The sequence below is a fragment of the Daphnia carinata genome, chromosome 6 (assembly GCF_022539665.2).
Source record: "Daphnia carinata strain CSIRO-1 chromosome 6, CSIRO_AGI_Dcar_HiC_V3, whole genome shotgun sequence".
NCBI classification, from domain to species: Eukaryota; Metazoa; Arthropoda; class Branchiopoda; order Diplostraca; family Daphniidae; genus Daphnia; species Daphnia carinata.
In genome coordinates, this window is record NC_081336.1 from 5,515,908 (window position 1) to 5,587,996 (window position 72,089).

General features: G+C 40.8%; 2 protein-coding genes across 2 annotated transcripts; both read right to left on the reverse strand.

Moving 5' to 3' along the window:
* Positions 1 to 17,326: 17,326 nt before the first annotated feature.
* LOC130703310 (spondin-1-like) lies at positions 17,327 to 24,154 on the reverse strand. Its single transcript, XM_057524798.2, has 7 exons — positions 23,680 to 24,154; positions 18,581 to 18,792; positions 18,388 to 18,492; positions 18,144 to 18,323; positions 17,849 to 18,068; positions 17,615 to 17,788; positions 17,327 to 17,559 (listed from the first exon to the last, which is right to left on the reverse strand). Exons 1-7 carry the CDS (start codon positions 23,927 to 23,929, stop codon positions 17,360 to 17,362), a joined length of 1,341 nt encoding a protein of 446 aa, XP_057380781.1. The 5' UTR covers positions 23,930 to 24,154; the 3' UTR covers positions 17,327 to 17,359.
* Positions 24,155 to 26,768: 2,614 nt separating this feature from the next.
* LOC130703309 (E3 ubiquitin-protein ligase ZNF598-like) lies at positions 26,769 to 30,467 on the reverse strand. The gene is given in 7 exon segments (XM_057524797.2): positions 26,769 to 27,330; positions 27,400 to 28,421; positions 28,488 to 28,998; positions 29,053 to 29,179; positions 29,347 to 29,558; positions 29,617 to 29,926; positions 29,928 to 30,467. Coding segments are annotated over 7 exon segments (2,664 nt in total). The 5' UTR covers positions 30,122 to 30,467; the 3' UTR covers positions 26,769 to 27,042.
* Between the last annotated feature and the right edge of the window lie 41,622 nt (positions 30,468 to 72,089).

The window sequence follows — 72,089 nt, forward strand, 5'->3', positions numbered from 1 at the left end:
TCCAACGATATTGCTGCCAACACTACGCTAGTGTAAAGGAGGACAAGACGTTGTCATGTTGCCTCCAATACTGAAAATACAACTAAACGCGGCGCTGCTACCCACAATGTCGTGTATAAATAAGCGTAAGACAATACGTGTACGATAGAATAACGTGTATTAAGAGACCACAAGTAGTCGATAGATTGAACAGATCGAAGGCAAGGGCCAACAGTGGCATATCAAGTTACTTGGCTTACACGACCAATGGATAGCTAAGACAAGTAGCAAATATTATTAAGAGAAGACTTACGCTTCAGCTGGAGAGGATGAGGTAGCGGCTCGGAAGGGCGATGAAGGTCTACACGAGATAGTTCTTCCAGGATCGACTAACTACTGTGAGTTCTCGATGGCTTCTTATATGTTAGCCATCGACCGTGAGAGTCCTACGGGACAGCGTTAACGGATAGGCGGCGATATCGGGCGATATCGGGCGATTTTGAGCGCAATGAAGAGGTATAGGCGGGCAAATTCGGGCGGTATCGAATGAATTTGGACGATAGCTAGAAATCGGTCGGGCGGTTTTAGGCCATTTCGGGCGATCTCGGACCAACCGAGATAAATCTATTTTTAGCCAGCGTGCCCAGACATGTCTTCATTATTTTTATATTCTTAAGGGAGTTTACAACTAGGTTAGTAAATGAAGGCTCTGAGTAACAAGAGGCTACAGGTATGAGGTTCTAGTCTATTGAGAAAGAAGGTAAGAAGGGGCTTCGCTAGACGATTCGTTACATCGCTCCCCGTCATACCAGATTGCGTCCCGCAATCCAAAAGAAGTTTAGGGCTCTCTCGGGCGGTTGTTCTGCGGTCGGTAAACTGCTGTAGGGGGGGGGGCGTGGGGGTTTACAACAACATCTCCATATTAACCCACAAAATCCGAGGGCATAGCAGCCGCGAGCGAGTAGAAGGAAGGCGGCGATAAGTAGAATTATAAACGAGTAGACTTTAAAATTCTCGAACCAATTGGTAAAGGTGCCGAGACCGGCTTTTTCGGCTGCTGAGATGACGATTGCGGAAGCTCCTGTGTTTAGATTTGGTCCAGTCGCCGAATGTTCGTTCATGGCTGCTGTAATGTCGGCCATCACATCCATTGGGCTAACCAGAGTGTCTGTATATGCGGGGTTGGTTTGATGCTGGTACTCGAAGAAATCGACGTCTTGGTAACGGAAAGCGTCGGCTAGATCACGCTGCGGTACGACGACGGATGATTCGGCCAGTTGCCACGTGTTCTTGCGGTAGGCATATGGTTTATCGTTAAAGTTAACGATTCCACCAGCCCAGTAGCATGACGTGAACTCTGTGAGTTCCCACCCGGATCGACCGATGGTAGAATTCCCGAACCGTGGTTGTGGTCCACAAATGGTGGTGTCTGTTGTGAAATTGACCGTCGTAGGAGTACACTGGATGGCTGGGACGATGTTTCCGGTAGCGATCAGTTTCACGCACTGACGGAGGCTGTGTGGCTGCCAACCATCCATTATATTGAGCAGTTGATACAGTTTGTGCGTGTTTGGTGCGTCGCTGGTCACATTGTATGCTCTGGACGATTCGGACGAGTTCGTTTTCGTGGCGGATGGCAGCATCTTCTATCTAGATATTGGATTCTAGCGTTTTGCCGGATGTTGATGTCTAGGGAGTCGCTCATGTTAGTTGTAGTGTTTTTGATGATTGAAGGCATGGTGACTGCGGTTGGGCCCAACGGGTATGTGATGACGAATAAATGGTTGTCTCCAACTACGGTCCAACTTTCTATCTTTTTGTCGCACTTCACAGTCTGACAACGTGACATCAGTCGTACATGGAAGTCTAGTTGTTTGGAGTCATCTTGGAGAATCCAAGTTCCGTTTGTTGAAGATTCGTACCAGTATCCCACACCCTTTTCTAATTGTCTGAGGGAGATGTCGGTTGCTTTTCTGTATGTGTCGATCCAGAATAAGGTGAGGTGATTGTGAGATAAGGAACCATGCGTCACGTTGGCTTTTCCTAAGGGCGTATTGATTATGTCCCCTTCATCGATGCGGGAGAGGACAACTTCCTCCAACATGCAGTTGATGGTGACCACGGTAGTGGTCCTTAGCCAATATCCTACGTCGTCTGGCTCTTGGTTGAATACCCATTTGCTTTCTGATATGGTCATTGGGCTCTTGTTGCATCTTTTTGACTGCCTCATGATATCGCACTCTACGGCTGTTGTTTCCATGGCGATGCGTTCCGGGACGATTATGACTTGTCCTACGAAATTGATCGTGATGTGTTTGATTGATTTCCATCTGCCGCAGATATATCCTGGGAAGTTAAAGGCTACTTTTTTGTCGGTCATTACTCGGTAGTCCACTTTAGTGTGTGAGACGCGTGTGGCAGGCTCGCAAAGACCGTCGGAGAACTGAAGAAGTCCAACTCCAGTCGGGTTATTACAGTTGCATGTTGTGGTTTGAAATGCTCTTGATGATGAGAGCAGGAGGGTCAACGCGATAGGGATCAGCATGATCTGGGAAATCATAAAAACATTTTTGTTTAACTACCATATTTCTGGCAGTACTTTTTCTTTTCCATTTTTTTTTTGTTTGTTTGGAATATAATTATCAAGGGGTTAACATATTCGTATGGGAATGATAAGGAGGAATATACGGGGACAAAATATTATTAATAGTATGTAGAATAAATTGTAGTTGTGGGATTTTGCGAATACTAAACATAATCTTATCATAGTTGTAGTTTTCCGCATTGGTATCGCAGTGGCCTGCCATGCCAATGCTGCAGGCTGGACGTGGGTTCAAACCTCACAAACCCGTATCCGACGACTGGGCCTTAAACAAGAAACCCTGTTTGTTCAGGGTTTTTTTTGTTGTTGTTGTATTTTGGTAATATTTGCTTGAATTAAAATTTATTTCTATGTATTTTGCACTTAAACTAAAAAAAAAAAAAAAAAAAAAAATATTTTTTTTTGTTGAAAATCGCTAATAGGGTAATAAAGGTAGCTACGTAATGGCCAATAATGGCGTAAACTAGGATTGGAAAACAAGGGAACGGCAATGTTGTAAATCAGAAGGAAAGGAGGATCACAATAGGCTTGAAGAGACATGGCAATGTTGCTGAGGGAATATATTGGGCGAGGAACCGTTTGTTGAGACATGGCAATGCTGTTTGTGAAAAATAGGGTGGGTGCGCGGAAATGGTCAGGGAGACATGGCAATGCTGCCCCCTTTTTTTTTTTTTTTTTTTTTTTTGAAAGTAAAGGGATGCGAGAAAATGGTTGGGGAGACATGGCAATGCTGTTTTTGGAAGATGGCGTGTGGCGAGTAAATGATAGGTGGCGCGTCATACGTCATGCGGCGTATGTTCGGCACATAAAAAAAAGGAATACATATGAAGTAGGAGGAGTTCGTATATGCACTGTTTTATGTTATTTTGTTTTGTTTATTATATATTTTTTTGTTGTTGTTAAGTTATTTTTTTTTATTTTTTTTTGTTGTACATTTTTTTTTTTTTACTTTGTTTGTTTTTTTTTTGTTTTTTTTATCATTGCTTTCTTTTATTGTTACTACTTTTTTTTTTCTATATATGATAAATCCAAGGGTAGAAAAGAAGTTTAAGGGTTCTTTTTTTTTTTTTGTTTTTTCGTTTTTTTTTATTTGTTATTACTTAAAGAAAAACAATACAAAAATAAAGAGGATTGCACAAAACATCAGTAAAATTGTCTCCCTTTTGGTGGGGAGCCAACCTTGGCCGGTTGACCGTAGTTTGTTGTCGTCGGTCGCTTTTTTCGCTTTCGTGATGAAGCCGTAGGGTGGCCATTCCATGGTAGGGAGGCCGAACGGCGTCCATTTCCTTGTGCTAGTGGCGTTCTTCAGACGGGCCACATAGCGGTCTAGGGCGAGAAATTTCCCCCAGTCAGTGTTCCCTGCCTCGTCCTCGACCAGATGGTTCAGGCTGCCGGGGTTCGAGAAGTAGGCGTCTAAATCTTCATCCGAGAGGCCCTGGCCTATCTTCTCGGACGGTGAGCGGTCGTCTGGAAGACTAGCCGTTTCGTCCGTGTCGTAGGAAGCGTCCAAGTCAATGGTGCTGTTCCAGGGGCTTCCGTTTGCCCAGACATTCTCAATGAGGCTCCAATCCTCGTCGGAGAGCGGTTCCCATTTGTCAGACATGTTCTTACTGGTGATGTTGAAGGTGAAGTGGATGTTTGGTTGTCGTTTTGCAGTTGCTTAAATACTCCTTGTCGTCCCTTGTAACGTAGTAGGGAGTTTATGAACTTGCTAGGGCGTGTTGACCTGATTGTAAACAGTCGCGACGGTCCTTCCTTGCGCACTCCCCTTTTTTTTTTTTTTTTTTTTTATTAGTTTATTGATTTGTTTTGTTTTAAGGGTAAATGTTTTTATATTGCCTACCCTATTCTACGCTATTTATTTTTTTTTTTTTTTTTTTGTTTTTTTTTTTTTTTTGTTTAGATTTCCGAGATAAGACGCGTCCTTGGTTCGATTGTTGACCTGGCACGCAACCGTGGGAAATTGTCATTCGGGGTTGCGATGGACGTGTTGCACATGTGTTCGAGAATCACATCATCTAGGTTTGGCGCAGTTGAATTCGGTGGTACTAATGTAGCCTCACTTTGCGACGCATTATTTTTTCACATTATTTTTTGTTTCCGAAATCGGTCGTTTGGTTCGACCGAAGGCTCGATATCTGGCATGGGTTCGTCTGTCCATAACATTGTCTCGTACAGCGGTTTAAGTCGATTACTGTGCACTAGTTGGCAGTTATATGAATTGTCTGCTATGTCCACTGTACGGTTTGAGTACACTTTGACGACGCGATAAGGGCCTCGAAATTTAGATGTAAACTTCCTGTTGTCTCCTTTTTGCATCACCCGGACATCTAATAAGACTCGATCTCCCGGTCTGTAATTAAATATTTTGGCCCTTTTGTTGTATTGTTTCTTTTGGCGTTCCCTGGCTTTCTCATTTTCTTTCCGTGCCCGGTGAAAGCTATATCGTAGTCTTTCGAGCAGTGTGTCGACGTAACCACCTGATGAGGGTATGGCTTCAGGAGTTGCTCCCAGAATTGTGTTTATAGGCATGTTACAGTCACGGCCGTGCATCATATAGTAAGGTGACTCGTTGGTGGAGGAGTGAACGGAGGAGCGGTATGCGAAACGATTTCTCCCAATACATCTTCCCAATTATGATGTTGCCCATTTACGAGTTCGTTTCTTAGCATCGTGGTGAGGGTTCGGTTAAATCTTTCCGTTTTCCCATTGCTTGCTGGGTTATATGCCGTAGTGAATCTTTGTTTGATGTTAAGTTTTTTACAAAAGTATTTAAATAGACCGGAGGTAAAATTTGGTCCTCTATCAGAGACGATAGCTAGTGGGGCCCCGTGGGTCAATACAACATTTTTATACACACATTCGGCCGTGGTGCGGGCAGTTTGGTCGGGTAGGGCAACGGCGATGACGTACTTCGTGAAGTAATCGGTGATTACGCAAATACAGTTATTTCCATTAGGGGATATTGGTTGGATCGGACCCAAAAAGTCTATTCCTATAATCTGGAATGGAAATTTAGCTAATTCGTGGGGGAAAAGGAAGGCTCTCAGTGTAGAGTTAGTGTTTGCAATACAGATTTCGCAAGCAGAGCAATATTCTCTTATGTCTTTTCTCATTGTGGGCCAGTAGTAATTATTTTTGACTTTTAGATAGGTTCTAAGGAAAGCGAGGTGGCATGAAATAGGTTCGTCGTGCATTTGTTTTAATACTGCCCGTCGTAACGTAAGGGGCAGGATAACCTGGGGGTTCAGAATATTTCTCCGGCTTTTTGCCGTTGATGTTTCTATTCTGTAAAGTACACTATTTGTAACTTGGTAGAAACTAATTTCTTTTGCCCAGATTGGCATGTTCTTTTCGTCCTCGTCGGAGAGGACTCCGTCATCTAGATATTTCCTTATTGCTTGACATAATGGGTCTGTAGTTTGGCTTGCTACTATATCTATTTCTGCGTTATCCATATGAATATGAGCGACACGAAGGCGTGACAGGCAATCGGCGTTTTGGTGTACGCGTCCTGGTCGATACTTAATTTTGTAGTTGGTACCGACTAATAAAATAGCCCAACGGCCTAATCTGCCGTTGTTGTCTTTCTGTTCTTCCAACCATTGAAGAGAACGGTGATCGCTAATCACCGTAAATGGTTTATTCTAGCAAGTAGTGTCGGAAATGCTTAATAGAGAATACAACTGCTAATGCCTCTTTTTCTACTGTAGCGTATTTTTGTTCAGCCGGTTTTAGTTGTCGACTCGCGTATGCTATGGGTTTTTCTACACCGTGTTGTATCTGTGAAAGAACAGAGCCGATTCCGTAATCGCAGGCATCGGTGAACAATAAAAATTCGAGGTCGAAGTTAGGGTATGCTAAAAGTGGGGGAGTGATTAAAAATGTACGCAGTTTTTCGAAAGCCTTTTGATCGTCATCCGACCAGACGAAGGATCTGTTTAATGCATTTTTATGGGTTTTTGCGGTTAATGGTTGGGCAATAGCTCCGAAATTTTCGATAAAGCGTCGATAATACCCAGCTAATCCTAAAAAGGATCGTACTTCTTCGCTGACGTTGGAACTTTATAATTAGCTATTTTGTCTATTTTGTCTGGGTCCGGGCCGATACCGTCGGTGGAAATGATATGCCCCAGATAATTTACTGCTTGTTTCATGAATTGACATTTCTTTAGTCTTAATTTTAATCCTGCGTTTTTAATTAAAGAGAAGACTTCCCGAATGTCGCTCAGATGGCTTTCGAAGGAGTCGGAAAAAATAATTACGTCATCTAAATAAACTAGGGCTTTCTGACCTGCAACATCTCTTAATATATGGTTCATTAATCGCTGGAAGGTAGCCGGCGCATTACATAATCCAAAAGGCATTCTAACAAATTCGTATAGGTTATTTTCTACGATAAAGGCAGTTTTTTCTTTATATGATTCTTCTAGTTCGATCTGCCAATAGCCTGAGGCCAGATCCAAGGTTGTAAAGAATTTTTTTCCGTACAGTCTATCGAGAGTGCTATCAATTCTTGGAAGTGGGTAAGAGTCTTTTTTTTTGTTAAGGTATTTAGTTTCCTATAGTCGATACAAAAACGCATTTCCCCTGTTTTCTTGACTACTAAGATTACTGGTGCTGCCATGGGGATGTTGAATGCCTTATTACGTTCGCTTGCAACATTTCTTTTATTTGTTTCTCTAATTCTTCTTTTTGGCCCTGGCCTGTACGGTAAGGTCGAAGTCGAATAGGTCCTTTCCCTTCTGTATCAATGAAGTGTTTAATCAACCCTGTACTCCCTAATCCGGAGTCTTATGTCGCAAATAGTTCAGTAAATTCACTAAGGAGTGCCGCTAACGGTTTTTTATATTGGGGGTTGATATCCGGTTCTGGTACGTGTTCCTCGTCGGGGGGATTCGCCTGAGAAGCAGACTCTTGACCTGATGATACTTTGCCTATCAGTTGACAAGAAAGTTCTACCTCTCCTAGGGAACTATCCCTCGGCAGAGTATGTGCCCTATTAGATTTATTTTCCACAACGATCTGATATCTTCCGTTTCTCTTCCTAGCATTTACAAAATCGCCTATAAATATTCCTTCAGGTAAATCCATACGGCTGGGAAAATAAAAAGAGAGGACTGGTGTCCATAATATTACCAGTCTCCTGAAATGTGGCTTCCACGACTTGAGAAGATCTGGGGGCAATTAAGACCCTTTTAACTAAAGTCATGGTTGTTTTAACTATTGGCTCTTGGCCCTTCGGTAATAAACCCTCTTGTTTTACTTCTAGTATACTTTCTGGTCTGTCACGGGCGAGGAATATTGTTTTAGAGCGGCCATCAAAAATAAACTCATGTTTGTCTGCGGCGTCCAAACCCAATATACATGCTTCAGAAATACCATTCGTGACAATAAATTCTTGGTCTAGTATATTGGCCCCGTAAACAACAGGTAGGGAAACTATCCCTAATGTGAATAGTTTCCTATTGTGCACATCGTATAATTCTACGTCAGACTGAGAGCAACTTAATTGATGTTCCGACGTTATTTGATTAAAAATATCTATATGTAATAGGCTCCTGGCCGCGCCAGTATCGAATAATGCTTTAAACAGAGTATTGTGAATCTTTACGGAAAGTCGTGGGGCTGCTGATTTACTGAATTCTGTAATTTTTGCGACTGATGATAATGGTTCGGGGCTCACTGACCTATTCTCTGTCGACCCTATTCTACGGCCGGCCCTTATTCGTTTCCCTGATTCGTAGCATCCTTAATTTCATTCGACCTTATTAAGTTTTTCTTATTGGGGCAAAATTTCGCTATATGCCCCAACTGTTGGCAAACATAACAGGTAGGTGGCGTTCCCGGTGTTGTCTGTTGCCTTAGGAATCGGAAGCAAGATTCAATGCTATGGTTTGTGAGTCCGCAGTTGGAACACCCTGCGGCGTTTTGCGCCGACCTGTTTTGCTGGGAGGGTTGTTGACCTAGTTTCCAAGTTCGGATGGTTTTTCCTCTAGTGTCGTTGTTATATAGGTGATTATTACACTGGCTTGCGGGTATGCGGGCCGTATACGTAGTAATTCCTGCCGAAGTGCATGGGCGTATTGGTTGTGTAATGTCACGATTCTTGTGGTGATTATCCACTTTTCCATGCGTTGGTTGGGTTTTTTAGGGGGAATTCTATGATATCGTTGCTCTCTTCGTCTCCGCCAATAGCGTTGCTGTGTTGGCTTAGAGCCGCAAGGGTGTCGTCGATACCGACGTAGGGGGCAAAAGGTATGGGGTTGTTAATGACTTCTATGGTTGAGTTGAGCGTGTGTGATGGAATATTTGTCGGTGGGGTGTTGGTGTCGGTATTTGGTGGTGCAATGTGGAGGTGACCTGAGAGGCGATCGACTAACTCGAAGAATGAATCGGAAGCTGTAGGGGAAGGGTGTGGAGTGTCGGATATTGTGTTTTTTGTTAGGTTTTCACTAATAGTTTCGTTCGTTTTTTCTGTGGTGTGGTTGTCTACCAAATCGTGATGGGGGTATGATGGTTTCGTTATTTTCTATGCTGATCTTATTGACCGGTTCGGTTTCTTCTAAAACCGAATTATTTGTCGGGACGTTGAGTTGTGTTTGGTCTTCTTCGCCAATTACTAGACAGATTTTGGGGGGTTCGCTTATGCTAAGTGATTTAGGAATAAGGGCGGTCTGTGTTGCCGGGAGAATAGGGCTTAATTCGGTAGCTATGGTCTCTATCTCCATGTACTCTCCGTGTAGAATTTCACGACTTATTGATAAATCAGACTGTTTCGTCGGCGATTTTTTTGGTGAAAAGAAGTTAGCAATCTTTTCTACGAGAGACAGGTTTGTGCTATCGGTGTCTTGAACGCGTATCCGCTTGGATCGTAAAATAGCCTCTGGGTTATCTACTTGGTTCAAGGGTGCGTAATTGAGTGTAGAACGGGTAGATCTTTTCCGAAAGGGTAAGGGGTCGAAGGTCGTATAAGTGACAGACTGAGTTAATTCGTTTGTGGAATTGGGGTTATCAAAAATTTCTGTAGAAGTGTCATCAGATTTGCTAGTTTTTTTTTTAAAGGTACGTTTTGTCTTAGGCTTAGCACCTGTATACAACGACATTGTAAGTGAGTTCAAAACAACATGGTCTCCGCGAGTTGACTCGACCGTTCGGGTTGTAAGCGGCACACGTTCCTCGCACTGTGATTGGCTCTCCAGCTGTGACGCCAGTGGCAACCACCACTGAAAGAAAACAAGCTGTTAATGTGTCGTCTGCTTGTGCTGTCTGCATGTCTCGTCTGCATCGATTTCTATTTTCAAATTAGGCCCAAATCATAAAATTACTAATAAAAAATCATAAAACATTCCTGAAATCAACACTGACATCTTTTACGATAACCCCTTGGACTCGACGATAAGCGATTTTTTTGTTTCCAGTGAACCATGAATGTAAGTAGTTTAATAAATGACTGTAAAAATTCGAATTTGAAAATAAACCAAATGAAAAAGCTTTCCTATTTTTTTGTATTATTATTACGATAAGCCTAAACCATAAGACAAATATGGAATCGGAAAACTGTTTTTTTTAACTTATTTTACGTTGATAATAATGGAAATTTTAAAAATTCCGCCTAAAAATAATGGCATCCGTTTTCTCTACTGTGATTGGTTGTTCGTAATTTAGTATTTCTTTAACTAATTTGATTAATTTTTGTTGTTTAATGCCCACCAAAACATTCCTCGTGACACAAGGAATCTAGATATTACCTTGATAACATATAATAAGCCAAAAAAATGCATAAACGAAGGGCCCAAAGTTTTCGGTTTTTCATAGTTTCCCCTCCTCCCATACACCGTCCAAAAATAAAATATATATTAATGGACAAACTATCGGTCCGAAATGAATTATTTTAATTTCAAGGAATAGCTCTTAGTATGAGCTTTCTATTTCTGTAACATTAAAAGTAGGATTTCCGTAACCAAAATAAGTTCTGGAACGAAAATTTTTTTGTCGTTTTATCGTTTGGGTCCATTACATCATTGGGTTGCAAAACTTTGCAAAATTATATTTTTTATATTTTTTTCCATGGAAATACTGCTTTAAGTTTTACGAAAATCAAAAGCCCTTACAATGGGCTATTCATTGCAATTAGAATTATTCTTTTTAGACCAACAGTTTGTCCATTAATAAATATTTTATTTTTGGACGATGTATGGGAGGAGGGGAAACTATGAAAAACCGAAAACTTTGGGCCCTTCGTTTAGGCATTTTTTTGGCTTATTATATGTTATCCAGGTAATATCTAGATTCCTTGTATCATGAGGAATGTTTTGGTGGGCATTAAACAACAAAAATTAATCAAATTAGTTAAAAAATACTAAATTACGAACAACCAATCACAGTAGAGAAAACGGATGCCATTATTTTTAGGCGGAATTGTTAAAATTTCCATTATTATCAACGTAAAATAAGTTCAAAAACAGTTTTACGATTCCATATTTGTCTTATGGTATAGGCTTATCGTTATAATAATACAAAAAAATAGAAAAGCTTTTTCATTTGGTTTATTTTCAAATTCGAATTTTTACAGTCATTTATTAAACTACTTACATTCATGGTTCACTGAAAACAAAAGAATCGCTTACCGTCGAGTCCAAGGGGTTATCGTAAAAGATGTCAGTGTTGATTTCAGGAATGTTTTATGATTTTTTATTAGTAATTTTATGATTTGGGCCTAATTTGAAAATAGAAATCGATGCAGACGACACATCAACAGCTTGCTTTCTTTCAGTAGTGGTTGCCACTGGCGTCACAGTTGGAGAGCCAATCACAGTGCGAGAATCGTGTGCCGCTTACAACCCGAACGGTCGAGTCAACTCGCGGAGACCATGTTGGTTCAAAAACCGCTGCCACCAGATGTAAAGGAGGACACGACGTTGTCATGTTGCCTCCAATACTGAAAATACAACTAAACGCGGCGCTGCTACTCACAGTGTCGTGTACAAATAAGCGTAAGACAATACGTGTACGATAGAATAACGTGTATTAAGAGACCACAAGTAGTCAATAGATTGAACAGATCGAAGGCAAGGGCCTACAGTGGCGTATCAAGTTACTTGGCTTACACGACCAATGGATAGCTAAGACAAGTAGCGAATATTATTAAGAGAAGACTTACGCTTCAGCTGGAGAGGATGAGGTAGCGGCTCGGAAGGGCGCTGAAGGTCTACACGAGATAGTTCTTCCAGGATCGACTAACTACTGTGAGTTGTCGATGGCTTCTTATATGTTAGCCATCGACCGTGAGAGTATTACGGGACAGTGTTAACGGATAGGCGGCGATATCGGGCGATATCGCGCGATTTTGGGCGAAATGAAGGGGTATAGGCGGGCAAATTCGGGCGGTATCGAACGAATTTGGACGATAGCTAGAAATCGGTCGGACGGTTTTAGGCCATTTCGGGCAATCTCGGACCAACCGAAATAAATCTATTTTTAGCCAGCGTGCCCAGACATGTCTTCATTATTTTTATATTCTAAGTTTACAACTAGGTTAGTAAATGAAGGCTCTGAGTAACAAGGGGCTACAGGTATGAGGTTCTAGTCTATTGAGAAAGAAGGTAAGAAGGGGCTTCGCTAGACGATTCGTTACATCGCTCCCCGTCATACCAGATTGTGTCCCGCAATCTAAAAGAAGTTTAGGGCTCTCTCGGGCGGTTGTTCTGCGGTCGGTAAACTGCTGTAGGGGGGGGGCGTGGGGGTTTACAACAACATCTCCATATTAACCCACAAAATCCGAGGGCATAGCAGCCGCGAGCGAGTAGAAGGAAGGCGGCGATAAGTAGAATGATAAACAAGTAGACTTTAAAATTCTCGAACCAATTGGTAAAGGTGCCGAGACCGGCTTTTTCGGCTGCTGAGATGACGATTGCGGAAGCTCCTGTATTTAGATTTGGTCCAGTCGCCGAATGTTCGTTCATGGCTGCTGTAATGTCAACCATCACATTCATTGGGCTAACCAGAGTGTCTGTATATGCGGGGTTGGTTTGATGCTGGTACTCGAAGAAATCGACATCTTGGTAACGGAATGCGTCGGCTAGATCACGCTGCGGTACGATGACGGATGATTCGGCCAGTTGCCACGGGTTCTTGCGGTAGGCATATGGTTTATCGTTAAAGTTAACGATTCCACCAGCCCAGTAGCATGACGTGAACTCTGTGAGTTCCCACCCGGATCGGCCGATGGTAGAATTCCCGAACCGTGGTTGTGGTCCACAAATGGTGGTGTCTGTTGTGAAATTGACCGTCGTAAGAGTACACTGGATGGCTGAGACGATGTTTCCGGTAGCGCAGTTTCACGCACTGACGGAGGCCCAGTTGTGTGGCTGCCAACCATCCATTATATTGAGCAGTTGATACAGTTTGTGCGTGTTTGGTGCGTCGCTGGTCACATTGTATGCTCTGGACGATTCGGACGAGTTCGTTTTCGTGGCGGATGGCAGCATCTTCTAGGTATTGGATTCTAGCGTTTTGCCGGATGTTGATGTCTAGGGAGTCGCTCATGTTAGTTGTAGTGTTTTTGATGATTGATGGCATGGTGACTGCGGTTGGGCCCAACGGGTATGTGATGACGAATAAATGGTTGTCTCCAACTACGGTCCAACTTTCTATCTTTTTGTCGCACTTCACAGTCTGACAACGTGACATCAGTCGTACATGGAAGTCTAGTTGTTTGGAGTCATCTTGGAGAATCCAAGTTCCGTTTGTTGAAGATTCGTACCAGAATCCCACACCCTTTTCTAATTGTCTGAGGGAGATGTCGGTTGCTTTTTCGTATGTGTCGATCCAGAATAAGGTGAGGTGATTGTGAGATAAGGAACCATGCGTCACGTTGGCTTTTCCTAAAGGCGTATTGATTATGTCCCCTTCATCGTTGCGGGGGAGGACAACTTCCTCCAACATGCAGTTGATGGTGACCACGGTAGTGGTCCTTAGCCAATATCCTACGTCGTCTGGCTCTAGTCTCTTCTAGTCTATTGAGAAAGAAGGTAAGAAGGGGCTTTGCTAGACGATTCGTTACACTAGAAAAGATCGTAGGGAACCTAAATTTGGCGATTGCATCGTTTAACTACGCACAAGCGCACTTTCGTGGCCTACAGAGTCTGTTAAATTCAGAATTAACGGGGCCCCAGAATGTCACAGGATGCCTTTTCTTGCTTTGCTCTGACGCCAAGATCGACCTACTAAGGTGCCTATGGGAGCCCGACTTCATTTCAGGGCGCACTCTCGTTTTTCCGATAACGGAAATGTCTGTTTCATCAGATGCCTCACTTACTGGTTGGGGGGGGGGGGGCAGTTTGCAAGGAAATTAAGACAGAAAGTCCTTGTTAAGAGACGAGAGTTTAAAACATATAAACTTTTTGGAGCTCTTAGCAACGCTAAAAGCACTGCAATTTTCCCTGTAACGGCGCGTAACACTTCCATCGAGTTAAAGATGGATAACACTTCCGCTGTCAGCTACATCCATAGGTTGGGCGACTGCAAGTCGGAGAGCTATGCTCGATTGCTCTTTCCATCACTAAGTGGTGTGAGCAGAGACTGCTGTTCCTAAACGCCGTATTTGTTCCTCGTGTAACGAATATTGTGGCCGATTAAGAATCAAGAAAGCCGCTGTCGGTTGTAGATTGGTGACTGGACCCGCGTTCATTCCAGAGCATTCAATCCATCTGAAAGACGGAAATAGACCTTTTCGCTCCTGGAATGCTCAACTACCAGTTTTTGTCAGCCGTTTCTCACAGCCAGGCGCGTGGAGGGCAGATGCTCTTTCCTTCATCTAGAAGAACCTCGCCGGGTTTTGCTTCCCCCGTTTCAACCTTATCCCATTCTGTCTATCGAAAATTCGGCAGGAGCAAGTGGATATTGTCCTAATAACTCCTTATTGGCCCAGCCAGTACTGATTCCCGACGCTAATGGAGATGGCGGTGGATGTTTCTCTTCTTCCTTGCCCGTTCAAGTCACTGATGACATCCCAGTTGGAGAAATGAATGCCATCCTCTGACCAGGAACGATACGATCCGCCTGATCACCTGGCGGCTGTCAGGAGTTGCCTCAGAGAGCGCGGCCTTCCACCTAGAGTTACAGAGCTCATCTTGGGTGCATTACATGCCAGTACACACGCTGCATATCAGTCATCCTGGACTGCTTGGAGCAGTTGGTGTCTAGAACGAGAAACGGATCCTCTGTCGGCTGGTATCACCGAAGTTCTGAACTTTCCTCTCCGATTATTTTGATAGGGGCAAAGCTATAGCACGATCAATGTAGCTCGCTCCATGCTTTCATCCGCGCTCTCTATGAAACCAGGAAACAACGTCGAAATAGGAAAGGGCCCATTAATCAATAAACTCATGAAAGGTATTTACAATAAAAATCGTCAACTCTTAAATACGCTTCTACCTGGGAACCGTCATGAGTCTTGGCTCACTTTGACTCAATAGCGGTAAATACCCTTACACATATCCAACTATCGCGTAAGACGTCAACATTGCTGCCGCTCACTTCCCTATCTAGATGCTCAGAGCTCGCTCATTTCAGCCGTATTCAATCGACTTCGCAGATCGGTTTGTGTCTTTTTCCTTAGGCATGCCAAAAAAGGCTCAAAATTCATGTCCACTTCATCAAATCGTCATAGAAGCCTGGCCCCAAAATTCCTCGATCTGTCCACTTTTTGCTTAAGATTTTACGTCCAGCGCACATCTGGCTTAAAGGGTGAGCGAAAGAACAACAACCTGTTCGTAGGCTCAAACAGTCCATATAACCCGGCGTTCAACTCAACAATTAGCCGCTGGATTAAGGAACAGTTGAAGGAAGCGGGCATCGATACCACATCGACGCGATCTCAGCGCACTCCGCAAGAAGTGCAGCTGCTTTTAAGGCTGTAGCTAACGGCCTTCCCATCCAGACTATTTTGAACCAGGGCCATTAGGCTCACGAGTTCACATTTGCAAGGTTTTATCGACGTGAAATTCCTCCGATTGCCCAATCGGTGGGCTATTCAATTCTCCAGGACTCGCATGAGTCACCTAAGGACTAGGAAAAGGAAATCTTAATTGAAGATCTTAATATTCTTAGCGACAGTGTAATGCTGCTTCCAAGACATAGTCAATGTCGAAGAGAATTTACTTACAATTTGTAAATTGTTCGAGCGCGCGTTAGCTCGCGATAAGCAATTTGGGCTGTGGGTAAACGAAGTGAAACCATTGTCTGTCTAATAACTCGCCCACCCGGCCCTCTTCATTTACTAGTTTCGCTTACTACGGTTACAATCTTTCTATTGTTATAACAGTGATAATAATAACCAAAAATTCTACAACCCAAACAGTGGTAATCGCTTCAGAGGCCGTGTCAGAAACAACAACTGAGTATTGCCTACAAATTAAAAAGAAAAAGAAAGGGAGAGCATGCCGTTAGCGTTTACATAGAAATTCCTTTCTCTCTGGTCGAATGGCGGATCGAGTTCGAATGGAATATACGCCCACCTGGTTTCCTCCTTCTCTGACGTTCACCCGATTTTTTCCTTCTTTTGTTTGCCGATAAACAGCTGGAAAACAGTGCCACTCACAGTCAATGTCTTCACTTCATTTACTCACAATCCAAATTGCTCATCGCGAGCTAAAGCTCGCTTGTGTGAAGCAGAGGCTAAAGCTGCTCAACTCTCTCCTCTAGTTCCGCTTTTGAAAATCATAGCAGGCGAACAGAACAGGCAGACAGTAACTGAGTCTGCTTTGATGTCCATCCGTGGAATACTGCACTCTATTCGGCCAGTTTCAGACATATTGAACGAGAGGTTGATGTCAACTTTTTGTCAAAGTGTACGGAACGCTAAATTTTGGCGTAAATTAAATTGCCGATAATGAGATTATTCAAAATGATTTAACTTAGATTTTGGCACATAATTCATAACATTTCTTCCGAGATTCACAAAAATTGTGGCCTATATAGGATTCAAAATAATTCTTGGACAGAGGTGTACGAGACTCAAATCAGTTGCCAACCCTCCAATTTTGAAATATAATAAAGCAGAATTTTGGCAAAGGAAAATCCCTTGGTACACCTTCTAACAGGAAGGCAAAACGCTATATCATTTGGTGGAATTGCTTAAAGCGATTTGCGTACATTGCTTAAAGTTACAAAAAATATAAAAAGGTGCCAATACCAGAGTCCTTACCATTGACGCTATGACGTTGATTTACATGTAGAATAGTACGTTTGAATACAACGTTTTGCTCATTTTAGCGAAAAAGCCGGTTTCTCGAGTCTGTTTGTTCGGCTGGGGTAGAATATTTCAAGCTACTGGACCAAGCCAACTTCAAACATTGTAATCGTTCACATTATTTTAGTCTTGAAAGAAATTAAGAGGCATGTTCCAGATCTTGCACATAAAACAATTATTGCACCTCTCCTCCTCTGCAGTGATAATTTTCTAAATAAACGCGTTTTGCATTGATCATATTATGCATTTTCTATTGAGACATAACGTTTTTTAAAAGAGAAGGGAATGTTAAAAATCTCTAAAAAATTCCTTGCCTCACAAATCGCTATCTGTTTTGTATACGTTTTCTAAGCAACTACACAAGCCATTGTATACAACAACTGTGATGAGCTTGGGCTTTTTCCGAATGCACAACATACGCTATGGGTACTTCCGTTTTCCATGCGGCTTTCGATTGAAATTAATAAAACAATAGGATGATAAATTAAAAATCATTTTGACAGCACATTCTGCTTCTATTGTCTCTATGACCAGTTAAAATAGCTTCGACTGCATGAGCGAGCAGATCCACACCATTTTTTCTCTTCCAAGGAAGGGCATGGTCGTCCTCCTCGTCTAGCATGGTTTATTACTTTTCGGTATCTCTCAGAGACCCCTATATCACAAGTTTTAGAGCATGGGGACCACGCTGACCACACTCCAACGTCACAGTCCCGTGGTAGACCTTAATAATAGTGAAACAATTATGAAGGTTTTCAGTTTGAAGTAATAGAACGTACGGTTTCGAAGAAAGGCTTTAGTTGCCTTGACGGGTTTCGCCTTGGACTTAGTTGTTGTATCAGGAACATGAAGTGGTAACGACGCTAGTCCGTTAAGTTCATCAGCATTTTTTTCCGTGGTTCCTTCTGTAGTATATGTCCAAAAAATCTCTTTGGTATTGTTCGAGGAGAAATCTTTGAAAATATAAATTATCTTTTAAAAATGATCCGGTGGTAAATTTGTGAAATGCTTACTTTTCTCTTTTTCTGACTTTGCTGTATCATTTTCGATCGAATAACGTGTAAGATTTTCCGAATCCCGTACTACAGCAACAGCTAGATTCGTCGTATTGTCATGAAAATCTGAAGTGTTTCCATCTTCAGTAACAGAGGAAACCTGCTCCATCTTTTTGGTTTCTTGGGAAATTTTTTCGTCATTGTAGTTGAACACTTTACTCAGCTCATATTCTTTAATCTAGAAATGTCAACATGGGCTTATTTTTAAAATTTCAGATGTAGAAGTTTGATCCTGTTTTTGTCGAACTTTTACCTTGAAAAACTGAAACACAGCAATTGTTGGAAGTTTACGAACCCCTGGGTAGAAGAAAGCTGATGCGGGATGATTTGGAAAGTTACTACTCAAATGACGAATGTTTTCTTGAGGTTCACTTGCCCAGTTTGGAGAAGTGAAAGAAAAGCCATTGTCTGTGCCAGCGTCCACTACATCAACCTTAAATGGAAAATGCATATGAAAGCACAGTTTAACGCCAAGATAAAGAGGGTTCAAGTCTCACCTCAATGCTGATACCGTTCAGCCATTTGCCGTTAGCACAAAGATCTAAACTGTCAATTCCAATGAACCAATCGGGTGATGGAACAAGTTTAGAAATCAAAGATACCTTTATAAGCCAAATCAAAAAGAAGCGTTAAAGGACGAAATGGGAGTGGTGGTCAGTTACCAAAAATTTGACAAAAAAATCGACTAACTCTTGAATGGTTGCCGTCAACAAAAAACTCTGTTTCTGTTTTTCCTTCTCCAGACAATATTGCCGGTGCATTGAACTCGTCGTAGATTCCTCCTTCCCCTTGAGACTGTGTATCCAAGTAGTCACTCCGACCATCTTCGGCAAACAACTTTAATCCTCTAGTGGCCTTGTGATTCAGACGGTACAATATGTACGATTTGTTGTGTGAACGACCTGTGACCGGAATCACAAAATCACAGTTTGCAGTAAGAATTACATGGTTTTGGCAAGATAATCATGATTCTTTAATCCAAGAAGCACAAAAAAGTCACTTTTTGATCGAGAATCAGTCGTTACTCTACAATCTAGTACACCTCTTCAAAGAATTTTACATCCTCGGAAAAAACTAATGTGTCATCGGTTTTCCTTGAATGGAAAAGTGTTTGCCCCATTCAATCAGAAAGTTGATTTTGATTCGTAACAAAAGTTTTTTTTCTTTATTTTATTTAAAAATATGGAATTATCAAGTAAATGTATTATAATTTTCAAATGCAAAACGGCCCTAGGGCCATGTTAATGAATTCTTGTATGTAATGTCTCCTTCATTTTGAAAATTCTCGTACTAGGTAAAACAAAGCAAAATGGTTAGATAAGCTACGGATAAGTAAATAAGCTAGATAGATAACCTAGTTTTTTAATCCAAGCTCAATAAAGTAACGCAGTGGCACAAAAAATCTAGTCTTAAAATTGATAAATTAAAAATAGTAATAAAAAACGGTTTTGCAAGAAAAGACTAGGTTGCCGCCATCCCACCAACAATCGAGTGATGGAGTTATTGCCTCCCTGGTGTTGCGGTTTTCCGTTAACGGTGCTTAATCTAAAACTGAAAGGCACAGTTTTGCTATTTGCATTTGTTTTGATGAATAGGTAATAATTTATACATCTTTTAAAAATTGTGGACTTATAGGAAAAGTCTCCGCGTGTCAGTCCAGGAGGCAGGTGAAAGGATCAAATCTTACAAAAAAAAAGCACATAAATTTTTTTTACTGTTCCGTGTACTGCTCTTAGAAGCATGCTATATTAGGCGAATATCCCACAACAGAATTGTCTCTGCTTTCTTACGACGATTATGGTAGTCTTTCTATTTGTGTCTATGCCCTTGGGAACCCTTAGGATAAAAAGGGCACAATAAATCCATTTACCATGACAAACGTTTTGTTGCCGAATCTTGGGTAACCTTCCCTAAACGTAACTACTGATTTTCTAGAATAATCAATGTTAAAAGTCGATTTAGAACGCACCAAAAAGAAGTAGCTTTGACTGACTGTGTTGTCGCCAAGAAAACGATATGGCGAATTCTGCTGTAATTTCCTGCAGCGTTTCGTATTGACCTACTTAAAAATGCACATTAAGTTCCACTGCGATTTATGGTGTTTTTTTAGAATAGCCTGATCGAATCAAAGAACCTGCCCTAGTGCCCTAGTGTTATCTGTTGGACAACCAGTTGCATTCTTTATATTTTTTTCTCAGTGTAAAAATGTGTCTGGATTTATTTAGAATTACTTAAAATTAACAATGTTTTGTGTATGTTGCAGCCCGTCAGACGTAATCTTGGATCGGTTTCATTAAAGAAGAGTTCAATGGCAAAATCCGGTTTTGCAACTTAACAATGGTGAAAATTTTTTTTGACGAACCATAGTAGTCAAACAGGAGAATGCATGATTAATATGGTGTAGTTTGACGTAATGCCAAATGGTAATAGTCTACAATATTATGTTACCATTCAACAGAAAAGCTATAATGTCTAATCCTATTTTACATACGTGCGGCACTGCGGCAGTGTAATTAGCGGAAAACTGCAAATTCGCAGCCACGCAGTTTTCTGCGTACTCCATACAAAAAATAGAGTTTCCTCCTAATGTAGTTATCAGGTGAAAAAATGTTTACCGAATTTAAAAGACTAATTTTCAAAGTGAAACAGAAAAGACATAATTGTCCAAAAGAATATCTTGAAATTTCAAAAAGAAATGAAAAGGCTTAACAAAACATCGAAGTTTTGCTTGTGGTACATCTCAACTGCGTGTTCTGTCATCTTCTCAAAGACATGTAATAGTGATTGGCGAATGGCTAATGCTGACAACGACTGTTGGAACAAAAATTCATTCAAATACCATTTGATGGTTGTTGAACGATCCTGCCAGTTTGCTACATTAACTGTTTTGCTGCAAGTTTTGTTTAATTTATTGCTCTTTCACCCAAATCCACGAAACAAGAGGTCAGGTACTGAAAATCTATTCTTGCCTTTTACTTGGAACTGGTTTGTACCAATATTTATGCAGCATTTTCGTTTTGATTTATAGTTTTGCTGGACATAGTGATTATATAAATAAGGAAAATAAAGTTGACGCAATTAGGCAGCGGCCAGTCTTTCACGAAAGGTTGCCTCTAATTCAACAGATGTTTGCAAATTTAATCGAAATGTGAATTGCCTTTTACTATTTCCACCTTTCCTCCCACGAAAAACTTCAGTAAATTTGTGTTGTAATTTTGCTATTTTGGTTGCGTGCAACATGACGGCTAAAAATTCAGACATTATCCTGATATAAGGGAACTAAAAGTAGACAAAATTAATGCCTATAATGTCTGGGAATGAGTTCACGGCTCAGGAACCCATGTTTAGGGACACTACCTGTCGCGAACGAAATAAAATTTCTAAAAAATCTGTTACAAATCAAACATTTGACTTTTGATAAAATGGCAAACGACGATGACGGCAGGAACGCGTCGTACAGGAAAAGGAATTCCATCCTTCACATTGGCTAAATCTTTTGAACGGGGTAATCCTATTTGAATGAAAACTGTAAATCAAGAAAGGCACATCAATAATAAAACAATCTTTATATTAAAACCATAGGACATTTTATAGTTAACTTATCAACTAGCGTGATTGGAAGCCTATTCTTCGATTGGCCGTACACAGCCCTTACCCACGAACTATTACTGCACTAAACGTAAACAGTTAGTTTATTGCTATCCAGAATTCAAAATTTGTATTTTAGGAAAACCGAAGGAACGGTCACGTTAATGAAAAGAGTCAGCGCACTATCAGGATGATTCTATCAGCCCTATAGACAACATTTCTTCTTAAAGAATCGAACGATATAATCTTTATTTGAATAGTTTTAAATTGTGGAAGAATTGTCCCACCTTAAAGTATTGAACAATGCAGCGTTGCGTTTTTTTTTTCGTCGCAATTTTCCCAAGAGTCTTGTAACTTATTTTCCTTTCGTCTTTCCGTAAGGCTTTCTTTTTTATTTCTCTTTTTGGATAAGATAATGCTGGTATAATGTATGGAGCATGACACACAGTGAGGAAATGCTTAAGTGGTTCAAAACGCTGTGGGCCTTACATCATGATGGGTTGTCTGAAACAGAATCAGCGGATAAGCCGGGGTGCATTAAACAAATGTTTATAGTAGTAAGTAAGTGCGCCAAACTTGCGTTTACTTGTTATTGTTGTGTGTTGTTTTAAAATTGTGTACACTTATTATGGACTTTGGAAGCAAATATCCAATCTTACGCGTAGCATCCTTTCAATAAACTGCACTTTCATTCGATGACTTGTTTCGTTACGAAATAAGAATTTAATCAGATTAAGGTAAAGAAAAAGGACAGATGAACAATGCAATCGCTGTTGAAAACCAACTGAAAATCAAAAGGCTGTTTCAAGGGGGTCAAGAAAAAGAGGTTTCGATCGAAGAATGGCAAACTTGATACGAGAAACGTAGAAACGAATGCAAATTTAAAGCAGAATTTATTGCTATTCATTTGTATCTCTTTCATCTGCTGTGAAAAATAAATTTTTTCAAGACCTTGTGGCCTTGAAAAGAATCAAGATAATTTTTACCAACTAGCCGATCTGATAACGATTCTCGGAAATTTTCTGTTTATCTATGGGACTGTCGAAATGGCTGCCTATATTTAATTAAGGGGTTCACTCCTAAGACCCTGAAAAATGAAAAAAGGATACAAGTTTTTATCGTCAAAAGTACAATAAGCGGACTTTCACAAATTCAAAAGTATCGAATAGTTAGCGTTCTTTGTTTTCTTTCGTTTAACATTTGTTACCATTTTAGCCTACATTTTAGCCTACAGTAATTGATTGCATGAACCACAATTTTTAATTTTATCACTTTTTCTATGCTGAATTACGACTGCAACTGTGAATTTAACCGTGCCAATTTCAAAATGAAGCCAAGTGATAGCGAACTTAGAGTTGCGATAATTTTAGCTTGGAATTCTAATAATAGAACACTGTCGTTGGCAACTTATTAGTGCGTCTTCTCTTGTCCTCTCTTGCGGGTATTACAAAAAATTCGTGACCCCGTTTTGTATTTACGACATTTGATTTTGCACTATACGTCTTCTTAAATTATTGCACCTTTCCTGTAAGGGCCGGATACAACAGTCACAGAATTTAAAAAAACCATTTGCCTTCAGGAAAAGCTAGTTTGAATTTTTGTGGCATTTTTGCCGTTAAGATTCCATGTAGGTACGGTAGATATATTCTATGTATGAGTCATACGAAGAACTGTTCTCGCTACAGATTCAACACATAGATGTCATTATGATAATTTCCATAATACCGTACTAGCTAGCGCTGCCCAGAAATTATGTAACCACAGTAGCGCTATTTCCCTCGAACGTTGATGGTGAACCCCACAAGTGCCGCGGCACTTCACAAAGCAAATTTCAATTAAACGGTTCATGCGCTAAAGTATTTTACCTAACAAATTCATAGAAACCTCATGAAATTCATTTATCTTGTGTAGTATTTTTAGTCTCTAACTAATGCGATTGCTGCGAGGCAGAGTAAACAAGTGATAGAAATAGAGGTTTGAGAAGAGATTTTTCACTATTTCTCACTAAGGATAAAATGCTATTTTCTTTTGCCGAATCTGTGTTTTTTCAATCATTTATCTCTTTTTGCTGATTCAATTAAATGATTTTCTATTCAAAATTTAGCGGCTATTTTATGAAATCTGCATCTTACGATCTGTTATTTTTCATTCTTATAGGCACCTACACCATGTCTAGGCTTATCAATACATGTCAGACCCACCTACAAGTTTGGACCATTGGGCGGGGGGTCGCCACTGTGGATAATGTTTTGGGAAATTCTTGTGATTCCAAAATGTGTTGAGCGTTACTCGGTAAACCGTAAGGCGATCGGGCTGGCAAGATTTCGTGTTATGCTCATCCATATCCATAAGAGAACTGTTTTCGGGGCGAGCCTCAGTTGTTGACCGGATTACAAAAACCAAACTGAATGCCACAGCGAACGCATTATACCAGTACTGATTATTCATCATTTCAGCTTAAAAGGTTGCCACTATGTAAATGCATACACACTTGGATTCAAACGACATGGAAATCGAAAAATGTACCTTATTTTCAAATCAAATTTTCGTCAAGTACGCACGCTCGATTTGAATTCGAAGACTACCAAAGATCTCGTCAGTTTAACACAACACTCCCGATTCAACTGCTATAAGTGAGTGCACGATTTTCGTTTCATAAAACACAACGGAAAAATCTGCTATTGGTGGACACACAAGACATTCGGACAGAGCCGTAAGAAATTGTGCTTGACGCCGAGTGCAATTCGTAAGTAACACACTAGCTCTGAGATGAAGATGTTCGTGCGCATTACCTAACAAACCATATTGGTCCTCCACAAAATCTCAGTATGCGTAAAGGAGTATGTGTCTTCTTTGACAAGTTGAAAAAAAAAAAAAATATATAATTTGAACCGAAATATAGAAAAACTAAGTAAAGCCCATTTGATAATCATGGGTAGGTAGATACAATAGGTGATACGAGCCACAATTCGCCTACATCCCAATCTTTTCCTCTTTTCATAGGTTTTAATAGGTGATAAAATTAAGGGCAGCCGACTTAAACGAGTAAATTAGCTAGTTGTAGAAATAAAGAAACCAGTTCCAGCGATTTAGCATACTAGACACGTTTCGTCATGACGTTATGACAAAAATAGAACTGGTTCAGTTTCACAGAAATGAGGCCAGATGCTCAGAAATGACCGTGGTGTAACGACGGAGTATAAAAAGAGCACGTTTGCGATCACCATTGATGACTCCTGCTTGACTGAGTTTAGAAGCCTCATTGGTGGGGCGAACTGTGGTCGGGTGTGTCCACGGTCATTCCGAAACGAAACATTTGTTTAAGGTGCGGGGATGAGCGGTGGGATAGAATGCCGCAAAGCCCTTGATTTCAATATACATATTGCTTGTTCTCTTACAAAACGGGACCTGCTGTGCTTCTGCCTTTTTTACATCGCGAAATGAAATTTGGTTCGCTTTTACAAATGTAGAAGTATCACCGCCAACTACCCTGTCTCTGAAACCAAAACGATTACCACTTGGGCACGTGCACGTTAAGTCTGAATTTCTTGTATTTTTTGGTTGCAGCAATTGGGTTGCGATTTATTTGTTGTATTTTAATGGCTGTCTAGGTCTACTACCTACTGCAATCTTTTGGAATTTTATTTGAATTAGCCCATTGAAGTAATGCCTGATGTCGTTTTCTTGCTTTAAATGTTAATGTGTAAAACCAGGAGTTCCACAAGTAGTAAAACTGCAAAAAGGGAATTGACCGACGTAGGCCTACTGTATACCATTTTCATGTTATTCTTTCAGGTGGCTTGGGAAACCAACAAAACTTAAGTTGTATCGTCCTGTTCAAGATTTTGGCTGTAGGTGAATACATGCCGGTCGTACTCTTGTACGTGATCAAGCTGCTGAACCAGCGTGGTCGCCGAAATGGAAATCGAAAACTTTTTAGACGTCGACGAAAGTTAGGAATGGTTGGCGAGGGATGCAGAACGACAAAGATTGGTAAAAGAGTTTCGAGGAGAACAAACGCGGATAAAAACGTAACACCTATTTCAAATAGACGTTTATTTCTCGAAGACTATATATCAACCAGACTTGCCGCGCCGATCAATTTTCCGATCGCGATCTCCGATCCGATCTTTTGAGTTTGATCGGATCGGGCGATCCGATCAAACTGCGAAAGATCGGATCGACGATCAAATTTTGCCGATCATTTTTAGCGATCATTTTTGTGCAGCATCTAACGGTAAAAATTTACACTGTTTCGCGAAAATAGCATTGGCTGTTACAGCGACAGTCACTGACGGCCATTGAGGGTGAACACTAAACAGTTTCCTTCAATTGGCATTTGCATAAATAGCAGTGAAATAGAACCCTGCGGCTGAAAATCTACAGTAGATGGCGAAAAGTTTGATCGCTAAAAACGATCGGATCGCGATCAATTTTTTGGGATCGCCGATCCGATCTCCGATCTTTTTCAAAAGATCGGATCGGCGATCAATTTTTTGATCGGAGATCGGATCGGCGATCAATTTTTGATCGCGATCGCGGCAAGTCTGATATCAACCATTTCATACTTTATATAAAAATATTCGCTAAGTCAAAGAAATGAAAAACGAACTGTTAGTCTGCCAATCGAGGAATGATTTCCCTCTCATTTCACCCAAATAAAAAAAAATTAATTAAACAAAAACTTAAGACATCCTGAATTAAAATGGGGAATTACACATGGAAAATAAAACACTGAATAAAGATGGGCGATTTTGGGCTTGCCGCGTGGAAAATTTCATGCTTTTCGAATTGGGAGAAAGGTCTATAAGCCGTGTTTAAAATGTCAACATTTTTTGCTTTTTTACCATACAAAACTGCAAGAAGCAATGGCCAATCAATCAATGGGTCTATTATCACCGAATTCGGAAAAAAGTAGTGTGTTGTTGTATAGCGACGTTGTCTGCCTGAAGAAATTCAAATAAGTAGGCTACACACTGCAGAGCAATATTGAAAAACTTTGTTAATGCTTATTTAGGATAGCCTCTGGTATTTGGTTGCTAGGCTCTGTCCGGAAGATCTGGCGCGAAAAAAATTTAACAAAAAATACTAAGCGTACACGTATTTCTACAAAAGCGCATAATTTACATTTGTAGGCGTTGGAAAATGTTAAGCATTACTGTTCGTTGAAGTTGGATTAGCCATTGCCTCTTTTCTCCCACGTGTCAACTGCGTAAAGGCGCGAGGATTCCTACGACGACAGAAATGTTTTGACACTTAAGAAGTAAAAAGCGAATGAAGGTAAACATCCTTTCCTTGCGGAAAATACACTTTTTATGTATTCAAACCACATATAAAAGGAGAACAACCACCTCTGAAATATTGAATGAAGAATGCTGGACAATAGAAGTTCAAATGCCTCACGGTTTTGTTTCCTTTATATATCCATATTATATTTTTATTATTTTAACTTTGAAGTTTTCATTCACTAACTCACCGCCTGATGCTCTGATCATCTCTTCTGCATGAAAATCTAACAAACGATTTTTATAGCAAAGGGCGATACGGGGATTAACGACAGAACTTCACCGCTTGTTCCACGCCATGTCAAGCTCAGGAGATGCACTCAGCGAAGGAAAATGCGTTTCTAAACTGTGGCTCGCTAAGTGATGCTTCAAATCCGAAGGTGACAGAACTTGACCACAGGTTGCACAGATGACGTACGGCTCAGTTTTTCCTACGTCGCTCCTAAATTTCATGTCCGATCGATGAACCCTGATGAGTTCCTGTTGTTTCACAACATCTGGCAAAAGACAAACCAGTTCTGGGAACAAAGCCAAAAAGCAATCTTCTCCCATAACCTCCATACAGTTCTGCGAGATCAAAGTTTATAATAACAGTTTATCATACTTCTCTTCCAATTATTTTCATAAGCATAATACCATATAATATTTTTTGGAGTCAAGTTGGCCGCTTCGGAACTCATTAGATATGGTGCGAAATTTTTCAATCTTCATTTTCTGATTGCATAGCAAGTCCATGACTGTTGCTATCAGTTGTTGGTTACGTGAGCTAAAATCAGGAGGCTGCAAAAACGCATGGTTTACGTTTGGCGATGGTGGGAAATGTTGGGCATTACTGTTTGTCAAAGTTGCTTTGGCCGTTGTCTCTTTTTTCCCACGAGTCAATTGCGTAAAGTCGTGAGGGTTCCTATCGAAAATAGAAGTTACAGGTGCAGGAGACATCCCAAGTGCAGGGAACTCGGATGAACGCAAATTGATTGGATTAGCTTTCATTTTTGGTCGGGCACCGTTATTTTCTAACGCAATCGAACTTGGTTGCGATTTAATTATGTTAACTTTACTTCCAATGCAATTGTTGCCATCGTAAGTGCCAATATTATCGGTCATCTCTAGTTTAATTTTTCGGCCTCGGGATGTTTTGGGGATCTCATCGGGAAGATTTTGAAGGTCATCAAGTCGAACTTCGGAAGCCTTTTTTTTTGTTTCACAGGAAAACGGACGAGGTTGTACAATTTGATTTCCTTGGCCGCCGTTAGATGGATTCTTTTTCTTTTTGCATTTGACTTTGGATAACTCCGATAACGACTCTACTCTGGCTGCAGCACCAGTGCTTATCCCATTCGAGCTAGGCACTTTTTCATTTAAATTTATCCATACGCTTGAGTCGGATACATCATTAGACGAAGAAGGAACCAGTTCAGGATATTCTTCAGGGGACGGTGGCAGATTCCTACTTTTGGAAACGCTAGAGACCGAGGACACATTGTTCGCTTTCGGAAGATTTTTTTTTAGCCATCCAGGTTTCAAGGCTGGCTCCTCTGATGATTGAGGAGTTGTTACGGTTAGGGAAGGGAAATTTTCAAGACATAAGCTGCGACTGGATTGGACATGAATATTTGCAGAAGTACTAACACGTGAAACTCTCGCTGTCACCTTCCTTTCTATAAAAGAACGTATCATGTGAATTTGTTAAACATAGACGTACATCGAACTATATCGGAATTTACTCGTTACGGGATCGTTGCTTGCGGGTTCCTGTCCATGAAGACGAACTGGTTGCTTGGTACTCCAGTCTTTTTCTTTTGTCTTTTTCTCATCGAGCAACGACATCTGCCTGTTTGATGGTAAACCTTCGGCAACAAGGGATGGGAACTCATCATGAGCCTGAGCTCCTACTATGTTCTTCACATTAAAGCGATTGCCTTTGGCTAATTTTTGTGCCAAGGAGTCGGATCCATTGTTGCGGGTGTTGATGACTGAACTCGACCCAGTTGATAAACTCGGGAATTCTTCAGGGTTTCCGATGTCAGCGCTTGCGGTGGAGAATGCACCGGTTACCCGATTAGCTTGCTGATCAGGAACCCTAGAGCTTTCTGAATCCTGCTTATCTGATGTCCTTGATTGAATCAGACGCCTGGTTCTCCCTTTGCTTTCACCTGAACGGGGAGCCAGCGTAAACTCCAGCTCCAACGTCCGTGCTTGTTTAATGGCTGCTTTTCCCAAAGATAGGCTGTGTGTCTGAAAACAACTTATTATATTTGTGGCAACGTAAACACTAGCTTTCTTTAGTACCTGAGCTTTATGGGCGCGGATGTCTATTTCGGTGCGAAATACACACGTGAACTTTTCTTCTTTGCATTCGCCTTCTTCACACAGGAAATGTGCGTCACGAAAATGTTTTCGTAAATCTTCATAATTACTGTTGAAAAAAAAAAGAAAAAAAAAATACTATTATTCTAAAATTTTTTAAACTTCTAACAGCTAACTGGGTAACCGGTGTTTTCAAAGCCTCACAGATTTAACAGATCAAAATTTACAGATGTTTCTGCACTTTTTAAACATTTTTTCACTTTTTTTTTTACTTACCAGTAATATTGGTTTAATCCATCAGCATCACAAAAGTGGCAGAAGTAATGATCTCTTCTCAAGTGTCGAAATAACTCATCAGCATCAACATATCTTTGGTCACAAAAATTACAGAGTGGATGGCCCCTGTGGGATGTGTTGTCAGGATCCCCTTTCCTTCGATGCAAGGCTAATTCTTGGCGTGTATAGGGTCGCCTTTCCTGACTAAATATCTGGGAAAATGAAAAATAGTTGTAAACCATTTCTAGAGAAATAGAACAAAGATATTACTTTCAAATTTTCTACACAAAGATCACAGAAAAACAACTCATGTTCTTTCCGTAAATGGTCTTTAAGCATTTGGAACTTTGCAAAAGTAGGCTTTGACGGGCAGGTATAGCAAACATGAACTAGTAATTTTTCAAAAGTTTCTCGTAGGAACAAGTTTTCAAAGTATATCCTAGTAACTTTGTCCATGGGATATGAGTTAAGCATAAGAAGCTGAAAGGGTTTTGCCTCCTTCACAAAAGCCACCTGGAAATAATAAAATTGCTGAAATATTAAGATTTTTTCAATGAAATGGAATAAAGAAAAAGCCATACTTTGTTAATTCTTGGCGACAAATAGGGCAAGCATCCTCTTTACATAACACTCGCATGCGAGTGGAACACTCGTGGCAGATTGGATGATCACACACTCCAACTGAGAATATTTCCACTTCCTTAAAACACACAGGACAGCATGTATTTTCGCTGTTGTCTGATGTTTTTTCACGTTTTTTAAATGGTGAAGTCATTTCAAAATCAAAAGATTTTCGGGTTTATTAAATTATGGAAGTTGACCCGTATTCAAATGGTAGAAATTTCGATTTAGATTTGTTAATTAATTCCCTTTTTATCCTACAACGACTCTTTCGGCTTGCCTGTTCCTAAGGATCTTTCCAGAGTATTCAGCTGTTAAGGGTTCTTGGAATCAGAAATTGAAACTCTAAATTCTGAGGTTCTGCCACAATTACATTCACGCTTCACGGTTCCATATTGCTATTTCAGTAAGTTAAGGGCAGAATAAAATGTAGAATGACAAAACGGGACATTCAGGTGCAGACTTGCAGAGCAGCAGCCGAATAGCACCCAACAAGTGGACTAATTGTTGGCGGTCTGAAAGGGTAATTTGCGGACCGCTTCGTAAACAGGGATATGGTGAAGGAAGGCAACTCGGTATCCGCGAGGCGATCTCGAAGAGTCCAGACACACACCGCTACATCTCAGCGTGATAATCCCGGCCGTCTGATTGGCTCTTCACACCCTCCATTCCTTTCTGCTTTCCACTCCCAAATTTTTCTGGTGTATACAGTGGAGTTTTCTGCCGGGCTGCCGCTTTCACTTGTTAGTTCTTTTGTGTATTCTTATTATTTATGTTTATTGTTTTTTAATCATTTTATTTACGCAAATACTATGTTTTCACATGAGTAATTTTTTTTTCATTTTATAGAATAGAACTGAATTAAACGCCGGTGTGTTTTCATTTAATTTAGTGTAAGTTCTCAGTTCTCACCCATAGGCACTTGGGTTGGCTTGGGCAGGCCCGAAAAACGGTTCTAACACCAGATTACACTACCTTGTACCCTGTTTTTCCCGTTTTTGTATTATATTTATTTTTATAAAATATTTTGCTTTACTTACGCACCGTTTTCCAAGTTTGTGGCGGGTCGTATCGGTTACGTCGGTGTTTGAACTGAATCAAACCGCCTAAAAAGAACCTACCCGAATTGGATCCGATTGGCCATCTTTCGGGTAGTTCAGTGTGGTTTAACGTGTCTCGGGTTTCCCCTTCTCTCGGCAGTACAAGGAATCAAAATAATTTCTTTCGTCAAAAATATAAGTACGAAATAGACCAATTTTACAGAAATAAATATCTTTCTATGAGGTTATTCATTTCTGCTACATTATCAATTGAAAAATACCTAGTCGAGTAGTAAACCGATTGACTAGTTTTTGTGTAGATCTGTTTGGTTTAACGGATTTCTGAGAAATTTCTGTTCCAGCAATAGAGAAAGAACGTTAAAGATACGCTTGCGCAACCTATCCTCTGATCTGGACGGGCCTATAAACTTCTATTCGATCTAATACACATAACGATGTGAAAAATTTCCAAGTAGTCGGTTGCCTAATGCTTGTTTTATTTCTCGATGTAAGTTTTTCATAATGCTTCAAGTTATTGCATTAACATTCATTGCAGGTAATGAGTTCTTTCCCGTCCCTAGCAGCTTGCGTAACCATGAAGTTCGGAAAATATAGAGCCACAAATGTTCCGTTGCTGCAGGATCGCACAATAAAAACGCTGTAAAAAAGTATGTGTAGTGTATGTAGTAAGTTGGGGCCAATATTGGACACTGTACCAAGTTAGGTAGTCCTAGTGATTAAAAAAATGGTTCAATTTGTTTTAAAATATTTTTATATGTTACTAGAAGTAGCCTAATGATAAATTATAAGCCGTTTTACCATACGGGTTTTTATTCAGTTAAAAAAAAATAGGAATCCTGTTAAGAAATCGTACATTTTCCCACTGAAGTGATAATGGTACCAAAGAAATTAAATTGGATCCCAATATGAAGATAATGCATTTGCCTACAAGACCGCATTAAAGAGCAAATTGTAAGGTAAAGCCACAATTTAATTTTAAAAGAGGTAGAGAATCGACAGGAATTGGTCAATGGATCCCAAAAATATTGGCTTTTTTTCAACTTATTTTCGCGTTTGGCATTAAAATAAATATTCTAAAGCAATTTTTTTCTTGAATACATTACCAAAAATGAACGAAAGGAAAAAGATTTTTTTTTTCTTACAAATATAAAGGGTTGCAGATTAAATCTTTAGCCATAGGTGGCTGTTTTGAAATACGCTACAAAAAAGAACTGGTTTTGCCCGATTTCTAACAATTTGTTAATAGTTTTCAAAAAACTTTCTCATTCTACAGCATCTTACCGCGCGCCATGCTATGCACTCATTTGATCGCCTCTTTACTCAAGGACTCTTAGAAAAGTCACAACCAGACCTGCCGTCCGATTATTTCTTGAGCGATTATCGGTAGCCGTCGATAATCGCAAAAAAAATGATCGGCGATCATTTGTCTGTTGAAAAAATTTGATCGGCGATTAAATTTCTTAGATTGTTTTTCCGATTATTTTTGATCGCCATCTAGCAGTAAGAAAATAACTTGCCATTGTTAAAATTGAAAAAATTGAAACAAGTAAACATTTCAAAAAAGCGTCTGCTAAAAAAGTGACACAGCTATGAGTAGACTTTCATATAGTCTCATCTACCGTTCATAGATGTCGCTAAATAATCGAAAAATAATCGCGATTAAAAATTAATTTTTTTCCACTTTAATCGCCGATTGCGATTGTTTTAAAATAATTTGATCGCCGATTAAAATTTTAATCGAAATCGCAATCGCGATTAATTTTCAATCGCGATTACGGCAGGTCTGGTCACAACCCAATAAGCTTCATATTCATAATACGTCACTAAAATAGGGAAACGGTTGCTAATATGAAGACTAAATTTTTACAATAGTATAATATTGCATGTTAAAACACATATCCTAATTGCTATTAATGAAATGAATTGCATTTTACTAATTGATTAGCTTAAGCAACGCAGGCAATTGGCAACGTTGCAAAACAAAAATAAAATTCAAACGATATTTTTACCGATATTACAATATTACAAGCCTGCCAGCAGACAATATTCATTAAAGTAGGAAATTTTAAGGGCTGCATTTGGCAATTTGTCTGCAATGGCTGGAGCAATGTTGCCAAATTGCAGGAAAGCCGACATGCGTGCGAAAAGTGGCAATTGTAATAAGGTGTTCCATTTGCCCCTAGCATGGGTCTTCGAGGAAATTAATGCTTTATAGGGTTAAAAAAGCTAGGAAAAAAATGATGTGATCAAGTTATAGGTAAATGAACTAGGCATGATTGAAAGACCTTCTTTTATAATTTCCTCCGTCGTTTAAGGGGTTAAAATAGTAAAGACCTCAGGGAAAAAACTAGAAATGGACTGTTAAAAACACATTTTTTGGGATAACTCAAAAACTTTTACAATCTAAAGCCTCTAATTTTGTCAAAAACTTAAATAACCCTAATTCCATCATTTCATATTTTTTTAACTAAATCCCTGCCATATTTAGAATGGTAAAATTTTTGTTTCAATTGTCAAGCGTTTCAATTGCGCCTGCCCTCTACATGTGGAAGAAATTTCATCACGCTTATAATTTCTTTAGTTTAAACATTCAGCTTCTTGTAGTAGTTGCCTTTAGGCATTTAATTTATAGATGAAAGTACAGTACCCTCACTTATTATCCGAACACTAAGGGTTTTTGGGGCTATTTTACATGGCGTCTTATGGCGGTAGGGTGTCTTACGCAAACACTAAAAAGGACTAGTAAAAATGACGACAAAAAAATAAAATTTTGCCCTCGTGTTCATTAAATAATGCACTATACAGTCAAATTTTTTAAAATTTTTATCTGTAAGACTTTTTGACTAGCACGCTAGATTGCTAGTTATGTATTATGCGAACACCGCGTTAGCTTATAGGATGCCTTATGACACTACATCAGTTTTTGACATTTGTTTCTTTAATGTAAGGACGGGTTTCTTAGACTCCGCAATTACGTTAATCGATAGGATTTTCATTAAACTATATCCCTGTTAAGTACTATGCCTTAATGTTAAGTATATTAGGAAAGGGAATTTCTTTCAAGTTTTTTCCGTCAAAAATTGCTTATTTTGTTCCCACTTGAGGCGCTGAACTCATTACATAAAGGGCGCATTTTGGCGTCTACTTTTAGTTCAACTTTTTTAGTGAACTTGGATTTTTGCGTTAACTACCCGGTAGATGGTTCAACTAGGCGACCGTTTTGGCGACAACGCCAGTGAGAGGTTCAACTGAAACAGTTGAGCTTTTTCAACGGTGGTCCAGACCACCGTTGACCTTCAACTGAACTGCAACTCCTCCTCTTTCTCAACTGTAGCGATGAACTTCCATTTTGGCGCCAACTTTGACGAAAAGTTGAACTAAAAAGGTTCAACAAAAGGTTGACGCCAAAATGCGCCCAAAGGCAGGCAGAAATGCGTCTGCTTTTACAGCAAACGGTTTTAGCTGTCACAGAAAAAAAGGGTTACTCTCAGCGCCTGCATTCTTGCAAGTAATTCTAATTCATTATTCGAATCTATCTTATTGCCCGCGTTTAAGTGTGTGTCCGAGGCAATAGCCGTTGAACAACACAGAAAATTTGGTTGAAACTCGATAAAGGTTTCAGCGACAGTACACTCGAAGTTAAGTTGTATCGGCACGGATTTCCCTGCCGACAATGACACGCTAGGTCCCTCGTATCTCACGTGTTTACTTTACACTGGGTCGGCAGTCTCCGACTACAGTAAAGCCCCACCCTATGCTCTCTCCTGATACGCTGGGATAATTCATCCTAGCTCGTTATTTTACCCTGCATCGACGGTCGACGCCGATTGGATCAGCGGCCAAGCGAGGTCCAGACACGCTGGGGATAATACGTCCTAGGCCCGCTACTTTCCTCTTGAGACGGCAGTCTCCGACACTTGGAATTGCTACCAAGAAGCATTTACCAAATCCATCATAAAAATTGAATCATCCCCTTCGAATTTTGGAGTTTTTACTCGCGTGACATACGCCCAACGGTGTCTCGCGTCGGCATTTTGTGTGTATTAATTGTGCTCGTAAAATGATCGGGTTTTATTCACTACAATGCTTAACTTGTGCTCCTTATGTTTCTGATTTTTAGTTTAATATTTCTCCACGGATTTTTCACCTCCAAGACAGACTACTTGAGAGTTTCAAATAAAAATTTAGCAACATTAAGAGGACTATTTTCCCTTTCACATGAAGAAAACCGGATCGTTCTACAGACATAATTAATACATGAAAAAAATTCCCGCGCGTGACACCGCAGGACTGATCTATCGCGGGTTAAAATGCAACAATTTCCAGGAGGTGATCTTATTCTTCTGTTCGGTACTGTATGCCTGAAAAAATCATCTATATTCTATATCATCGAAATCTCGTAATGATTGATGTGCGGAGGTGGAATCCAGAAAATAGCTTTAAAAAGGTGTAAATAGGAGAAGTGTGGTACTTATCAACTGTTGATTTGTAATCGGTTGCTATTATCAATAGTAGACAGCAGACATATGCATATAGGCTCCGCCCCGAAAAACCTTTAGCGTCCGATATCGCTCTCAAAATATTGTCCAGTATCTCCCAAGGGAATGTAATTTTTAAAATCGTTATACTTCTTAAAATTTTAATCTTAAAAATAATAATAAACCGGGGAATCAAAAAATGAAAAACTAACTTTTATGTATTATTGCAACAGCTGTTTCTATAGAAGGGGTTTTCGGTCAATATGCAAAAATGTAATGCAAAAAAGAAAAAAAAGCGGCTTTTATATGTTGCGATAACTACACGAATAGTTCCAGTACATTACTGAAAATTTATGCCTGTGGGTGGAATATAATTCCCCATCACACGGTACTTTTAAACTTTCATTTCATGAATACCCTTCCTAGTTATTGCGCTTGTCCTCTCTGGTACATGAACGGTTTGGGTCCGTCTAACAAATACTCTCCAAAATGCAACTTAACAGAACAAAGATAACTTCCGTTTACGTGGGCGAACATGAATTAATGGTTGAGGAGAATGTCCATATAAGCCCTTTTTGTGCCACAGAGGATCTGACGGTGGTCACGGGAGTTGCACAGCCTGCAATGATGAGGATGGGGTAATACGTGAGCCTAACATATCCTGTCACAGCCGTCGGCACGAAACATCCAAAACGCCGGCGTTGTTGAAAGAGGAGTTCCAGCAGACCTTGGTTGGTGAGCAGCACGAATTCGGTACAGCTGCCTATCTTCTTTTTACATAACACCGCTCCCTTGACGTGTGTCTTAATGAAACATATGATGTTTGGGGTGTGCAGCGGGACGATAAACGTGGGACGATATGGGGTAGCGACCGGCGTGGGTACCTGAGTATCGGCCGCCTTTTCTCGATACTTACGTAGTAGAGACCCGATGAACCCATTCATCAGGGTCTCTCGCTCGGTCTTGAAGTGGAAGTGCACGTTTACAAGGTCTTGCTGCATCTTCTCATATTCTTCGTCGAGACGGAGGATTGCACGTTGATACATGTAAACCCTGTCGACGGCTTCCTTTTTAGCTCGCACGATGTCCCCGATCGTTTCCTTGATGTTGGCCGCACATTCTTCCTCACGCTCCCGACTCACTTTTAACTTTTCTTTTGCGGATGCTGCAGATGGAAGCGGATTTTCTGCCATTTCACTGACATTGGATGTAGGGGTTCACTAAGCGAAGTTAGGTCAACTGAATATCGTCTGCCAGCAGGGTAGGCTAAACGGTTTCTAGTTTTTTTTTTGTATAACTAAACACCAGGCGACCTGACTTTTGCCCTTTGCCCTATATTTGAACTTGAATATAGGTGGCGCGGAGTTTAGGGAAGTTGCGATTTTCTACGTTGTTTACATTTATATGTTGTCATTACAGGATTGTACTTGTCGCATTTGCAATTTTGAATTTGCGACTTCAGCCCTTGATTTTATTTCCATTACAAGCAGTATTTACATTTTACAAAACCAAAATTAAACGTTTACGCTACTGGAGATTCCGTTTTCTCTTCCTTTGCATAAACTTCTTGATCTTTTGCAGTAACCATAATACATAGTTTAGCCACAGGACGAATGCATGGACTTGGATGGTAACTGAGCTTCACTTTCACTACTCGAACAACATTGTCAGCAGGGCTGGGAATAACTTCAAATACTTTGCCCAAGGGCCACTGCCCACGCAAGGTATTTAGTTCAATTACAAGCACCAAATCTCTCACGATGACGTTAGGCCTATTTTCTTGCCATTTTCTTCTTTCTGTTAAGTGGGGAACGTATTCACGTAGCCATCTATTCCAAAAGTGTTGGATTATGGCTTGGCTTTGCCGAAACTGCTTGGTAGTATCGTTCATATTTTCCATGTCGGCCAGCTGGAGGGGCAAGTACGGCTGAGCTCCACCGTATAGGATGTTTTTGGGTGTTAAGGGATCCGGATCGTCTGGATCCACGCTTAAGTGCGTTAATGGCCGGGGATTTAACAGAGCTGCCACTTCAACAACGACGGTCCGTAATACTTGGTCTGTGACTAGGCAATTTCCTATTCTGGTCTTCTTTGCCCGCTTGCAAGACTGTACAATTCCTTCCCGAACACCACGAAAGTGGGATCCGTGGGGTGGACAGAAGTGCCACGCTACACGTTGACAGGCCGTTATCGCCTGAAGCTCTTCGTGTCTATTAAGGATTTCTTCTAAAGCCTGTCGCAACTCCTGCTCGGCGGCGATAAAGTTTGTGTCATTGCCACTGTAAACAACCTTGGGCTTTCCCCGCAGGCTGACAAACCGAGAGAAACAGAGTAGAAACTCCTCCGTACTAAGCCCGTTGGCTATTTCCAGGTCGACAGCTCGTGTCGTCAGGCACGTGAATAGACTAACCCAGCGTTTTTCATGTCGACTTCCTCTTCCACAAACTCGTACAGTTAAAGGCCCAAAGTAATCAATCCCAGTGCACGTGAACGGGGGCAGATGAGGTGTTAAGCGGTGTGCTGGTAGTGAAGCCACGCACAAAGGGCTAGGCTTCGACGACGTGCGTTTGCAAGGCCAGCAGTTGTTGATTACAGATTTAACCACCTTGCGACCAGAAAGTATCAAATAGCGTGAACGTAAGTAAGCCAGCAATCTCTCGGTCTTGACGTGCAAATGTTTAATGTGGTAATCCCATATCATCCTTCTTGTTAAAAGTTGAGTAGCTGGCAGGAGTATGGGGTGTTTAGTTGCGTAAGCAATTGGCGCGTGTATACGTAAAGTACTCGCAACTGCCCGACTTCATCCAAGAAGGGCTTAAAGATGCGAAGTTTTGATCTGAGCGGCAATTCGAGATTCTTGCGAAGGGCGTAGAGATCTTCATTAAAAGCCAATTCCTGCGTGCTCTAATGCATATTACCAACGACGTCACCATTTTTTCTGACGTTAGCCCTCCGACCATGAGTTTCTCGCAGCGTAATTCCCCGAGCGTTTGTAGTAAATCTTTTACTCCAAGCTGGAACTCATTGGAGTTTCAACAGACTGGAAAACCGGTTGACACATCGATCGATGACGTGGTTTTCATTTTCCGTTTTTACTGCCTGGACACGAATCACGTTTATATCCCTTTCTTCTGGCTTCGTAATTTCTTTCCAAGTATACCATTTTGACGGGTCCAGATTCAGAAATTGAGGTCCTTTGTGAAATTTGACCAGCTCGTTGGTATCCTTTGGGTCGATGTCCCGACTGCAGAGGTTTGCGGGATTTGAAGTCCGGCAACATGACGCCATTGTTGACAGCCTGTGTTTCGGAGTATTTTTGGCTGTTGACAAAAACTTCAAATCGGCAGGTCTTTGAACAACGCAGCATTGTTTCTGAATCCGTGTGGAAAGTTACTTGGCGCAAGTCGATTCCCAGTTCACGGCAAATCATGAAGGCGATGTTGAGACCTTCTATTGCAGCTTGTAGCTCTAAACATTGAATCTTGAGACCATTGACCATAGGAAAAGTGTGACATAATAAACGATACATTGACCGACTGGTCCTCTAATACGGTACGGAAGTAAACTACTGCTCCGTAACCTTTGGAGTTTGCATCCGTGAAGACGTGGCGGTGCTGTTGACTCCAACGTCCGCGTTGGAATTGGAAGCATCTCGGAACCGAAAAATATTCCAAATTTTCAAGATGGTCGTACCAGCAATTAAAACGTTGACCTAATGCTTCAGGGAACGCGTCGTCCCAGTCAATCCGTTTCACATTCGTCCACATGCCTTGGTGCAAAGTCTTCATGAGGAAGACAACAGGTGCTACGAGTCCCAGCGGGTCGTAAACACTAGAGATTATGATTAAGAAAACTCTCTTGGTGATGATCTCGTTGTTCGACGACTTTCGAATCTTGAACGTCAGCATATCTCTCTTGCTGTCCCACATTACTCCGAGCGTTCTTACAACGGGGAGTCTCTCCAAGTCCAAGTCCAAAGTTGGCAAAGCGAGGCTGAATTCACATAACGCTGCTATCACCGTTCTCGATGACGACGTCCCTTTCATTAAGCTAAACCCGCCTAATTGTAGAAGGGCTTTCATTTGGCGGGACCGTTGGACTGCTTCATCTTCGGAGTCGAAAGAGTCGAGGTAGTTGTCGACGTAAAAATTCCTTCGAACACTGTCAGCTACTTCTGGAAACCGATCGCGATGGTCATCAGTTCTGTTGAGGGCGAAGATGCAGGTCGTCGGAGATGATACCGCTCTAAATACGTGAACTGTCATCTGGTACGTTAAAGGGGTTGAAGTACCAGGCGTCCGGTAGATAAACCAGAAAGCTGCCTGGTCTTCTTTGGGAACTTTCACTTCATGAAACATTTTCCCGATGTCCGCTCCGACTGGTACAAGGTTACGGCGAAAGCGGATGAGCACACCGAGCAAGCTAACAAGAAGGCTGGGTCCACGAGGCAGGTTTTGGTTTATCGATGTGCCATCACACTCAGCAGCTCCATCGAAAACCACTCGAACTTTGGTTAATGAACTGGACGGGCGCACGAACCCGCGTTGTGGTAGATACCACGTTTTGTTCGTCTCCGTTCGCGCTGCTTAGGTTGTTAGGAGTCGGGCATGTTTTAAGCCGATGTATTCTTTGACTACTGCACCGTACTTTCGAGCAAATTCCGCGTATCGATAAAAGCATGTTTCGCGAGCGTAGAGCCTCTTCAATGCAGACGACCTTCGGGAGGTTCACGTAGTCGGCTTTCCACATTAAGCCAACTTGATACCCGTTACCAATATTTTTTACTGAAAGTTCAGGGATACCTTTTCCACGTAAATCATCTTAAGATAGAACGGGCTGCTCTACTTCTACTTCGTTTTCCTCAAGTTGCCAAAACTTCTTGACCAACCGGTTTAGGTTTTCGGGACGTTCCTCGGTGGCCAGATGAGTGATGAGCGTGCGTTCATTTTGTGGCGGATCTGTTTGCCCAACGATGCACCAGCCAAACGGCGTCTCAAAGGGGGCAGGGTGGAAATATCTTGCCGAATTGGTAAGTCTTGTGGTCGCTCGGGAGGTCGTTGATCTTGAATCGTTCGGGGATGAGCTTTCATCACGTCTACTTCCGTTCGAAGGTCTTCGATTTTGGCGTTTAACTCCACCTGACTGCGTCAATCTTCTGATCCAAACCGTCCAAGTTTCGATGGGCTTCCCTTACTAGTGTAACGAATCGTCTAGCGAAGCCCCTTCTTACCTTCTTTCTCAATAGACTAGAACCTCATACCTGTAGCCCCTTGTTACTCAGAGCCTTCATTTACTAACCTCGTTGTAAACTCCCTTAAGAATATAAAAATAATGAAGACATGTCTGGGCACGCTGGCTAAAAATAGATTTATCTCGGTTGGTCCGAGATTGCCCGAAATGGCCTAAAACCGCCCGACCGATTTCTAGCTATCGTCCAAATTCGTTCGATACCGCCCGAATTTGCCCGCCTATACCTCTTCATTGCGCCCAAAATCGCCCGATATCGCCGCCTATCCGTTAACACTGTCCCGTAGGAGTCTCACGGTCGATGGCTAACAGAAGTCATCGACAACTCACAGTAGTTAGTCGATCCTGGAAGAACTATCTCGTGTAGACCTTCAGCTCCCTTCCGAGCCGCTACCTCATCCTCTCCAGCTGAAGCGTAAGTCTTCTCTTAATAATATTTGCTACTTGTCTTAGCTATCTATTGGTCGTGTAAGCCAAGTAACTTGATATGCCACTGTAGGCCCTTGCCTTCGATCTGTTCAATCTATCGACTACTTGTGGTCTCTTAATACACGTTATTCAATCGTACACGTATTGTCTTACGCTTATTTGTACACGACATTGTGAGTAGCAGCGCCGCGTTTAGTTGTATTTTCAGTATTGGAGGCAACATGACAACGTCGTGTCCTCCTTTACATCTGGTGGCAGCGGTTTTTGAACTCACTGACAATGTCGTTGTATACAGGTGCTAAGCCTAAGACAAAACGTACCTTTTTTAAAAAAAACTAGCAAATCTGATGACACTTCTACAGAAATTTTTGATAACCCCAATTCCACAAACGAATTAACTCAGTCTGTCACTTATACGACCTTCGACCCCTTACCCTTTCGGAAAAGATCTACCCGTTCTACACTCAATTACGCACCCTTGAACCAAGTAGATAACCCAGAGGCTATTTTACGATCCAAGCGGATACGCGTTCAAGACACCGATAGCACAAACCTGTCTCTCGTAGAAAAGATTGCTAACTTCTTTTCACCAAAAAAATCGCCGACGAAACAGTCTGATTTATCAATAAGTCGTGAAATTCTACACGGAGAGTACATGGAGATAGAGACCATAGCTACCGAATTAAGCCCTATTCTCCCGGCAACACAGACCGCCCTTATTCCTAAATCACTTAGCATAAGCGAACCCCCTAAAATCTGTCTAGTAATTGGCGAAGAAGACCAAACACAACTCAACGTCCCGACAAATAATTCGGTTTTAGAAGAAACCGAACCGGTCAATAAGATCAGCATAGAAAATAACGAAACCATCATACCCCCATCACGATTTGGTAGACAACCACACCACAGAAAAAACGAACGAAACTATTAGTGAAAATCTAACAAAAAACACAATATCCGACACTCCACACCCTTCCCCTACAGCTTCCGATTCCTTCTTCGAGTTAGTCGATCGCCTCTCAGGTCACCTCCACATTGCACCACCAAATACCGACACCAACACCCCACCGACAAATATTCCATCACACACGCTCAACTCAACCATAGAAGTCATTAACAACCCCATACCTTTTGTACCTTACGTCGGTATCGACGACATCCTTGGGGCTCTAAGCCAACACAGCAACGCTATTGGCGGAGACGAAGAGAGCAACGATATCATAGAATTCCCCCTAAAAACCGAACCAACGCATGGAAAAGTGGATAATCACCACAAGAATCGTGACATTACACAACCAATACGCCCATACACTTCGGCAGGAATTACTACGTATACGGTCGGCATACCCGCAAGCCAGTGTAATAATCACCTATATAACAACGACACTAGAGGAAAAACCATCCGAACAACAAATTCACTCCCTGCGACAGGCCATTCGGCGTGCACATCTAGAGATTTGCGACCAACACTCCCACTTTCCACTTCCACCTCACTTTTTCGACCTATTACGCAAACTAGTCGAACTCGTAGGGAAGACGAAACTTACGGAAGTCCAACAAACCGCAAAACAGGCAGTGAACGATCTGACAGTCCTTTTGTGTGCATTTGTGACCGCTGCCTTAACCGAAACCAAGTCTATCCTGCACTTCATCAAAACAACGGATCATTTCGTGCAAACAGCACAAGCATTCACAGAAGTGCTCCAGAAGCAAGCACAGCCCAAGCGCGCGACACACCAGGGAATTCACTCTCTTATACAGCCACTCAAAAACCTTGCAACGATTCTGAACACAAAGCAGCAGATAGCAATCACGCTATTCTGTACCAGAATCAGCCAACTGATCAAACCACTGCTAGACCTCAGCCGCGTTACAGTTCTCTCGCCGTCATTGAAGGCCAAAGTTCAGCTTCTCGGAACCCAAATACAAACCAACAAGTTTATTACCCTCCACAAGAAATACAAAACCCTTACACTCGGGATTGATACTAATCGAGCTCAGCCTCTAGTCCAAATCGACACACATACGTCGTATCCGACAGGAACGGACTTCAAGACAACCGAAGAAAATACAAAAACCTGGGGGCTCCACGGCGATCGCTCACCCCCCCAATCGATCGAACACAAAGAGCATTCATTCAAGGGAAAAGAGACCTATAATTTCAATACCAAGAACAATCAAGAAATGGCATCGCCGCCCAATACCCACCGAAAAACCGAACAACGAAAAGGCAGGGAAGCTATTACCATGCTGAATCAACTCCAAAATTTTTCTGGGAGTCCCGCCGTCCGCTTCAATCGTTGGATTAAACTTTTCGACAACGTCGTCGACATGTCCAACTGGGACAATTCCGAAATAATTAGCATGCTGTCAACTAAAATGTCAGGCGAAGCTTATGACTTATTACAAAATATCGTGGAATCCAGCAATACTTACGAGTACGAAGACATAAAAAAACTCTTCCAAGAAAATTACCACGGTTCCGAAGACATCGATTTCTACCAAATCCAGTTCGACGAAATACAACGAAAACCGAAAGAGAATATTTTAAATTACGCCTATAGACTAAAAACTCTCTATAAACGCGCTTATCCCTCCAATTACCAAGAAACGCCAGAAGAACAAACAACGCAACTAAGATTACTTAAGCAAAAATTCCTGCAAGGACTTGAAGCGGAACTACAAAACATCGTAAGACACAAAATGGTGTCCAGTTTTGAAGAGCTGGTGTCCAACACACAGAAATACGCAAAGCGCGTCCAGTCGGATATAATAGAAAAAGACAAACGGATATTTGTTAATGCAGTAACAAATACCCCAAATGATACAGCAATACTAAACGCAATCGAAAAACAAAGTGACCATATCAACTCAATCGCCTCTTGCCTGAAAATAGCCACCACGGAACCTACTCGACAAGAAACAAACATATCGCCTGAATTGGACCACAAAATCGACCGCCTAACGGATGTCATTACGAATCTAGGCAACCTCATGCGCACGAACTTCCGACAAGAGAATGGAAACCATTACCCAATAAGAAACAACCCCAATTATCCCCCTAAACAGGTCAACTTCTCAGACCCCGCCCCAAGTAACACTTTCACTCGCCAAGGCCAAATGAATGGGTTCCGTCAGCCTTTCACAAATACTTTCGGTAAACACAACGAAAACACCCCAGGTCAACAACCCTTCCAGCAAAACAGGTCGGCGCAAAACGCCGCAGGGTGTTCCAACTGCGGACTCACAAACCATAGCATTGAATCTTGCTTCTGATTCCTAAGGCAACAGACAACACCGGGAACGCCACCTACCTGTTATGTTTGCCAACAGTTAGGGCATATAGCGAAATTTTGCCCCAATAAGAAAAACTTAATAAGGTCCAATGAAATTAAGGATGCTACGAATCAGGGAAACGAATAAGGGCCGGCCTTAGAATAGGGTCGCCAGAGAATAGGTCAGTAAGCCCCGAACCATTATCATCAGTCGCAAAAATTACAGCATTCAGTAAATCAGCAGCCCCACGACTTTCCGTAAAGATTCACAAATACTCCGTTTAAAGCATTATTCGATACTGGCGCGGCCAGGAGCCTATTACATATAGATATTTTTAATCAAATAACGTCGGAACATCAACTAAGTTGCTCTCAGTCTGACGTAGAATTATACGATGTGCACAATAGGAAACTATTCACATTAGGGATAGTTTCCCTACCTGTTGTTTACGGGGCCAATATACTAGACCAAGAATTTATTGTCACGAATGGTATTTCTGAAGCATGTATATTGGGTTTGGACGCCGCAGACAAACATGAGTTTATTTTTGATGGCCGCTCTAAAACAATATTCCTCGCCCGTGACAGACCAGAAAGTATACTAGAAGTAAAACAAGAGGGTTTATTACCGAAGGGCCAAGGGCCAATAGTTAAAACAACCATGACTTTAGTTAAAAGGGTCTTAATTGCCCCCAGATCTTCTCAAGTCGTGGAAGCCACATTTCAGGAGACTGGTAATATTATGGACACCAGTCCTCTCTTTTTATTTTCCCAGAGTATGGATTTACCTGAAGGAATATTTATAGGCGATTTTGTAAATGCTAGGAACAGAAACGGAAGATATCAGATCGTTGTGGAAAATAAATCTAATAGGGCACATACTCTGCCGAGGGATAGTCCCCTAGGAGAGGTAGAACTTTCTTGTCAACTGATAGGCAAAGTATCATCAGGTCAAGAGTCTGCTTCTCAGGCGAATCCCCCCGACGAGGAACACGTACCAGAACCGGATATCAACCCCCAATATAAAAAACCGTTAGCGGCACTCCTTAGTGAATTTACTGAACTATTTGCGACAACAGACTCCGGATTAGGGAGTACAGGGTTGATTAAACACTTCATTGATACAGAAGGGAAAGGACCTATTCGACTTCGACCTTACCGTACAGGCCAGGGCCAAAAAGAAGAATTAGAGAAACAAATAAAAGAAATGTTGCAATCGAACGTAATAAGGCATTCAACATCCCCATGGCAGCACCAGTAATCTTAGTAGTCAAGAAAACAGGGGAAATGCGTTTTTGTATCGACTATAGGAAACTAAATACCTTAACAAAAAAAAAGACTCTTACCCACCTCCAAGAATTGATAGCACTCTCGATAGACTGTACGGAAAAAAATTCTTTACAACCTTGGATCTGGCCTCAGGCTATTGGCAGATCGAACTAGAAGAATCATCTAAAGAAAAAACTGCCTTTATCGTAGAAAATAACCTATACGAATTTGTTAGAATGCCTTTTGGATTATGTAATGCGCCGGCTACCTTCCAGCGATTAATGAACCATATATTAAGAGATGTTGCAGGTCAGAAAGCCCTAGTTTATTTAGATGACGTAATTATTTTTTCCGACACCTTCGAAAGCCATCTGAGCGACATTCGGGAAGTCTTCTCTTTAATTAAAAACGCAGGATTAAAATTAAAACTAAAGAAATGTCAATTCATGAAACAAGCAGTAAATTATCTGGGGCATATCATTTCCACCGACGGTATCGGCCCGGACCCAGACAAAATAGCTAATTATAAAGTTCCAACGTCAGCGAAGAAGTACGATCCTTTTTAGGATTAGCTGGGTATTATCGACGCTTTATCGAAAATTTCGGAGCTATTGCCCAACCATTAACCGCAAAAACCCATAAAAATGCATTAAACAGATCCTTCGTCTGGTCGGATGACGATCAAAAGGCTTTCGAAAAACTGCGTGCATTTTTAATCACTCCCCCACTTTTAGCATACCCTAACTTCGACCTCGAATTTTTATTGTTCACCGATGCCTGCGATTACGGAATCGGCTCTGTTCTTTCACAGATACAACACGGTGTAGAAAAACCCATAGCATACGCGAGTCGACAACTAAAACCGGCTGAACAAAAATGCGCTACAGTAGAAAAAGAGGCATTAGCAGTTGTATTCTCTATTAAGCATTTCCGACACTACTTGCTAGAATAAACCATTTACGGTGATTAGCGATCACCGTTCTCTTCAATGGTTGGAAGAACAGAAAGACAACAACGGCAGATTAGGCCGTTGGGCTATTTTATTAGTCGGTACCAACTACAAAATTAAGTATCGGCCAGGACGCGTACACCAAAACGCCGATTGCCTGTCACGCCTTCGTGTCGCTCATATTCATATGGATAACGCAGAAATAGATATAGTAGCAAGCCAAACTACAGACCCATTATGTCAAGCAATAAGGAAATATCTAGATGACGGAGTCCTCTCCGACGAGGACGAAAAGAACATGCCAATCTGGGCAAAAGAAATTAGTTTCTACCAAGTTACAAATAGTGTACTTTACAGAATAGAAACATCAACGGCAAAAAGCCGGAGAAATATTCTGAACCCCCAGGTTATCCTGCCCCTTACGTTACGACGGGCAGTATTAAAACAAATGCACGACGAACCTATTTCATGCCACCTCGCTTTCCTTAGAACCTATCTAAAAGTCAAAAATAATTACTACTGGCCCACAATGAGAAAAGACATAAGAGAATATTGCTCTGCTTGCGAAATCTGTATTGCAAACACTAACTCTACACTGAGAGCCTTCCTTTTCCCCCACGAATTAGCTAAATTTCCATTCCAGATTATAGGAATAGACTTTTTGGGTCCGATCCAACCAATATCCCCTAATGGAAATAACTGTATTTGCGTAATCACCGATTACTTCACGAAGTACGTCATCGCCGTTGCCCTACCCGACCAAACTGCCCGCACCACGGCCGAATGCGTGTATAAAAATGTTGTATTGACCCACGGGGCCCCACTAGCTATCGTCTCTGATAGAGGACCAAATTTTACCTCCGGTCTATTTAAATACTTTTGTAAAAAACTTAACATCAAACAAAGATTCACTACGGCATATAACCCAGCAAGCAATGGGAAAACGGAAAGATTTAACCGAACCCTCACCACGATGCTAAGAAACGAACTCGTAAATGGGCAACATCATAATTGGGAAGATGTATTGGGAGAAATCGGTTTCGCATACCGCTCCTCCGTTCACTCCTCCACCAACGAGTCACCTTACTATATGATGCACGGCCGTGACTGTAACATGCCTATAAACACAATTCTGGGAGCAACTCCTGAAGCCATACCCTCATCAGGTGGTTACGTCGACACACTGCTCGAAAGACTACGATATAGCTTTCACCGGGCACGGAAAGAAAATGAGAAAGCCAGGGAACGCCAAAAGAAACAATACAACAAAAGGGCCAAAATATTTAATTACAGACCGGGAGATCGAGTCTTATTAGATGTCCGGGTGGTGCAAAAAGGAGACAACAGGAAGTTTACATCTAAATTTCGAGGCCCTTATCGCGTCGTCAAAGTGTACTCAAACCGTACAGTGGACATAGCAGACAATTCATATAACTGCCAACTAGTGCACAGTAATCGACTTAAACCGCTGTACGAGACAATGTTATGGACAGACGAACCCATGCCAGATATCGAGCCTTCGGTCGAACCAAACGACCGATTTCGGAAACAAAAAATAATGTGAAAAAATAATGCGTCGCAAAGTGAGGCTACATTAGTACCACCGAATTCAACTGCGCCAAACCTAGATGATGTGATTCTCGAACACATGTGCAACACGTCCATCGCAACCCCGAATGACAATTTCCCACGGTTGCGTGCCAGGTCAACAATCGAACCAAGGACGCGTCTTATCTCGGAAATCTAAACAAAAAAAAAAAAAAAAAAAAAAAAAAAAAAAAAAAAATAGCGTAGAATAGGGTAGGCAATATAAAAACATTTACCCTTAAAACAAAACAAATCAATAAACTAATAAAAAAAAAAAAAAAAAAAAAAGCGCAAGGAAGGACCGTCGCGACTGTTTACAATCAGGTCAACACGCCCTAGCAAGTTCATAAACTCCCTACTACGTTACAAGGGACGACAAGGAGTATTTAAGCAACTGCAAAACGACAACCAAACATCCACTTCACCTTCAACATCACCAGTAAGAACATGTCTGACAAATGGGAACCGCTCTCCGACGAGGATTGGAGCCTCATTGAGAATGTCTGGGCAAACGGAAGCCCCTGGAACAGCACCATTGACTTGGACGCTTCCTACGACACGGACGAAACGGCTAGTCTTCCAGACGACCGCTCACCGTCCGAGAAGATAGGCCAGGGCCTCTCGGATGAAGATTTAGACGCCTACTTCTCGAACCCCGGCAGCCTGAACCATCTGGTCGAGGACGAGGCAGGGAACACTGACTGGGGGAAATTTCTCGCCCTAGACCGCTATGTGGCCCGTCTGAAGAACGCCACTAGCACAAGGAAATGGACGCCGTTCGGCCTCCCTACCATGGAATGGCCACCCTACGGCTTCATCACGAAAGCGAAAAAAGCGACCGACGACAACAAACTACGGTCAACCGGCCAAGGTTGGCTCCCCACCAAAAGGGAGACAATTTTACTGATGTTTTGTGCAATCCTCTTTATTTTTGTATTGTTTTTCTTTAAGTAATAACAAATAAATAAAAACAAAAAAACAAAACAAAAAAAACAACCCTTAAACTTCTTTTCTACCCTTGGATTTATCATATATAGAAAAAAAAAAGTAGTAACAATAAAAGAAAGCAATGATAAAAAAAAAAAAAAAAAAACAAACAAAGTAAAAAAAAAAAAATGTACAACAAAAAAAAATAAAAAAAAATAACTTAACAACAACAAAAAAATATATAATAAACAAAACAAAATAACATAAAACAGTGCATATACGAACTCCTCCTACTTCATATGTATTCCTTTTTTTTATGTGCCGAACATACGCCGCATGACGTATGACGCGCCACCTATCATTTACTCGCCACACGCCATCTTCCAAAAACAGCATTGCCATGTCTCCCCAACCATTTTCTCGCATCCCTTTACTTTCAAAAAAAAAAAAAAAAAAGGGGGCAGCATTGCCATGTCTCCCTGACCATTTCCGCGCACCCACCCTATTTTTCACAAACAGCATTGCCATGTCTCAACAAACGGTTCCTCGCCCAATATATTCCCTCAGCAACATTGCCATGTCTCTTCAAGCCTATTGTGATCCTCCTTTCCTTCTGATTTACAACATTGCCGTTCCCTTGTTTTCCAATCCTAGTTTACGCCATTATTGGCCATTACGTAGCTACCTTTATTACCCTATTAGCGATTTTCAACAAAAAAAAATATTTTTTTTTCTTTTTTTTTTAGTTTAAGTGCAAAATACATAGAAATAAATTTTAATTCAAGCAAATATTACCAAAATACAACAACAACAAAAAAAACCCTGAACAAACAGGGTTTCTTGTTTAAGGCCCAGTCGTCGGATACGGGTTTGTGAGGTTTGAACCCACGTCCAGCCTGCAGCATTGGCATGGCAGGCCACTGCGATACCAATGCGGAAAACTACAACTATGATAAGATTATGTTTAGTATTCGCAAAATCCCACAACTACAATTTATTCTACATACTATTAATAATATTTTGTCCCCGTATATTCCTCCTTATCATTCCCATACGAATATGTTAACCCCTTGATAATTATATTCCAAACAAACAAAAAAAAAATGGAAAAGAAAAAGTACTGCCAGAAATATGGTAGTTAAACAAAAATGTTTTTATGATTTCCCAGATCATGCTGATCCCTATCGCGTTGACCCTCCTGCTCTCATCATCAAGAGCATTTCAAACCACAACATGCAACTGTAATAACCCGACTGGAGTTGGACTTCTTCAGTTCTCCGACGGTCTTTGCGAGCCTGCCACACGCGTCTCACACACTAAAGTGGACTACCGAGTAATGACCGACAAAAAAGTAGCCTTTAACTTCCCAGGATATATCTGCGGCAGATGGAAATCAATCAAACACATCACGATCAATTTCGTAGGACAAGTCATAATCGTCCCGGAACGCATCGCCATGGAAACAACAGCCGTAGAGTGCGATATCATGAGGCAGTCAAAAAGATGCAACAAGAGCCCAATGACCATATCAGAAAGCAAATGGGTATTCAACCAAGAGCCAGACGACGTAGGATATTGGCTAAGGACCACTACCGTGGTCACCATCAACTGCATGTTGGAGGAAGTTGTCCTCTCCCGCATCGATGAAGGGGACATAATCAATACGCCCTTAGGAAAAGCCAACGTGACGCATGGTTCCTTATCTCACAATCACCTCACCTTATTCTGGATCGACACATACAGAAAAGCAACCGACATCTCCCTCAGACAATTAGAAAAGGGTGTGGGATACTGGTACGAATCTTCAACAAACGGAACTTGGATTCTCCAAGATGACTCCAAACAACTAGACTTCCATGTACGACTGATGTCACGTTGTCAGACTGTGAAGTGCGACAAAAAGATAGAAAGTTGGACCGTAGTTGGAGACAACCATTTATTCGTCATCACATACCCGTTGGGCCCAACCGCAGTCACCATGCCTTCAATCATCAAAAACACTACAACTAACATGAGCGACTCCCTAGACATCAACATCCGGCAAAACGCTAGAATCCAATATCTAGATAGAAGATGCTGCCATCCGCCACGAAAACGAACTCGTCCGAATCGTCCAGAGCATACAATGTGACCAGCGACGCACCAAACACGCACAAACTGTATCAACTGCTCAATATAATGGATGGTTGGCAGCCACACAGCCTCCGTCAGTGCGTGAAACTGATCGCTACCGGAAACATCGTCCCAGCCATCCAGTGTACTCCTACGACGGTCAATTTCACAACAGACACCACCATTTGTGGACCACAACCACGGTTCGGGAATTCTACCATCGGTCGATCCGGGTGGGAACTCACAGAGTTCACGTCATGCTACTGGGCTGGTGGAATCGTTAACTTTAACGATAAACCATATGCCTACCGCAAGAACACGTGGCAACTGGCCGAATCATCCGTCGTCGTACCGCAGCGTGATCTAGCCGACGCTTTCCGTTACCAAGACGTCGATTTCTTCGAGTACCAGCATCAAACCAACCCCGCATATACAGACACTCTGGTTAGCCCAATGGATGTGATGGCCGACATTACAGCAGCCATGAACGAACATTCGGCGACTGGACCAAATCTAAACACAGGAGCTTCCGCAATCGTCATCTCAGCAGCCGAAAAAGCCGGTCTCGGCACCTTTACCAATTGGTTCGAGAATTTTAAAGTCTACTCGTTTATAATTCTACTTATCGCCGCCTTCCTTCTACTCGCTCGCGGCTGCTATGCCCTCGGATTTTGTGGGTTAATATGGAGATGTTGTTGTAAACCCCCACGCCCCCCCCCTACAGCAGTTTACCGACCGCAGAACAACCGCCCGAGAGAGCCCTAAACTTCTTTTGGATTGCGGGACGCAATCTGGTATGACGGGGAGCGATGTAACGAATCGTCTAGCGAAGCCCCTTCTTACCTTCTCTCAATAGACTAGAACCTCATACCTGTAGCCTCTTGTTACTCAGAGCCTTCATTTACTAACCTAGTTGTAAACTCCCTTAAGAATATAAAAATAATGAAGACATGTCTGGGCACGCTGGCTAAAAATAGATTTATCTCGGTTGGTCCGAGATCGCCCGAAATGGCCTAAAACCGCCCGACCGATTTCTAGCTATCGTCCAAATTCATTCGATACCGCCCGAATTTGCCCGCCTATACCTCTTCATTGCGCTCAAAATCGCCCGATATCGCCCGATATCGCCGCCTATCCGTTAACGCTGTCCCGTAGGACTCTCACGGTCGATGGCTAACATATAAGAAGCCATCGAGAACTCACAGTAGTTAGTCGATCCTGGAAGAACTATCTCGTGTAGACCTTCATCGCCCTTCCGAGCCGCTACCTCATCCTCTCCAGCTGAAGCGTAAGTCTTCTCTTAATAATATTTGCTACTTGTCTTAGCTATCCATTGGTCGTGTAAGCCAAGTAACTTGATATGCCACTGTTGGCCCTTGCCTTCGATCTGTTCAATCTATCGACTACTTGTGGTCTCTTAATACACGTTATTCTATCGTACACGTATTGTCTTACGCTTATTTATACACGACATTGTGGGTAGCAGCGCCGCGTTTAGTTGTATTTTCAGTATTGGAGGCAACATGACAACGTCTTGTCCTCCTTTACACTAGCGTAGTGTTGGCAGCAATATCGTTGGACGTAACTCTTGAGCTATCAATAAGTTTACTTAAATATTCGCTCATACTTTTTTACGCCTTATTAAGAGTTTCTGTGACGGAAATCGTATTTGCTTCCACCTGAGCCCTTGTAGTTTCCAACTTCAATTCCAGCTTCAACATCTGAGCTTCGGTTTCTAACTCCCCATGGCTTGATTGTTGGAGAAGGCTGGTTGGTTTAAATCGAGTTTGTTTTCTGTACCACAAGAGGCGCCTGCAACACCCTTTTGAATGTCATCCAAGTTGCAGACATCTTTCTGCACTCGTTGCACTCGAGTCAACACTCCTTGTCTTGTCTTCTTTGATTTAGCCAAAAATTTAGCCAGTACAAAACAACAAATATAACGGGATGTATTTAGATAATAAAAATATTTTTTTGTATCTTTATAAAGAAAAACCTTTTATAAATTCGGGAAACAAACTAGAAGCTCTTGCGGCTTCTAGTTAAAAAGATACACGCAAAATAAAAAAAGGCCTAATTTGGGGAAAGCCCTATGCAAGGCAATGGCGGCGCGAAACGGAAAACGGGGAAATTTTATACACATGAACGCACATATAACGTTCAGTTTTTTTTATGTACAACTATGCGCTGCATATCGCTGAATAGAAAATTCATCTATGAGTATGCAAATTTTTTTTCTTAAACATAACTATAAGGGGTAATCCACAAATAAATAAAAACTAGGGGGACGTAGCGCCATAAGAAGCCATGTTAAAAGGGCCAAAAAATGACCGAGTGTATAATATTTTGGGTGGGTACTGTAGCTCCAACGAGCCCGCGTCTACCTGTAATTGGCAAAGATCTCGAAAAAGATTCTACTGGGGACAGTCCGAGTTCCTATTCTAAACCAGTTTTGTTAAATAACAATACGGGGACTTTATCGCAAAGAAATATTGTCGTGAGGGGAAAATAGTGGACAAGGTTATCATTTCTGAAAAAACGCAGTAAAGTTAGTAGAAGATAGTCTTACAATTTATGCAACTCTAGAGATAAGGCGTATATCATTCACGATGGTATAAAAGCCCATACATTTTTAGCCCTTTCTAGTTTTCCCTGATTTTTCTAGTTCTCTTCACGTTCCTGTGTTGAAGTTAAGTAAAAATCGTAGGCATTCTTCATTTCTGTTATGTATTGCATTTTTCCCTTAAAGTTCAAAACAAATCATTTACAAAGTTAAGTCCAGTGTGACAATATATTTATGACGTCGCTAGACTTGTGTCGAATTCCAATGGGTGCCCTAGAGTTGATCTAGGGCAATGTTTTGCCCTAAATCTGTTCCAATGGACTGACGGGCAACTTTTTTCAGAGCAACTCTGTTTTTTTGTGTTCCAATGGCTGCCCCCCGCCTCTTTCGGGCGCTCACAAATGTCGAATTCCAATGGGGGCCCTACAGAGTAGGGTTAGAGCAGTCAGAAAACTAGCCATGACGTCATGCACCAGCCGGGGCATTGCCAGGTTTTGAGTCCATTGGAACACACTCTTTGTCTTGGTTCAAGCAGACGCATTTATCTGTAAAAAAAATGGCAGGTATTCAAAATGTTTATGTTGTAGGAGATTTGTTATTGCCATTTATTGTGGAAAGTTCATCGTCTTCCGACGAATCGGATCTTGAAGGATTCGATAACTTCACAGCTGATAGTGATAGTGAATTCATTGTTTTGAGAGAATTTTTTCGTCGAAAAGAAAAAATTGAAAGACCAAAGTTGTCAACTTCATCACATGTGTGGTAAAGAATTATTCCCCAACTGAGGTATGTATTTATGTTATATAAAGCAAAAGAAAACATCTCTATTTAATAATACGAATTACATTATATTTTTAGTTTCAAAGAAACTTTAAAATGAAGTTGAAACCTGCGATTTAATTAATCGAAGACTTCACGAACTGAAACTTCTTTTCAAAGACTACAAACCATGGAGGAGTTGAAAAAATAACTGCTGAACTATCAATCCCTTCCTTTTTATGGTAAAAAAAAATTTAACTTGTTGATCGGAATCGCAACACCCTAATACTATTTACAGGTACGCTGGTAATAAAAGCACCGTAAGATCTTTGGCAGGCCGTTTTGGCATGGGAGAGTCTTCATTCCACAGAGTAATGGGAAGAGTAATGGATTACTTTAATGATATTGCCCCCCGTTTAATTTCTTTCCCAGTAACTCAAATATTGTAAATGATTTTGAAAAGGTGCATTTTTATTCGCTTGACTTTATAACCCATTACCACTTAATCATTAGATCTTTATTGCAATAAATCGGAGGCATGCCTCGTATCTTAGGAGCTATTGATGGATCTTTTATGCCACTTAGGACACCAGCTGGATCGATGGCCTCATCTTATGTTAATCGGCACAAACAGACCTCGATGACACTTCAAGGAATTGTCAGCTACGACAAATTATTCATCGACATTTTCGGTAATTGGCTTATAGCGTATATAATACTTTATATTTGAGTACTGTTACCTGTTATTTGAAATTATCTTAGGGGTTTCAAGCAGGATGCATGATTCTACAATTTACAAGTCGTCATTTATATATAAAAAACTTGAAGAGCTTTGTGGAGAAAATTATCATATTCTTGGTGATGGTGCATATCCCATTTTATCTTGGCTTCTGACTGCATACAGAAACCCCGAGTCTGATGCAGAAAAGTTCTATAACAAGCGCTTCAACAAAACAAGAGATATCGCCGAAAATGCATTCGGACTTTTAAAGTAGCGATTCCGACAGCTTGTGCGGATGGATTTTCTTACAGCTGACACTGGATCAAAATTAATTGTGTCCTGCTGTGTTCTTCATAATTTATGTGTGATGAGAAATGACACTTTGACGGATATACTTACCGCCGAAAACGAAGGGAATGGCGACATGACAAGCGATGAAGACGAAGAACCGACCCAATGGACTTTAGGGAATGCAAAAAAACCGCAAATTTTTCAAAAATGATCGGAGAACACAAGCGAAGATGTATGGCTGATGATTTGTATACCAAATTTCGGCATTATCTGTATAATTAATTTGATGAAAGGATGAATGAACGAATGAAATCATGAAATTAATAGTAATAATAAATGAATTTAATAACTTTAACAAATAAACGTTTCTTTATTTCTTTTTTTAAACATACATTACATATAAAATAAATTACAGGAACAAACATTGAAACGGTACACACAATAAACTGAATTGATATGGCAGAATTTAACAGGTCAATTGACTAAATTTGAATCTGTGTTTTGTAGCTTAGCTGAATTAAAGAAATACTAATAATCGTGTTGCTGCTGAAGATAAGCTGCAGTTATTGTTCAGCACCACCAGCTGGCTTGTTCTGCAACATTTTCCCCGAAGGCAAAGCTAGCAGGAAGGTATTCTTCTCTTCCAGCGCCTTCAGTTTTTGTTCGCGGAACATTTTGTGGTTTTCGTGTTCCGCTTTCAGGATTTCAAACTGCTGGCGCTGGACAGCAAGTAGCTCTTTCTTGCGAGTAACTCGCTTTTCTTCTTTTTCTTGCAAGAACTTGATGATGTCTTCTTTGGTTGTCTTTTTGCGTTTTAGTGTGGACGGTGAGCCATCTCCCGAAGAACATTTACTGCTTCTGCCATCGGAGTTAGCTTCCGTGTTAGCCGAGCTGCTTGAGCTGCAGGCACTTCCGGCAGTTGGCAGTGTTAACGGTTTGGGATAGACTACCGCCCCTTGTCCACGCATGGCAGCGGGAATCATGCCGTCGTCCTCTGCTCCAAGTTTTACAAATTCTTCATCGAACGCGGAGCGGTGCAGGACTTCACCAGTTGTTCCGTTCTCTCTGGTTGCAGTGGTGTGCCGCTTCTTCACTGTTTTAAATCTATTGATAAAAAATGGGCTTAGAAATAATAAATGATATGCGCAAATTGTATTCTTACCGGTTTTCAACATTTTCAGGAGATAAATGAGAAGCAGAATACTTCTCTTTTAACTGCCTAGCAAGCTGCACCCATAAAATCTTCTTTGTTTTGAACTTTTTCAGGGGTCTAACCTGTTGGAAATGCGCAGCGTACATTCTGTCCATCTCCCTGGTTTGCGATTTGTCCTTCCATTCGAATCTGCCGATGTCCGTTTTTGACTTCTTGGATAGCTCGTTGCAATTATTTTGTAGAGCCTTTCCTTTATTGCAACTAGACATTGCTAGTCTGGAAGTGTCCTGTATTTCATCGAACAAAGGTCCTACTAAAATGCAGATCAGTTATAAGGGAGAGGTAATACCTGAAAAACAGATTACATATAGTGTTTAAATAATGACAATCCATAACTGCATGCCTGCTCACCTGAGTCATCCTCCATATTGTAAACAGCATAGGTAGGGGACATCGGACTGTTGAAATTTTCCATCTCTGGGTCGATGGGCTTCTCAGGAATTGCTACATAACTACAACGAAGAGCCTCAGCATAACTTACCTGATTGTCCTCGTTAAACAAATCAGGATCAGTAGATATTGTAATTAGGTTACAGGCTATAAGTTGTTGAAAATGGAGTTGGAAAATAGGAATATTCCCTAAAAGTAAAATAATGAGACAACAATTACAATTTTTTTATAGTTTTATTTTAAAAATACCTGCGGAATCTTTTCCCAAAAAACCGATAGTCGTCTCTTCCTCGTTTATAGACAATGTTTTATCATCATCACGATATAATTTTACGAATTCGCAAACACTTTCACTAGTATCAGTCATTTTGAAAATGTAAACAAACTTTCGACCAAAACAAAAACCATGTAACTGTTTCGTCTGCTAGAAAGTGCCCCGTTCAGGGTTTGAAAAAATGGAAAAAAGTCAGTTTTTGCGGGCGCCCGAAAGGGCAGTTTTAGGGCAACTCTAAAAATTTGGGGCAGCCATAGGAACACAAAAAACCAGAGCTGCTCCGAAAAAAGTTTGCCCCGTCAGTCCATTGGAACATACTTAGGGCAAAAAATTGCCTTAGGTCAACTCTAGGTAAACAGTAAAAACTGGTTTGAAATTACCCGGTAGGCTATTATTTACATGTTAATGTTCCACAGCACTATTAATTCCAGTTACTTATAATATTATAGGAAAACATTTGCAGCCACAGCCAAGATAGCTCTCTCCAAGAATTAAAATGCAGTTATTTTAATGTTCTCTTATGCGCTGTATTACAAATAAAGAAAATATTTGAAGTTTGGTTTTATATTGTTTTTTTCTAAATTAAGGTTTGCAATGACACATAGTTATATATGAAAATTTTATAATATTTCAAAATAAAAATAAAAAGGGGTGGATGGAAATGGGACATAGGATGGTGATAGGAAGGTTTTAGGTATATGATCTGATTCGTCAGAAGACGATGCAATTACCACAATTAATGATATTAACAAATTTATAACCTCAACACTTTCAATTTCTGCCATTTTTTGTTTACAAACGTGCGTTACAAGAGCGTCTGCTTGCACTACGACAAAAAATGTGTTTCAATGGGCCATAAACCTGGCAATGCCCCGGATGGTGCATGACGTCATGCCTAGTTTTCTGACTGCATTGCATCAATTCGACATTGCAGAGCAAATCAGTTGTTTAAAACAAGAATATGCAAATCATACTCGCCACTCTGAAAAAGAAATTCGCCGGCTACGCATTAAGTACAAGTGTGAAAACGACTACCTTAACAAAGTAAATAATCGTTAAAAAAACTTGTCTTGAAAAATTACGATGTCGCTTCGTGAGCGTCAGAACTTGAAGGACCCAAACATCAAAGTTGGACAAGTTACAATTTTAAGGCAGCTAAAAAAGTCCACAAAAGTATGCAACAATATCAAAGAAATTAGAAAAAACATAATAAGAAAACCGACTGATGTTAAAAGATGTTGTTGATGAAGAAAAATGTCCAAGCAGCTTGCCAACTCTTTTTGAACGAAAAATGGAATTTTGGAAAAAGAACTGAAAACCGCAAGTACTCTTCATTCTTCCGGAAACTGACAATAAGCCTACATTGTTATTCGAATGCTGGGTATGAAAAAATTAGAACGATCTTTACCTTGCCGTCTGTTCGAAGTCTTTGCTGCTACATTGCACCAGTCGGTTGCTCTTTCAGGATTTTAAAGAACGTCTTGGCTCAGATAATGACAGGCATCGCAGAAGGAACGCACGGCCAAATGTAACTCTAAGTCTCGATGAAATGTCAATCCAGAAGGCGCTGTGCAATAACGCCCACAACTAAAGAAATATATGGAATTTACAAATTTACTAGAGGACAAAACCTCCAGTTGGTAAGCAGATCATAAAATTTTTGCTACACAAGTCTTAGTGTTGTACGCCGTAGAGTTGTATGCCGTAGTGTTGTATGCCGTAGGATGGAAAATGAAAATCGTCTGGGGCTTATTGCTTTACGAACCATTTCACAAGGCTAGCACAAACAGCACAAACACCGAAAAGCATTCTCATACTTGGATTTCCAAAACCGGCAAAATGGTCGTACGTTACAAAGCTCTTCGAATACCGGACCGCCTAGGATTTCTTCTTGGTAACAAAGTTAACCAAAAACCTCGTCGACATTGGCACAAACAAGCTAAAAGTAGTTCTGGCTGACCAAGTCTTGAGTAATTCGACTGCAGTTACTCTTCGCCATTTACGGGATGATCTGAAACACCGAAATATAGAGTCTTATTTTCACTGTAACGTAAAAATGATTTTACTTTTTGAATAGGGTCTTATTTACATTTGAGGGAAGTGAGGCCACTGAGGAGTAGGCCTACTGTCGGATGTTCAACAAAATTTTCCGAATGCTGAACTCGTGGAATCCCAAACAAACAGACGACAGAGCATCACTGACACTTTCCAACCTGTCGGAAAAAGAGTTTAAAGGATTACAAAACTCTGTTACATTTTAAATTTACTTCCCGCAAGTTAGTTAGTGACAGCAAATGGAAGGCTTTAATTATTGGCTTCACCACCGCAATGAAATCAACAATATCATTTACATGGAATATTTTGACTCAAGAAAAGCCTATGGGTTATGTTTGCACGAGACATACCCATTAGGACTCACTGGAACATTTCTTTAGCATCGCCTGGTTACGGAGTATCTTAAGTGACAATCCCACTGCAATTCAAGTGAAGCTTATAATGAGAAAACGCCTAGTATAAAAAGTGTTGGTGTCACACCTTCTTTGCCATCTAACTGTTCACTTATTCCTTCTAAAATATTAAAAAACTGAATTGTGAAATTTAAAATGATGTTATTGACACTGAAATCGGTATAGAGGTTGAGCTTTTATGATGAAGTAGATTTTAATGCTTCCAACATGAATTATACATTTACAAACCAGTGTCTTGCCTATATTGCTGGACAATGTGTTGTGAAAATGGAACGTGTCTTTGACAGTGTCATGTGTAAAAATTCATTATTTGGCTCCCTTTGATGATTCCTACGGAGAAGCCACAGCAAACATTTAAAATTTAAGGAAGAGCAGATTGATATGCATTTTTTCAACTTTATTTTAGAATGCCCATTCTTACTTCAACACAAACCACATACCACATAGAAGCCTGCAGTAACCAAGTGACATAGGTTTTTTTAACGATGTGTTCCTTCTCTGGATGAATGCATCTCAATGTGTGTGTTTCCAGAACTTCCCGGCCTCCTGCAGCACTAGAGTTTGAGCGAATTCATGGCAGGTTGTAGTTGCATTTGATCCTACTACTTTAATTTAACTTTCTTTTTTTTAAATATTACTACTTCTTTTAACATTGGGGATACCACTGCGGTTGGTGTTTCCGATTTCGGTTTTACTGTTTTTTTAGATAGCCCAGGTGTGGCCTTGTCCGCATAAGTAGCATTTATGTAAACTCCAACACCCGCTTAGCTGATAATATTGTGCTTGACACTTTTAACACTGTTTTTCTTGGTTAACTTAACGTTAACGTTCAGTTTTCTTTCCAAAGGTGGTATGACATTTGGTCGGAGAATGTTTACCATTGCAAAATAAACATCTGCTGTTTGGTGTGCTAATTTGTTTTGCGATCTCTGGGGTGGTGTTTTTTAGTTCCTGTAACTGTTAGTTCAGCCGCTGTTAGTGTAGTGATAATTCGTTCCTGTCTTTTGTTTTTCAACGATTTATTTTTTGTTTCTTTTTCACGCTCTCCTGTATAATAAGCATATTGTAGCACTGGACTTAAATCGATTTTTAAAAATTTGTATCAAAACTGAGGATAACACAATAATAACAATAACACATAATTTACGGCTTTTACTTAACTATCATGAATAACATAGGAAGAGTAAAAGTATCGAGAGAAAGTCTGACGAAAAATAAAGTACGATGGGTGTTTATACCATCATCAGAGAATGTACGTACCTTCTCTAGGGCCACACGAATTCTTACTAACAGTTACACAACATTGTGTGTTCGAAATGCCTTGTACAACAAACTTGTGCAAAAATGTTTAGAAAATGCCCTGATAGATAGTACTACAAAGAATAAAAATCTCGAAGCGGAATTACAAAAGACCAATATACAGGCAGGAAACCGAGAAGAAAAAAATTGGTATCTGGAGAATAGAATGAAAGAATATAGAAAGCAACAGGTAACATTCGCTGAAACCGAAGACTTAGACGCCTCCAACGAACCAGGAGAAATAAGAAAACTAGTGAGTGAGATGAGCGACCTAACCTCAATAACAGAAGGAGACAAATCCCTTCACTTCGAGCTAGAATCAGAACAAGTCGAAAAGTTACAACAACTTAACTATGACCTAAAAAACCAAATCAAGACCCAAAACGATAACCTCCTTCAACTCAAACAAAAGTATCAGACTCAAAGAAAAAGTCAAAATGGGACTTTCACACAAAGAAACTTCGAGAATTGACCGCGACACAACGAATAGCGATAGCATCGATACATCCACATCCCAACCGATGGTGAAAGCATTAGGAGAATTGTTTTCGAGAGAAGACAAAAAGTCAATTCCAATTTTCAAAGGGAAAAGTACTGATAAATTAATAACAGAATGGCTAAAGGACGCAGAACATGTAGCACGCAACAACGACTGGGACGACAACCAAAAAATAAGATTCTTCTCCGACAGACTAAAAAGTGATGCCCTAGAATGGCATGGAAACTACGTAGAAGAGCAAGGTGATGAGTTAAGTTATGACGAGTGGAAAACCGCCATCATTGCAAGATTCCAGGATGCATACGACTTAGCAGCACAAAGAAAAAAGTTATCCACACTAAAACAAAAACCCGAAGAAAAATGCAAAGCCTTTATCTCAAGAATCAACAGTCTCTACGAGTCCATTGAAGGCAAGGAAGACAAATCAGACCAAAACCAAACCATTGTCGAAGGTCGACTCATCAACACAGTCAAGAGGATGAGAGATCATACCAAAATCAAAATTTTAATGCAAGGCATACTACCAAAATTTCGAGCTGAACTCTATTTTAGAATGCCTGAAGACCCTGAAGATTTTGACCAGCTATGTAGACAACTAATCATATCCGAAGGCATCCTATATAGCAACGAGACTGCAGAAGACAAAGAAATAAACGCGGTAATCGCAGGGATAACGCATCACGAGAAACAACAAGACAATGAACATTCGCAACAAAAGACAGAAATTGAATTCTTCAAACAAAAAATTCGGGAACTGGAAAATACTAATAAGAATCGTGGATTGTCACAGGATTCCGATATAACCATAGCAGCAGCAGATCGTTACGAACCAAGATCCCCACGATCGAGTGATCGATCACAAAATCCGCGTGTTCGATTCAACGAGAGACCGAATAGCAGAGGTCCCAGTAGTGACCGAAATTTCAATCGTAGCAGAGAGAGCAGCCCATATCGCAACAACTGTACTTCACCACGAAAAGAAGGTACCTCTCCAGGGTATAGGCAATCCAATTACCCTTCCTATCAACAAACGCAAAGACACCCATACAGCAACGGACAGATACATTACAATCAACCAAATTTTCAACCACACAACAATCAACAAGGGTATCGTCAAAACCCGGGTTATCCCAAACAATACCACAGCAATGACAAAACCAACCAAACACCCCCGACACCTTTGAGAATAAGGTTATTATTTGTTACAAGTGCAATAAAAGAGGACACATTGCACGAGAATGTTGGACAGATATGGCACGTATCAACAATCCGAACCGCCGTCCAATGCAGTAAACACGATATCCTTACCAAATAATTCCCCAACAGATAATTTAGAATTAGCGATACCCAAACTAATACGTATACCCGTTAGAATTTTTGGAAAAGAAATTAACGCTTTAGTAGATACAGGAGCCGAAGCCAGTTTAATTTCAGACAGCATATTTTTTAACCTAAAGAAAAGGGAAAAACTTTAAGAAATTAAAAACACCCCCTTACCAATATTCAGAACGGTTTCAGGAGAAATACTAAAATCAATGGGAAAATTTGAATTTTCAATTGTCATTAACGACAATCACGTTATTGATCATCATTTCTTTATCATGGAAAACTTAAGTGAAACCTGTATCCTGGGCTTAGACTTCTTATCAACCAACAATGTAAAAATTAATACTAGAAACAGAAGATAAATTACGACCATTTTGACTGCGCAGAACTCCAGAAGCATTAAAACTTATTGTAAAGACAAAAATCGAAGTAATGTTGAGTAACAAAATAATAGAGAAAGTCACAGCCCATTTGCAGCAGCCATTGTAATGGTACCCAAAAAAGATGGAGAAATGCGTATGTGTATTGATTATAGGGTACTAAACAAAATAACCGTAAAAGACAAATACCCATTACCAAGAATTGATGACACCATGGAAGCAATGAGTGGATCGGTTTACTTCTCAACATTGGACTTACTGAGCGGCTACTGGCAGATCGAGATAGAGGAAAGCGACAAACACAAAACCGCTTTCATCTGTGAACTGAGACAATACGAATTTAATAGAATGCCATTTGGATTAACAAATGCGCCAAGCACTTTTCAACGTGCGATGAATAACATCTTGAAATCAGTATTTTTCAGGTTCGCATTGGTTTATCTAGATGACATCATAGTGTTCAGTAATGATATTGCTGAACATGTGACACATCTAGAAACGGTGCTTAAGCTTCTTAAAGACGCGGGACTAAAATTAAAACGGAAGAAATGCGAATTTTTCAAGGAAGAATTAGATTATTTAGGATACATTGTTTCGAAAAAAGGAATAACACCGAGTACGAAAAAATTTGAAGCAATCATCAAATACCCCGCCCCCAAAAACGTGAAGGAATTAAGATCATTTTTAGGTCTGGCTAGCTATTATAGAAAATTGATCCGGGCTTTTAATGATAAAGCCCACCCACTGACAGCGCTAACGAGAAAATCAGCCAGAAGCAACAGATGCTTCAGGATATGAAATAGGAGCAGTCTTGGCTCAGATGCAGAATCTACCTCAATCAGCGGATTCAATGCAGTCCGACGTACAGGAACCCCGTGAATCAGACGGCGCGGAAGTCGTCATCGCGTATAGCTCTAAACATTTGAACGAACGCGAGGCCAAGTGGTCAACCACAGAGAAAGGGGCTTACGCAATCATCCATGCAATTGACGTATTTAGGACATATCTATACGGACGTAGATTTACCGGATTTACCGACCATAGACCTTTGGAATGGTTAATAAGCAAGACAGAACCCACAGGAAGATTAGCTAGATGGGCACTCAAACTACAAGAATTCGACATCGACATTGGATACCGGCCTGGGAAATCGTACCAAAATGCCGACACCCTAAGCCGTATTCCTTTAGTGCCACTAGCAAGAGTAGAAACAAGGGCAAAGGAAAAAGAAATTGTCATAAAAGAGCATGAAAGAGATCGAAAAGAAATTGAAAGATTAAAAATCAAACTACAAATGGAAAGTTTAAGGAAACTGGAGAGAGAAAGCGAAAGTAGTCAGACCAAAAGCGAAAGTTTTGAAAGGGAAAATCATAAAACAGAAAACAAAGGATTTGAAAGAGAAATTAGAAGTGACAGTAAAAGGTCTTGGCGAGAAGAAAAATGGCTAGAAGGGCAGCAAGCAGATCAATCTTGCCAAAAATTAATGATAAAGATACAAGAAGATCAGAAAAGTAACAGATCTAGAAGCAACTTTATAATCAACGAAAAGGTTTATTAACAGATAGGCAAGGAAAGTTAGTAGTCCCAAGAGAGTCAGTCGGAAGGATCTTACGAGCAAATCATGACCACATGTTAGCCGGACATTTAGGAATAGAAAAAACAATAGCCAGACTACGAGAGCAATACTTCTTCCCACACATGCGACAAAACGTAACAGAACACATCAAAAATTGCCTTAAATGCGCATAACGCTAGGCTGTGGGAGGAAGTAAAGCACCATTGCAACCTATGCCCCCAGCCGAAAGGGTGTGGGAAAGACTTGCATGGATATTGTGGGTCCCGTTGAAGAAAACGCAAAGGGACATAAGTATATTTTAGTCCTATCAGATTACGCCAGTCGTTTCGTTTTTACAGTACCAAGGAGAGATCAGACTGCCCAAACAATTGCTAACATCTTGGTTAATGATATTTACACAAAATATGGATCCCCCAAAGTCGTACTAACAGATCAAGGAACTAACTTCCTGTCGAGGTTAATCCAAGATATTTGCAAATTATTCAAAATCAAACAAATCAGAACAACAGCATACCACCCCCAAACAGACGGTTTAGTAGAACAATTTAACAGAACCCTATGTGACATGCTAGCTTGCTACGTAACGGACGAACCAGAAAATTGGGACAAATATCTACCATTTGTCACCTTTGCCTACAACACAGCGAAGCAATCAGCACTGCAGCAAAACCCATTCTTTCTATTCTTCGGGAGACAACCGGTGCTCCCAAACGACATCAAAATCGATAGACGGTACGAAACCTACGAAGACACCAGTGTAATGAACTCACATCAATGGAAGAAGGCTCAGCAACTAGCGAAGGAACACCTATTTCGGGCGCAGACAAAACAAAAAAGATAGTACGACGAAGGAGGAAGAAAGCAATCAAATACAACATCGGTGACTTTGTGCTACTGAAAGCCCCACCAACTGCCGGAAAATTCATCAACAGGTGGAATGGGCCATTCAAAATCATCACAAATTGCTCAGATCTCAGTTACGAGATTGAGAACGCAGACAATGCAAGACTAAAATCGATAGTACACGTCAACCGCCGAAAACTTTACGTCCCCGGAAACCAAGGACCAGAAAGAATATGTTGTACACAATACCAACCGAGGAACGAAACAGTAATACGAGGACCAGGAATGCCAAGAAAAAACTTCAGTAACAACGTAAGAAGTCCTGTCCCTAGAGCGCGTATACGTCAAACAGCAGAGACGGAGAATTGTATTGTCATCACACCAGATATTCCCGGTCCCATACCAAATAATGCTGCACGCACTAGAATGACGAATCCACGATACAACTTACGGCAACGCCACGAAGTATCGAGATTCTAAACGTCCAAATTTTCTTTTCGCAGATGGAACTTACTATCATACTATTACTACTATTACTACTTACTAACTTACTACATACTATTACTCATTCACTTACTCACCATCATTCCATCAACATATCCCATCTATTCAACCGTGTGCGACTGCAACAACGTAAAAACCAGAGGAATTTTAGATATTGAGGCACCATACTACTGCAACAACAAAGAATCAGATGCAGCTCACTTACCCAGAATACCCACGTTGTACACTTTAAAAACGACACAGAAAGCAGCAGCTTCTTGGAAAGGCTGAACCTGCAAGCAATGGATAAAAACAAAGAAAATAACTTGATCATTTTGGATCGGATCTTTCGACACAATATATTCACAAGACACTAAACTAATTACCCAACTGGAATGCTGGAGAATGGTGAACGACAAGAAGTGTGGCGATAACAACATGCAGACCGGACCAGCAGGACTGAGTTTCACAGCCACTCCGACAGGCGAAGGGCAATGGTATGCCATAAAACAATACCATACCCTCAACTGTGTAGCAGAACGAATCACGCTACGACAAGAAAAACCAGACGATCCAATTGGAAGCCCTTTCGGACCTTTGAACACAACACAACAAGAAGGACACTTCATCCAGAACCAGAATACAATTGTGTGGGGAGATAGAACAACAAACAATTCGTACACACAAACACTGCTTAAAGGAGATGGATACTTAGAACTTCCTAGAATGCCAGAAAACGAAAACACCAGCCGTCTCTACGACATCAATCGACAGATCGAGATTTTATTCCTCAACAAACCAGATCGGGACATAACACCACAAGGATACAAAGTTGTCAGTATACCGCTCACATACCTAATCTTTCCAACCGAAACTACGAGAAAACTGTATGAGATGTTTAAAACAACTATAAATACATGCCTGCAGAATACTCACCTAGATACACCAGTGTGCAAGGATTATAGAGAACTTCCACAATCAAAGCGGAAACGTTCGATTCAACAAGAAGGTACGTTCTTGTCGAACACACCTCTCGAAGATTCAGATATCGGTAAACGTCTATACAGCATCTCGTACGCCTGGGGACCAATAGAAATGAGACGTCAACAACCAATCAAAAAAGACGAAAAAAGACAGTACATAATTTATAAAGCCACAATACATATAATCTACAAACCCGCAGTGAGCAACCCGATGAAAGCTCACTTTCGTTTTAAAGACGATGACCTACTTCCATTGGGGTCAGAATTTGAATACATCGTTGACCAAACAATACGAATGCAAAACAGCGATATTTGCATCACTGAAGGAGAAACAAATCGACTGGTTGCAGCCACTTGTTCCGAATATTCTACACGGTGGATATTAGACCAGCAAAATTACCGATTAATCGCACAGGAATCACATCTTTGCATAACGCTTGGATCATCCCAAAACATCATTCTAACAGAATGTAGGGATGATGAAAATGGTGCAACACAACAATGGATTTTTGAAACTGTGAATACCAATCCAGACATCCTAGAAAATTTCCCGGACACAACTTTGGCAGAAATGCAGGAAATTCAGCAAGAACAACGAAAGGCAATCACAACCACGATTAATTCGCCACTATTCGGAGGAATTTTAAAAACTAATCACGGTAGCGGAAATATAATCTGGAACATGATTGCCTGGGAACTATTGAAGAATGGAAAAACACCAAATGAAAAATGTTTAACACACCACGGAGTAAAAAGTATGAGTAACAGATGACACTAGAAGAATACGACGCGGATTGGACCAAATGTCAAGAAGAACTAAGAACACTGGTAACCAATAACGACCCATTGGTGCGATCACAAACTACAGTTGCTAATTGCAGCAGAACAACAGAACGAGGACAAGCTTTCGAATACACATCTGATTTAACCATCAGACCTTTTAATACAAACACATGTATCAAAGCCAATACGACAATGTTAGTGCTCCAGGAATGCGCTAAAACCAGTTCAATTTGGGGCACATTCGAACACACAGGACAGCTCATGGCAACAAATAGAACGGGGTTACATTCACCTTCATCGGACAGAAAGTGTCTCACTCAGAGAGTAGGACGAGTGAGCCTGGGGCATTGCCACGGCTCCAGCCAAAAACAACATTTTAGCTTCGAATATCGGAACCCACACCAGCCAAAAACGATTCAGCGGCAGCCATCATTGCATTACACACTCAACACCCATTGGACGGGAAAAACCTCCCATACATTCCACCACTAATGAAAAGAGAAGCCAACAACCAATCAGAAAGGAATGAAACATTGACTCCGCCCCCTGTCACGCCCACAACAGAAAAATCCACAACAACGACAAGCGCTACAACAACTACGAAGCCCACAATAAGAACCACATTGGCAACAACGGCAAAAACAACGGTAAAAACTACGACTACAATTAGGCCAGTTACAAGCACAGCAGCAAACAAACCCACAACAACGCATAAAATTACAACTAAACCCAGTATTACGTCAACTTCAACAAAACCCCCAGCGACTACAAAGCCAATGATCACGTCAACAAGCACTAAACCTACCACTACTACTAGGCCTACGACAACTGTTAAAATAACTTCAACGTCAACAACCACTACAACTACTAGGCCTACGTCAACGACAACAACGCCCACTATGACAATATCCACAACAACAGTTTCAACAACAACACACCAACCAAGCACAACTACACAAAGTACGACGACAGTGAAAGAGAGTCCAGCGACCCCACAATCATCAACACAGACAGCCAGAATGACCCCATTAGCTACAACGGGAACGACGTCTACAACAGAAAAAAATCAAATCCAGGCCATAGAAGAAGACAATATTCAAAATTTACCGCCAGCAGAATCTCTGTTAATGGATCAGAAAACGGAGGAGTCATTTAATACTGAAAATCTGGAAAGCGGTGTACCTAAAAACATCGAAGAATTCAATGACAAGATTAAATACGAAATAAGCAAGATGCACGACCAATATAAAATCAGCATTGAAACAGAACACGAGAACAAACTCGCAAAAGAAATTCGAGATATTTATGGCCAACTATCGGCTATCAAAAGAACACAGGCTGTTATCTTAGCTCAGACCAATGGAATCTTGGCCGTAGCAGCAGTAGGTTTACCTAGCTGCACGAGACTACAAGGCTTCGGTCAACCAATGACACTTCAACAATGCGAAGCCAAAAGAATTTTTATATCAGCAAGTGAAACAAAATGTGGATTTCAACTGTTCTTTACTTACGAAGGAAAGAACTGTACGATCGGAATAGATGGATGGTCAATTCATCCGTTCTCCGATTGTTTTTGGAAAACACCGTTAGTAAATTTGAATGGAAATCCACACACCTGGGAACACAACTCTACAACAGGAGATTGGATACGCCAGAAACCTAGCATTCACATGCCTTATCTAGACCTAATTACAGAATTTGAATAACTCCATCTCAATAACTTCGAGTACTCGCTGAAAAGTCATCCAGCACACGAAACAATGGAGATGGAACAATTAAATATCCTAAATGACCTAGTAGGCAGAATGCAAGAAGGCAATTCCAGTTCTGTTGGAGATATTGTGATGTCAGAACAACAAGATAATCAAATAGGCCACATGTTCTCATGGTTCGACAAATTGAAGATAATAGGTCTATCAGTGATGGGATTTGTGCTTTTCCTCGTATGCTTACGGATCTTCATCATTTGCAACCCCATCTCGAAGATTAAAGAACATATCCGCAGAAACCGGAACTTTACAAGCAGATACGATGATGGCATAGAGGAAGAACACGAACTCGCATCAATGATACCAGCACGAGAAGCGAATTACCATTCGGAAATAGCAGTCGAATAACCGTTCATAAGAACACCCGCCCCTGCACAACTGACAACAGAAAGACAAGTTCAAATACGCCCTCCCCGACCAAGTGCACCAAATTCATTAATCTACCCATCTATCGAAGAAACCGACACACCCACACGATGTACCGGAAAACATACCATGTGCACTTACGTCGTCGGATATGGCATGGTCTTGGAAGACCTATGTCGTTGCATGCCAGAAACAGACAGCAGTAATTCAGCCAAAAAATAAAATTCCCAATGTCATGGAAAATGAAAGTCCATTAACAATCATCCGCTAACAAGTTAGGCAATTCCATAATAAAGTAGCACCTTCCAAGTAAATATCGCACTTACCAGAATTTAAAAAATTTAACAATTAAGTTGATTATCATAAAAAAAATATATATTTTTTCAGCAACTAACTCGATTACAATTATCCACTACTTCAGAAACTTTATAGTAAAAACAAACAAACAAACAAACTAAAATAACAATTATTGTATTTCCAACTAACACCTTTTCTCCAAAATCAAAAATTGAACAAGCAAACTAACAAACTCGAATAACAACGTCAAAATCCCAATTAACAGCCTAACTACAAAATCAATAACAAAACCAAATAATAATACAAAAATCATCCGTCAGTATCACCACCATTGGGAAGAGGAACACCATAAGCAAAATAGCTGCGGAGTTGCGATGCACTTGCGTAGGCCGGGCGATAGTCACTTTCTTCTTCAAGACGCTCTTGTATAAAACGTGAAGATGTTGGGGAAGGATGATAAATATCATTACCTGACTCTAGCCACCAAAAAAACGAGCGAATTTGAGTGGGTAAATGTCGCGATAGAACGCGTACCCTAAATAATTCCTTTCAAAAAAAAAAGATTTTAAAGCAAAACAACACTTAGGAATAATAGTAATCGTCGTGCGCCGGACGTTTGTACCCGAAATCGAGTGTCATCAAGCCCGACACTTTAAAAGCCAGTCGAAGCACACCGAAAAAGAGGCTCCGATCATCTTCGCGGAATCTCCAGAAAAGACTCGTAAGGCCATATCAATCTGTTGTCGATAATCAAACACGAACACGTTGAGAAACACCCCACTGGAAAACGAAGGAGCAAACATAACGAGGGCACAAGCAGCGTAATCTTCAAAGTAACGAAGAAAACTAACTTACACAGAAAGACTCCTATAAGAAAATGACAAACACTAAAAAAGGAAGTTTGAAACGAAGAGGATCGCCCTACGGCAAATCCACATGTCAGCGCGACACAAGACGCAAACAACATATTAAATGCACGAAATCCTGTTATTAAAATAAGAACATAGAAACAAGAACTTAAAGGAAAAGAAAAAAGCAATGCGAAAAACTTTGAAAGGTTTGCAAAAATGCGAAACTCTTCCCAGTGTTTCAACGGCATAAATCCAACAAAGTTTTACAATTCAGAGTGCGCATCACGTTAACTCATCTCAAAATGGCAAACAATTTCATCACCAAAATTTTACGACTGTTAAGGTACCATCATCCCCAGAAAAATGGAAAAAGTACACGAACTGATCACAATCGAGGACACCAAAAGTGAGGATAGCCAACCGGACTGCAGAGCAAAAGTCCGAAAAGAGCGGATGAAAACAAGAAATTAGTGCAATACATGGGATGGAATGGAATAGAAACGGAAAAGAACGACTTTTACGGAAATAAAGAGGAAGTAAATGACAGCAGTGAATCAAGTGATGATGAAAACGAGGGATTAATGGCGTATAGTGGAATAGAACCCGATATGGAAAGTGAACACAGTGTTAATTTTATATTAGGATATGACAGTG

Excerpts from the sequence above, each read along its gene's own strand:
- LOC130703310 (XM_057524798.2), bottom strand. The coding sequence starts at position 23,929 with ATGATGAATAATCAGTACTGGTATAATGCGTTCGCTGTGGCATTCAGT. Across the intron at positions 18,324-18,387 it reads TGAACGGTATCAGCATTGAG|GTTGATGTAGTGGACGCTGG; the intron begins GTGAGACTTGAA and ends TTTCCATTTAAG. Across the intron at positions 18,069-18,143 it reads CTGTGTTTCAGTTTTTCAAG|ATTAAAGAATATGAGCTGAG; the intron begins GTAAAAGTTCGA and ends TGACATTTCTAG.